This window comes from Salvelinus alpinus, chromosome 1 (genome assembly GCF_045679555.1).
Source record: "Salvelinus alpinus chromosome 1, SLU_Salpinus.1, whole genome shotgun sequence".
Lineage (NCBI taxonomy): Eukaryota > Metazoa > Chordata > Actinopteri > Salmoniformes > Salmonidae > Salvelinus > Salvelinus alpinus.
The window spans coordinates 101,799,423-101,871,511 of record NC_092086.1 but is presented as its reverse complement, the minus strand read 5'-3'; the positions used below and the strand labels follow the sequence as shown (position 1 = coordinate 101,871,511).

The window sequence follows — 72,089 nt, the reverse complement described above, 5'->3', positions numbered from 1 at the left end:
GTTTGTTATTATTCCTATGTGGAATTTTGCTTGTATTTTGAGTAAACTTAGTTGTGTTGCTCAACACCTGTGTCCTGCGTCTGACTCCGCTACATATCTGCACACAATCGCTGACAATTCCATTATGAAAGTGTTGGGGTACTTGGCAGGGAATCCTATTTAGTATGATGGAATAGCAGTTGAACCATGGAGAAAGTCCCTGAAAAAGATGCCTGTATCGTCTTAACGGTCTTGATTATGAAAGACACATGGGAGAGGTGGTTGGGCCAAGCTGTCAGTGAAGACCAAAGAGGGGTGTGAGATTGTGGGGTGCAAGAGTGCTGGAACCAGCAGTTGATTCAGATGTGTTAATTTCATGCAAGAAAAGGCACAATATTTTAAAGCCATATGGACTTTGTTACCATGGAAAATTACAGATTTTAAAAATTGTTTTGAATGCATAATATAAAGACTTGAGTCTGCAGAGGGAAAAAATAGCTAGGATATTGGAAAGAAACCAGAGAGGCGGAGAGATAAGGAAATTGAACCTAATGAGAGGGACCTGAAAAGGCGTAGCAGTCCTTTCCTCTGTCGACCTCTCTTGTTTTCTCTGCAAACAAACTTTTTTTGCAATGCAGTCTTTTTGGAAGCCATTTTGATATACTTCTATATCCTGCTTAACCCCTGAACTTATAGCAAACCTCATACACTAACACACTGAAATCAAATAAAATTCATTTTTACTAGTCACATGCGCCGAATACAACAGGTGTAGACCTTACAGTGAAATGCTTACTTACGAGCCCCTAACCAACAATGCAGTTTCCAAAAAATAAGGGTAAGAATAAGAGATAAAAGTGTGGGGGGGGACAATGCAAATCGTTTGGGTAGCCATTTGACTAGATATTCAGAAGTCTTATGGCTTGGGGGTAGAAGCTATTTAGAAGCCTCTTGCACCTAGACTTGACGCTCCGGTAACGCTTGCCGTGTGGTAGCAGAGAGAACAGTCTATGACTAGGTTGGCTGGAGTCTTTGACAATTTTTAGGACCTTCCTCTGACACCGCCTGGTATAGAGGTCCTGGATGGCAGGAAGCTTGGCCCCAGTGATGTACTGGGCCGTACGCACTACCCTCTGTAGTGCCTTGCGGTCGGAGGCTGAGCAGTTGTCATACCAGGCAGTGATGCAACCAGCCAGGATGCTCTCGATGGTGCAGCTGTAGAACCTTTTCAGGATCTGAGGACCCATGCCAAATCTTTTCAGTCTCCTGAGGGGGAATAGGTTTTGTGCCCTCTTCACGACTGTCTTGGTGTGCTTCGACCATGCTAGTTTGTTGGTGATGCGTACACCAAGGAACTTGAAGCTCTTGTCCTGCTCCACTGCAGCCTCGTCGATGAGAATGGGGGCGTGCTCGAACCTCTTTTTCCTGTAGTCTACAATCATCTCCTTTGTCTTGATCACGTTGAGAGAGAGGTTGTTGTCCTGGCACCACACGGCCAGGTCTCTGACCTCCTCCCTATAGGCTGTCTCGTCGTTGTCGGTGATCAGGCTGTAGTCGGATTGTGTCATCGGCAAATTTAATGATGGTGTTGGAGTTGTGCCTGGCCGTGCAGTCATGAGTGAACAGGGAGTACAGGACGGGACTGAGCACGCACCCCTGAGGGGCCCCTGTATTGAGGATCAGCGTGGCGGATGTGTTGTTACCTACCCTTACCACCTGGGGGCGGCCCGTCAGGAAGTCCAGGATCCAGTTCCAGAGGGAGGTGTTTAGTCCCAGGGTCCTTAGCCTATTGATGAGCTTTGAGGGCACTATGGTGTTGAACGCTGAGCTCTAGTCAATGAATGGCATTCTCACATAGGTGTTCCTTTTGTCCAGGTGGGACAGGGCAGTGTGGAGTGCAATAGAGATTGCATCATCTGTGGATCTGTTGGGGCGGTATGCAAATTGGAGTGAGTCTAGGGTTTCTGGGATGATGGTGTTGATGTGAGCCATGACCAGCTTTACAAAGCACTTCATGGCTACAGACATGAGTGCTACGGGTCGGTAGTCATTTAGGCAAGTTACCTTAGTGTTCTTGGGCACAGGGACTATGGTGGTCTGCTTGAAACATGTTGGATTATGATCTGTGTCAACAACAGGCGATTCTAAACTCTACCTGGATGCTTCACATAAAAACAATTGTCACGGGATGCTTTTAAAATCTCCAGACATTGACATACACACCTTGGCTGCATATGGCAAGGGAAAACTCCCTTGTATGAAAGAGCACATGAAGAAGATTTTAGAGGAACCTGACAAATGGCTCGAAGGTTGTGGTTGGACTGCTAAGGTCATTCCCATGGTGCCACTAGGGTATTTTAAAATGCTGATGATAAATGAGTTCACCGAAGTGTGCAATTGTTTGGATTAATTGATTTAATAACTTGTTTATGATGGCTATGATGTTGGTGATGTTCTGGTGTAATGTACATGTTATTGTATCTTGTTATATTTTTTATCTTTTGCTTTGTGATCTTAGGGCACTATTGAAAATGAAACCCTGCACTCAATTGAGCTCCCCTGAATAAATAAAAGGGAATAAAAAATATAAATAAATGTACTGTCGATTAGGATAGCTCTATAGCACACTAATTTGGAACTGATTCGGTTTTTTATAAATAATGTTTGATAGAGTGGAGTGACTGTCTTCTGACCTCTGCTGATGACAGCGATTCAAACGATTCAATTAGGATTTTGTTTCTACTTCAGTGGCGGTCAATTGCTGTTGAAAACTCCAGATGATACTGGTAGGTCTTGTGTAGACCAAAGTACTCTACACTGGAGATGTTGTGGGTGACAACAAGTGGTGTCAGATTCGGCTTGGAATGTGTGTTACGAAGAACCAAAAATATCTGCTTTAGCCGCTATTGTCATCCTTGCCTTTGTATAATGCAGACTTTTAGCGGTTTTCGGTTCCAGTCCAGTCTAGGGAAAGACATGACTGACACTGTGGTCAGCTATCCTCGTTTCCATCTCTCTGAACCAGTGCTTTTCTCTAGCTGTGAAGTTGAGAGTTGCCAGGATCAGGCACCGCCAATGAATTTTCCAGCGATCTTTGGTTTCCATTAGAAGAACATCACAATGGCAATCAAGTGCAACTCAAAAGTCTTCTGAATTGTGTCCATCTTTGTTTTTGTTCTAACACTTTAATTGTTGAAGTACTGTGCAATAATACAGCAGACTGTGAAATCCACCATCTAAGGAGCCTGTCTAAGGCCCAAGGACACTGTCTGAAGCATGGGTAGCTGTTGTTCACATGGATTTAGCTTGGGATGTAGTGGAGCGCAAACACATGTAAATGTTGTTTAACACACCCGTTTATATAGCGTGCCTTTCACAAACCTATTGCGCTAAATTAGCATTGTTAGCGTTAGCGTTTATGTTGACGGTTGTTCTTCATCTCTTTCAACATTTATCATGAACCTTGTTATTTAGCTGAAGATCCATGGCCTGTGGATTAACATGTGAAGTCCCTGGGCAAAGACTGGTTGAATCAATTCAATGTGATGACGTTGAATCAACGCGGGGAATGATTGGATTTGAAAAAAGTCATCAACGTAAGGGAATTTCATATTTTTTTCACACAACTTTTAACCTAAATCCAATGATATGGTGACATTTTTTGCTGATTTCACCTTGAATTCACATTAGTTGACAACTCAACCAAATGTAAATCAAACTAGACGTGGGAATGAGATGCTGATGACAGACTGAACTGTTGTCAGTTATTGTATTTTCTAATCTGATCTAATCTAATTCTCTCACACATTTTAGTGTCCAAATGAAGTCATAGCACAGTCCACATTTTCAGATAGGAGTGACAACCAACCCGTTTGAAGACCAACCCAACTTTCCCCAACATCTAATAGTTGACTACATTGAATAAGGAGACCAGTAGTGTCAATGTCAATGCTGGTGTCTCCCAGATATGATAGGCTACTTCTGGGATATCAGAAAGACTTGCTAGGGCATATCTAATTCTACTTTATTGTTATTATATGGCAATGTAACAATCTCATTGCAACTTTTGACAGTTGGGTCATATAAAAATCTATTATTAAACATTACTAGTATTGTAACGGCGTTCTTCTAGATCTTCCTCCTCCTCGGACGAGGAGAGGAGAGAAGGATCGGTGGACCAATACGCAGCGAGGTATGTAGACATAAATGAATTTATTGAAAGACTAGACGAATACGAAAACACTTGGAAAATTACAAAATAACAAACACGACGTAGACAGACCTGAACATGGAACTTACATAACAACACGCAGAACTCACGAACAGGAACAGACTACATCAAAACGAAACGAACAGCCAAAACAGTCCCGTGTGGTGCACATACACTGACACGAAAGACACAGGAGACAATCACCCACAAACAAACAGTGTGAACAGCCAACCTATATATGGTTCTCAATCAGAGGAAAACGTCAAACACCTGTCTCTGATTGAGAACCATATAAGGCTAATTACAAGTGACCTAAACAATGAAACACAAAACATATAATGCCCACCCCAACTCACGCCCTGACCCTCTAAACATATACAAAAATAACATAAAATAGGTCAGGAACGTGACAAGTATTACATTGAAGGTTTGCATATGATTTTAATTAAGTCTTCAATCTGTGTGTTTGAACCCACCCGACTCTTCTCACTCTTATAACCCTGGGCAACAAAGCCCTGCTTAATAATTACATGCAATAAATGTGTTTTGGGCAGTCATCATTGCTATTATCTACGCTTGTGTTGTGTGTCGGCTGTAATTGGGGACAGAGGGCCAGAATATGTTTATTACTTACATATGTGGCAAGCATGTGGTTTACATTTTCCAGTATGTACACTTTGGATATATTTACCATTGAGGCATCTCACTACGACCAGATTAACTGATCAAATCAAATCAAATTGTATTGGTCACACACATATTTAGCAGATGTTATTGCGGTGTAGCGAAATGCTTGTATTCTTAGCTCCAACAGTGTAGTAATATCTAACAATTCACAACAATACACACAAATCTAAAATTAAAAGAATGGAATTAAGAAATATTTAAGTATTAGGACGAGCAATGTTGGTGCTCATTGACTAAAATACAGTAGTATAGAATACGGTATGTACATATGAAATGAGTAAAGCAGTATGTAAACATTATTAAAGTGACTAGTGTTCCATTAATAAAGTGACCAGTGATTCCATGTCTATGTATATAGGGCAGCAGCCTCTAAGGTGCAGGGTTGAGTAACCGGGTGGTAGCAGGCCTGTGATGGCTATTTAACAGTCTAATGGCTTTGAGATAAAAAGCTGTTTTTCAGCCTCTCGGTCCTAGCTTTGATGCACCCGTACTGACCTCACCTTCTGGATGATAGCGGGGTGATAGGAACTAAAGCAAATGGAACTAAAGCGAAGAAAACTAATCTGGGGATGGGTACAAAACACTTCATAAGAATGATACAGTTTGTTCTATATCTGTAACGGCTCTCTTTCGGTGAGTGAGTAGACCAAGGCGCAGCGGGTGATGAATACATAATGACTTTATTGTAAGACGAAGACAGACACGAAATACACTTGACTAAATATACAAAATAACAAAACGAACTAGACAGACCTAAACTACGAACTTACATGAAACGAAGAACACATGAACAGGAACGACCGAATGAACGAGACGAGACAGTACCGTGTGGTGCAACAAACACAGACACAGCGACAATCACCCACAAACAAACAGTGAGAACAACCTACCTTAATATGACTCTCAATTAGAGGAAAACGCAAAACACCTGCCTCTAATTAAGAGCCATACCAGGCAACCCAAAACCAACATAGAAACAGCAAACATAGACTGCCCACCCAAAACTCACGCCCTGACCATCACACACATACAAAACAACAGAAAACAGGTCAGGAACGTGACAGAACCCCCCCCTCAAGGTGCGAACGCCGGGCGCACCAGCACAAAGTCCAGGGGAGGGTCTGGGTGGGCATCTGACCACGGTGGTGGCTCAGGCTCCGGACGCTGTCCCCACACCACCATAGTCACTCCCCGCTTCTGTATCCCCCTCCCAATGACCACCCTCCAACTAAAACCACCTAAATGAAGGGGCAGCACCGGGATAAGGGGCAGCACCGGGATAAGGGGCAGCACCGGGATAAGGGGCGGCAGGTCCTGGCTGAGGAACTCTGGCAGGTCCTGGCTGAGGGACTCTGGCAGGTCCTGGCTGAGGGACTCTGGCAGGTCCTGGCTGAGGGACTCTGGCAGGTCCTGGCTGAGGGACTCTGGCAGGTCCGGGCTGAGGGACTCTGGCAGGTCCGGGCTGAGGGACTCTGGCAGGTCCGGGCTGAGGGACTCTGGCAGGTCCGGGCTGAGGGACTCTGGCAGGTCCGGGCTGTAGGGCAGCTCATGACTGTAGGGCAGCTCATGACTGTAGGGCAGCTCATGACTGTAGGGCAGCTCATGACTGTAGGGCAGCTCATGACTGTAGGGCAGCTCCTGACTGGCTGGCGGCTCTGGCAGCTCCTGACTGGCGGCTCTGGCAGCTCCTGACTGGCTGGCGGCTCTGGCGGCTCCTGACTGGCTGGCGGCTCTGGCGGCTCCTGACTGGCTGGCGGCTCTGGCGGCTCCTGACTGGCTGGCGGCTCTGGCGGCTCCTGACTGACGGACGGCTCTAGCGGCTCCTGACTGACGGACGGCTCTAATGGCTCGGGACAGACGGGCGGCTCTAATGGCTCGTGGCAGACGGATGGCTCAGAAGGCGCTGGGCAGACGGATGGCTCAGAAGGCGCTGGGCAGACGGATGGCTCAGAAGGCGCTGGGCAGACGGATGGCTCAGAAGGCGCTGGGCAGACGGATGGCTCAGAAGGCGCTGGGCAGACGGATGGCTCAGACGGCGCTGGGCAGACGGATGGCTCAGACGGCGCTGGGCAGACAGATGGCTCAGACGGAGCTGGGCAGACAGATGGCTCAGACGGAGCTGGGCAGACAGATGGCTCAGACGGAGCTGGGCAGACAGATGGCTCAGACGGCGCTGGGCAGACAGATGGCTCCGACGGCGCTGGGCAGACAGATGGCTCCGACGGCGCTGGGCAGACAGATGGCTCAGACGGCGCTGGGCAGACAGATGGCTCAGACGGAGCTGGGCAGACAGGCAGTGCAGAAGGCGTTGGGCAGACGGCCGACTCTGCCCTGCTGAGGTGCACAGTAGGCCTGGTGCGTGGTGCCGGAACTGGAGGTACCGGGATGACGGCACGCACTTCAAGGCTAGTGCGGGGAGCAGGGACAGGGCACACTGACCTCTCGAAGCGCACTATAGGCCTGGTGCGTGGTACCGGAACTGGAGGTACCGGGCTGAGGGCACGCACCTCAGGGCGAGTGCGGGGAGAAGGAACAGTGCGTACAGGGCTCTGGAGACGCACAGATGGCTTAGTGCGTGGTGCCGGAACTGGAGGCACTGGGCTGGAGACACGCACCATAGGGAGAGTGCGTGGAGGAGGAACAGGGCTCTGGAGACGCACAGGTGGCTTAGTGCGTGGTGCCGGAACTGGTGGTACTGGGCTGGGGCGAGGAGGTAGCGCCGGAAATACCGGACCGTGTAGGCGTACTGGCTCCCTTGAGCACCGAGCCTGCCCAACCTTACCTGGCTGAATGCTCCCCGTCGCCCGACCAGTGCGGGGAGGTGGAATAACCCGCACCGGGCTATGTAGGCGAACCGGGGACACCATGCGTAAGGCTGGTGCCTTGTAAGCCGGCCCAAGGAGACGTACTGGTGGCCAGATATGTAGAGCCGGCCTCATGGCACTTGGCTCAATGCTCAATCTAGCCCTACCAGTGCGGGGAGGTGGAATAACCCGCACTGGGCTATGCACCCGTACAGGAGACACCGTGCGCTCTACTGCGTAACACGGTGTCTGCCCGTACTCCCGCTCTCCACGGTTAGCCTGGGAAGTGGGCGCAGGTCTCCTACCTGCCCTCGGCCCACTACCTCTTAGCCCCCCCCCAAGAAATTTTAGGGTAGTACTTGCGGGCTTCCAGCCTTGCTTCCGTGCTGCCTCCTCATAACGTCGCCTCTCCGCTTTTGCTGCCTCCAGCTCCGCTTTGGGGCGGCGACACTCCACTGGCTCTGCCCAGGGTCCTTTACCGTCCAGGATCTCTTCCCATGTCCAATCCTCCTTTTCCCACTGCTGCTGTCGTGGCTGTCCGTTAACCCGCTGCTTGATCTGGGTTTGGTGGGTGATTCTGTAACGGCTCTCTTTCGGTGAGTGAGTAGACCAAGGCGCAGCGGGTGATGAATACATAATGACTTTATTGTAAGACGAAGACAGACACGAAATACACTTGACTAAATATACAAAATAACAAAACGAACTAGACAGACCTAAACTACGAACTTACATGAAACGAAGAACACATGAACAGGAACGACCGAATGAACGAGACGAGACAGTACCGTGTGGTGCAACAAACACAGACACAGCGACAATCACCCACAAACAAACAGTGAGAACAACCTACCTTAATATGACTCTCAATTAGAGGAAAACGCAAAACACCTGCCTCTAATTAAGAGCCATACCAGGCAACCCAAAACCAACATAGAAACAGCAAACATAGACTGCCCACCCAAAACTCACGCCCTGACCATCACACACATACAAAACAACAGAAAACAGGTCAGGAACGTGACAATATCACTGCAATGTAGTATGGCACGTGTGAGAGGTTTGACAGTTATGTATTGGATTAGTTTAATATCATTATTCAGATGAGAAATTGGTCGACAACTCCATATTCCATTTTTCCATTCTCTCTATACTTACTATATGCTATAACTATCATTTTAAATGATCTTTTCAATAGGTGTCGTAATTGTAATCACAAATGATCGATCATGTTTAATTCGACATTTTGGTATTTGTTTAAACACATACAAATCTCTTGATGGACATCAAGAGCCAAAACATTCTTTCCAAATGATACACAATGGTTTTTTCGTTCAGAAGACAATCCAAATAACATTATTCTTGCTCTTAGCATTTTGACCTGTATTATTATGTTATTGTGTGAATCAAACCTATTCACATGAGGTAATAAGTGTACACCCATTTCCATAATGGCTACAATCATTGCTTTTGTTTAATTTGATGAAAGGACAAGTGGCGAGTGTTGAAACAGTCATCAGTGTTGCTGAGGGAGGGATGGAGGGAGGAAGGGCTCCAGCTCAACTGCTCCAGACAGGGCTCCCTCTCTCTCTCTCTCTCTCTCTCTCTCTCTCTCTCTCTCTCTCTCTCTCTCTCTCTCTCTCTCTCTCTCTCTCTCTCTCTCTCTCTCTCTCTCTCTCTCTCTCTCTCTCTCTTCCTCTCTCTCCCATTAGAGAGCTCATCGTCCTCCTCATAGTCAGTCAGTGATTAGCCAAAGAGGGCTGAGCAGCCTACGTCTGTGTGAGAGGAACCAGACTTGTTTTTCTGTACCGAGAGCAGGTGATAAAAGGGAACTATCATGTCAAGGCCAGATGTGTCCTCGCTGGTGTTTGGCTATGATGCAACGCGGCCCTGAAAACGAGAGCTCCCAGAACTCCACTCTGCTGCAGAGTGAACCTATGCATGCATATCATTAGGAACCTTCTGACCCATTTTATATACTCTCTCTCTCTCTCTCTCTCTCTCTCTCTCTCTCTCTCTCACACACACACACACACACACACACACACACACGCACACACACACACGCACACGCACACACAAAGTGCATGGTACTGACCACATCAATGGCCGATCAAGTGGTGTTACAGCTGTGGGTATTGCTGGGTAGTCAATGTCACTGTAAAGTGTATGATAGTGCCCATATGTGAAGTTGCAGATACGTCTTAACCACTGACAGATGGATTATGATCTCAAGCATACAGTTTCAGATTATTATAATGTAAACCATAAACATGGCATTTTACCAAAATCCTCAAATTTTGTGCAATGCGGTGTATTTTATTCAGTTGTTTTCATCAAACAAAATAAAAGCAAAATAAAAACTGGCCAGCGACCATCTGTATTAAAATCAAGTCAATGTGATCTTTATTCAAGCTTAGAAGAGTGTAGCAACATATTAATTTAGAGCAAAGTTACAGCACAGGACTAGAAAAGCTTTCAGGTGCCAAAATTATTTTAATGACAGTTTGTTTGTGCTACGTGCCTAGCTATTACTCTATCACATAAGTAGCAATAATAATATTGAAGTACTATGTAGAGTACAAAGACCGGTATTTTTTTTGTTGAACTGGTGAGCTCTCTAAATGTGATTCACATTCTTTTTTTTCTAGTGAGGGGATGCAGAACTGTACTTGTGGACAAATTCCAGGGAGAAAACAGTGATTCAGGCACAGAGGGGCAAGCAGAAAGTTGTTTTGCCAGGTTTACAAATGTAGTGTTTGCCCTAGCACAAAGCTTGTACCTGTTGCTTTCCAGGATAAATAAATAATAACTTGTGAAACAAAAAGGTCTAGTTAGGTTTAGATATTATGGGGTTGTGCCTTCAACTCCACCGAGGCTTCATTTCTTTAAACCATATACGTTTAGTGGAGAACTACCGAACTAGTGTAAGTCCTTCGAACTGTTGATCACATTACAGTAGTGACATTGCAAAAGTCTCATAATGTTATACTTACATTAGAGACAAAGCTATAGCGTGTGCTGTCCATGGTTCTGAAGCGACTATGTTCATCATCATCACTGAGACAAAACAGTTGTCAAATGAAACACCCAAAACATTGTACAGAAACATAGCAGCTCTATGTCAAACTAAGCAGGACATTTAATGGGGACTACATATTCTCCAAGGCAACAATGTAACCCCTATGTTTGATGTCTGCGCCCCCGAGGAAATCAAATTAGCATAAGAAAAAAGAAAAAATGTAAGCTAGATATATCTGTTTTTTTTTGCATTGGATGTGTCTCAATCCACCACATCCGCCTATGTCGCACTTCCGCATCTGTGGTGAAAGGTGACAGAGCTGGAGCGGTGTTTGTAAGACCATGAGACATCCCAAAAATCGGTCTTCTCACAAAATCGTCTGTAGTGTCTGAACGGTTTGGTCAACAAACTATGATGATGAGACTCTCACAAACACGAAGGTGTTATCTCTACAATGCTTCTCTACGACCTCCACAATGCTGCCACCACAGTGCTTCACCGTAGGGATGGTGCAAGGTTTCCTCCAGACGTGACGCTTGTCATTCAGGCCAAAGAGTTCAATCTTGGTTCATCAGACCAGAAAATTGATGAAACCAAGATTGAACTCTTTGGCCTGAATGCCAAGAGTTACGTCTGGAGGAAACCTGGCACCATCCGCCACAGCATGGTGGTGGCAGCATCATGCCGTGGGGATGTTTTTCAGCAGAAGGAACTGGGAGACTAGTCAGGATCGAGGGAAAGATGAATGGAGCAAAGTACAGAGAGATCCTTGATGAAAACCTGCTCCAGAGCGCTCAGGACCTCGTGAAGGGTGAAGGTTCACCTTCCAACAGGACAACAACCCTAAGCGCACAGCCAAGACAATGCAGGAGTCTCTGAATGCCCTTGAGTGACCCAGCCAGAGCCCGGACTTGAAACCAATCGATCATTTCTGGAGAGACCTGAAAATATCTGTGCAGCAATGTTCCCCATCTAATCTGACAGAACGTTAGAGGATCTGCAGAGAAGAATGGAAGAAACTCCCCAAATACAGGTGTGCCGAGCTTGTAGCGTCATACCCAAGAAGACTCGAGGCTGTAATCGTTGCCAAAGGTGCTTCAACAAAGTAATTCGAAAGGGTCTGAATACTTATGTAAATGTTTTATTACAGTTTCTGTGGTGAAAAACTTTTTATGCTTTGTCATTATGGGGTACTGTGTGTAGATTGATGAGGGGAATAAAAAAAATGTTATCAATTTTAGAATAAGGCTGTAACCTAACAAAATGTGGAAAAAGTCATGGGGGGGTCTGAATACTTTCCGATCGCACTGTACATAGGGCAGTAGCCTCTAAGGTGCAGGGTAGACTACCAGGTGGTAGCTGGCTAGTCACAGTGACTAGGCAGGCTGGCTAGTACTGACTTTTTAACAGTCTGATGGCCTGGAGATAGAAGCTGTTTGTCAGTCTCTCGGTCCCAACTTTGACGCACCTGTACTGTCTCCGCTTTCTAGATGGTAGCGGGGTGAATAGGACGTGGCACGGGTGGCTGAGGTCCATGACGATCTTCTTGGCCTTCCTGTGACACCGGGTGCTGTAGGCTGACATCAGCACCCTCTGGAGAGACCTGCCGTTGCGGACGGTGCATTTGTCGTATCAGGCGATGATAGGACAGGATGCTCTCAATGGTGCATCTGTAGAGGTTTGTTAGGGTCTTAGGGGCCAATTCTTTCTCTTTGCAAATACTCCTTCTGGGCAAATTATGTCGAACTTTTTGTTGCATAACTTAAGTAACTTGCGATCAGTAGTTATATCACGGCTCCAGAAATTAAGTATCAAGGCAGGTCCATGTGTTTCCCCGCATGGTCTCTATTTACCTAGAGCTGCAGGACTAAATTGGGAGAAGGAGTCTGGTCATTCCAACAGCCAAGTTATTCTGCCATGTCACCAGCCATGTACAACGTCACACCATGAGGCACTGCTGAGAGTCAGTCAAATGACCTGGAGGCAGACCAATACTGACTTCTAATGAACACTGCACACACAGAGTAATGAACACATTATTACGGCCCAAGCCATAGCAGCCTTTCCTAAAGCAATTACAGTTAGTCTTTGGCACTTTAATCAGTCTAATGCACTCTTTTTCAAAAAGATTGTTAGTAAAGAAAAGCTATTATGTGGTTTACTGACACAAGTACCAAATATATTAGTGTACATTGTCAATGCTAATGTTTGCCATGGTCACTCTACTGTAATTGCCTGTGATCAAGGATAATAGTCGGCGTTTGTGCTTGTGCTTCCAGGGGCGCAGGGTTTCTCCAAGAATCACGCCAGTGTCAGGGGTCCAAGAATAACAAATATATTTTCATTTAGACTTCTAGCACATTTCTCCTCCCTGTGGGATAGTGGACCAGGAAGGTCAGTGGGAGCCGGAGCTCGCTAGGGCCTCTGCTCCGCTGGTCACAACAGTCATTGTTACTTATTAGAAAAACCTATTGGTTGGAAGGGCCAAATATGACATGTTTTCAGAAAGGCTTGACACAGATCATACTGTATATTATCTGAACCTGCAACACTTCTCTCTCTCTCTCTCTCTCTCTCTCTCTCTCTCTCTCTCTCTCTCTCTCTCTCTCTCTCTCTCTCTCTCTCTCTCTCTCTCTCTCTCTCTCTCTATCCATCCCCTCTTTCCCTCTCCTCCTCTCTCTAAATTGATAAACACATGCTTCATCTTAGTCAAGGCCAAGGCAAATGTTTGACACACCTGCTGAACCGAAATTGGAGCCCTCCGGAGATCCCGAAGGGGTCCAAGCCTCAGCCTGAACTGGCCCAAGCTTTAATATATGCCGTTAAATGCAGTAAAACATTCTCTATACATAGCCATCTAGCCGTTGAATTCTGCTGACATCAAGCAAGGCAGGAGGCTCTTCGGAGACCCAGAGACCCAATGCTCCTCACGGATGTTCCAGACTCACTTCTGTTCTTAGAACTCCCTGGGTTCGGACCAACGTCACTGTGTCCGACCTCTGAAAATACACCAGAACCGTGGCTCTCTGAGTTATTATTAACATCTACTGCCTTGTCCACCAGAGCATCAGAAAGTGAGCTCTCCAGGATAAAATATTCACAGCTGGTACTGTGGTTTGGTCCTGAAGCCGCAAATTCCTCTGAGCAAACAGAGAAGCTGTGAATGTGTGAAGCCATCGGTGTGGATTTCATTTGAGGTCCACACAGGTTTGTTAGAAATTATGTAGTCAAAACAGCAACGTTATACCGCATGCCCTTAAATCAACAAAACACTGATCTGTACCTTTTCCTGAAGACATCAGAAAACACATTTCTGGAAGTATATAGAAGTTCAAGTTATGTGAAAGATGAACTATGTAAAGTAGAGTTTGAACCTGTATTCAGACATATAGTCCTACACTTTAAGTTCAACAAACAAACACTTTGTCAGAATCATTTTATTTTTGTAAAGGAAAAACAATTCTACTGGTGCCTTGAATACATTTCAGTCTAACTGTACATTATATATTTACAGAACACCCAAGTAATCATATAAACAAAGCTTGAGTGTTCTGTTAAGATTAAAGCAAATTTGAAGCTTGTTCAAATGCATCATACTTACTCACATTTTGACATGACTATTACACATTTTGTATTATTGAGGCCAACAAAAGATAAAGTCTGTTTATATAAAAACAACAGGATCAACAGAGAGATTTTGATTCCAATCAGAAATAACCTCAGAGAGTAACAGATGTTGGAGTATTGACAGTGATTGAACACACCCTTGGGTGGGGATGGTGGTGTGTGTGTGTGTGTGTGTGTGTGTGTGTGTGTGTGTGTGTGTGTGTGTGTGTGTGTGTGTGTGTGTGTGTGTGTGTGTGTGTGTGTGTGTGTGTGTGTGTGTGTGTGTGTGTGTGTGTGTGTGTGTGTGTGTGTGTGTGTGTGTGTGTGTGTGTGTGTGGACACACACACACACACACACACACACACACACACACACACACACGCATGTGTGTGTGTCCTGATTCCTGCCCTAGTTCTCTGTCTGATTCTGCTAATTGCTGGAACTTATCTGGAGGTTACGAGGAGAAAAATGAAACCATTACATCATGCTTAATTAGAATCAGCTCATGAACAACTTTCTAATATTTATGTTACACCATATGCCCTCGCCTTGTATCTGACACTCACTGGAGAGGCAGAGGGAAACATCCTGATTTAGACATCACAGGTCAAGGTGGAACGTGCTCAGCTGCTATGCCACCTTCAGAAAGCTTCTTTTTTTTAAAGAAGAAATGTCTGCCCAAGTAGAGAGAGGCCACGTTCATAGTCATACCTCCAAAAACAGGGTTTCTTTTGTTGGTAAGAGATTAAAGAACACATGTATCGTTTATGGCAAGATGGCACTGATAGAGATGGCAGCTTCGCTTCAAGTCCTTAGGAAACTGCAGTATTTTGATTTTTATGTATTATTTCTTACATTGTTAGCCCAGAAAACTTTAAGCGTTATTACATACAGCCGGGAAGAACTATTGGATATCAGAGAGACGTCAACTTACCAGCACAACCAGCACAATGACCAGTAATACGACTTTCCCAAAGCAGATCCTTTGTCTGCACCTCCTAGGGAATTTGAACTGATTCTAGAGGCCGACCCAAAACAACGCCGTTGGAGGAGAGGGTGCCGGAGTGGTCTTCTAGTGAAGTTTTGGATGCGCGGACACCACCCACCACTTCCGAGTATATTACTCGCTAATGTCCAGTCCCTAGTTAACATTGTTGAGGAAATTAGGTGCAAGAGTTGCTTTCCAAAGAGATATCCGGGATTGTAGCATACTCTGTTTCACGGAGACATGGCTAGCTGGGGACATGCTGTCGGAGTCTGTACAGCCAACGGGACTTTCAGTGCATCGCACCGACAGGAACAAACATGTCTCTGGTAAGAAGAACGGCGGGGTGTATGTTTCATGTTTAACGATACAAGAACTCAAGTCAAGTCCGTTTGTTCACCTGACCAAGAATTCCTCACAATCAAATGCCGACCGTATTATCTCCCAAGAGAACTCTCCTCGGTTATAGTCACAGCCATGTATATACTCCCGCAAGGGGATACCAAGACGGCCATCAAAGAACTTCACAGGACTATATGCAATTGGAAACCATACAGTTGAAGTAGGAAGGTTACATACACCTTAGCCAAATACATTTAAACTCAGTTTTTCACAATTCCTGACATTTAATCCTAGTAAAAATTCCCTGTCTTAGGTCAGTTAGGATCACCACTTTATTTTAAGAATGTGAAATGTCAGAATAATAGTAGAGAGAATTATTTATTTCAGCTTTTTTTCTTTCATCACATTCCCAGTGGGTCAGAAGTTTACATACACTCAATTCGTATTTGGTAGCATGGCCTTTACATTATTTAACTTGAGTCAAATGTTTTGGGTAGCCTTCCACAAGCTTCCCACAATCAGTTGGGTGAATTTTAGCCCATTCCTCCTGACAGAGCTGGTGCAACTGAGTCAGGTTTGTAGGCCTCCTTGCTCGCACACACTTTTTCAGTTCTGCCCACAAATATTCTATAAGATTGAGGTCAGGGTTTTGTGATTGCCACTCCAATACCTTGACTTTGTTGTCCTTAAGCCCTTTTGCCACAACTTTGGAAGTATGCTTGGGGTCATTGTCCATTTGGAAGACCCATTTGCGACTATACTTTGACTTCCTGACTGATGTCTTGAGATGTTGCTTCAATATATCCACGTAATTTTCCTACCTCATGATGCCATCTATTTTGTGAAGTGCACCAGTCCAGAAACTAAATCAGTAAACGCCCGTGCTTAGGTCTATCCAACGCTGGTCTGACCAAATGGATTCCACACTTCAAGATTGCTTTGATCATGTGGACTGGGATATGTTCCAGGTAGCCTCAGACAATAACGTTGACGTGTATGTATACTCGGTGAGCGGGTTTATAAGGAAGTGTATATGAGATGTTGTTCCCACTATGACTATTAAAACCTTCCCTATCCAGAAACCGTGGATTGATGGCAGCATTCGCGCAAAACTGAAAGCACGTACCAGCGCATTTAATCATGACAAGGCGACTAGAAACATGACCGAATACAAACAGTGTAGTTATTCCCTCCATAAGGCAATCATAAAGCAAAGCATCAGTACAGAGACAAAGTGGAGTCGCAATTTGACAGCTCAAACACGCGACATATGTGGCAGGGTCTACAGACAATCACAAAAAGAAAACAAGCCCCGTCGTGGACATCGACGTCTTACTCCCAGACGACAGTGCCACCGACATGGCCCGCTATCAAAGACTGTGGGCTTTCCTTCTCCGTGGCCGACGTGCGTAAACCATTTAAACGCGTTAACCGTCGCAAGGCTGCCGGCCCAGACGGCATCCTAGCCGCGCCCTCAGAGCATGCGCAGACCAGCTGGCTGGTGTGTTTACGGACATATTCAATCAATCCCTATCCCAGTCTGCTGTCCCCACATGCTTCAAGATGGCCACCATTGTTCATGTTCCCAAGAAAGCTAAGTTAACTGAACTAAATAACTATCGCCCCGTAGCACTCACTTATGTCATCATGAAGTGCTTTGAGAGACTAGTAAAGGATCATATCACCTCCACCCTACCTGTTATCCTAGACCTACTCCAATTTTCTTCCCGCTCCAATAGGTCCACAGACGATGCAATCACCATCACACTTCACACTGCCCTATCCCAACTGGACAAAAGGAATACCTATGTAAGAATGCTGTTCATTGTCTACAGCTCAGCATTCAACACCATAGTACCCTCCAAACTTATCATTAAGCTTGGGACCCTGGGTCTCGACCCTGCCCTATGCAACTGGGTCCTGGGCTTACTGACGGGCTGCCCCCAGGTGGTGAAGGCAGGAAACAACATCTCCACTCCGCTGATCCTCAACACTGGGGCCCCACAAGGGTGCGTTCTCAGCCCTCTCCTGTACTCCCTGTTCACCCACAACTGCGTGGCCATGCACGCCTCCAACTCAATCATCAAGTTTGCAGACGACACTACAGTGGTAGGCTTGATTAACAACAACAACGAGACAGCCTGCAGGGAGGAGGTGAGGGCCCTCAGAGTGTGATGTCAGGAACATAACCTCTCACTCAATGTCAGCTAAACAAAAGAGATGATCGTGGACTTCAGGAAACAGCAGAGAGAGCACCCCCCTATCCACATCGTCGGGACAGCAGTGGAGAAGGTGGAAGGTTTTAAGTTGCTCGGTGTACATATCATCGACAAACTGAAATGGTCCATGCACACAGACAGTGTGGTGAAGAAGGCGCAACAGCGCATCTTCAACCTCAGGAGGCTGAAAGAATTTGGCTTGTCACCGAAAACCCTCACTAACTTTTACAGGTGCACAATTGAGAGCATCCTGTCAGGCTGTATCACCCCCTGGTACAGCCACTGCACAGCCCAGAACCGCAGGGCTCTCCAGAGGGTGGTACGGTCTGCACAACACATCACACGATTTGCGTGAAGAAGAGGCAGAGAAAAGGGGCCAAAGGGCGGGCTGTCTTCTGAGAATTCGTAGGCGGTCGAATAAACCCCGACTTCCCTTCATTCTGCTAGCAAACGTGCAATCTTTGGAGAATAAAATCGACGAGTTACGCGGAAGATTAAACTACCAACGGGACATTAATAACTGTAACATCTTATGCTTCACGGAGTCTTGGCTGAAGGACGACACAATCAACATACAGCTGGCTGGTTACACGCAATACCGGGTGCATAGAACAGCGGCGTCTGGTAAGACAAGGGGTGGCACACTATGTATTTTTGTAAATAACAGCTGGTGCACGATATCTAAGGAAGTCTCGAGCTATTGCTCGCCTGAGGTAGAGTATCTCACGATAAGCTGTAGACCACATGATCTACCTAGAGAGTTTTCATCTGTATTTTTCGGAGCTGTTTACATACCACCACAGTCAGAGGCTGGCACTAAGACAGCATTGAATGAGCTGTATTCCGCCGTAAGCAAACAAGAAAATGCTCACCCAGGGGACTTTAATGCAGGGGAACTTAAATCCGTTTGACCAAATTTCTATCAGCATGTTAAATGTGCAACCTGAGGAAAAACCTCTGGACCACCTATACTCCACACACAGAGACGCGTACAAAGCTCCTCCTCAACCTCTATTTGGCAAATCTGACCATAATTCTATCCTCCTGATTCCTGCTTACAAGCAAAAATTAAAGCAGGAAGCACCAGTGACTAGATGAATAAAAAAGTGCTCAGATGAAGCAGATGCTAAGCACAGGACTGTTTTGCTAACACAGACTGGAATATGTTCCGGGATTCCTCCGATGGTATTGAGGAGTACACAACATCAGTCATCGGCTTCATCAATAAGTGCATCGATGACGTCGTCCCCACAGTGACCGTACGTACATACCCCAACCAGAAGCCATGGATTACAGGCAGCATCCACACTGAGCTAAAGGCAGATGCTGCCACTTTCAAGGAGCGGGACTCTAACCCGGACGCTTATAAGAAATCCTGCTATGCCCTCCAACGAATCATCAAACAGGCAAAGCATCAATACAGGACTAAGATCGAATCATACTACACCGGCTCTGACGCTTATCAGATGTGGCAGGGCTTGCAAACCATTGCTTGCTTCGAGGCAAATAATACTGAAACATGCATGAGAGCACCAGCTGCTCCGGACGACTGTGTGATCACGCTCTCCGCAGCCAATGTGAGTAAGACCTTTAAACAGGTCATCATTCACAAGGTCGCAGGGCCAGACGGATTACCAGGACATGTATTGTTTTCACTGACATTTTCAAACTCTCCCTTTCCGAGTCTGTAATACCAACATGTTTTAAGCAGACCACCATAGTCCCTGTGCCCAAGAACACTAAGGTAACCTGCCTAAATGACTACCGACCTGTCGCATTCAACACTATTATCCCGGAAACCCTAGACCCACTCCAATTTGCATACCACCCCAACAGATCCACAGATGATGCAATCTCTATTGCACTCCACTCTGCCCTTTCCCACCTGGACAAAAGGAATGCCTATGTGAGAACGCTATTCATTGATTACAGCTCAGCGTTCAACACCATAGTGCCCTCAAAGCTCATTAATAAGTTAAGGACCCTGGGACTAAACACAATCCTCTGCACCTGGATCCTGGACTTCCTGATGGGCCGCATCCAGGTGGTAAGGGTAGGTAACAACACATCTGCCACGCTGATCCTCAACACAGGGGCCCCTCAGGGGTGCATGCTCACCCCTCCTGTACTCCCTGTTCACTCATGACTGCACGGCCAGGCACGACTCCAACACCATCATTAAGTTTGCTGACGACACAACAGTGGTAGGCCTGATCACCGACAACGACGAGACAGCCTATAGGGAGGAGGTCAGAGACCTGGCCATGTGGTGCCAGGACAACAATCTCTCCCTCAATGTGAGCAAGACAAAGAAGATGATTGTGGACTACAGGAAAAAGAGAACCGAGCACACCCCCATTCTCATCGACGGGGCTGTAGTGGAGCCGGTTGAGAGCTTCAAGTTCCTTGGTGTCCGCATCACCAACAAACTAACATGGTCCAAGCACACCAAGACAGTTGTGAAGAGGGCACAACAAAACCTATTCCCCCTCAGGAGACTGAAAATAATTAGCATGGGTCCCCAGATCCTGAAAAGGTTCTACAGCCACACCATCGAGAGCATCCTGACTGTTTGTATCACTGCCTGGTATGGCAACTGCTCGGCCTCCGACCGCAAGGCACTACAGAGGGTAGTGCGTACGGCCCAGTACACCACTGGGGCCAAGCTTCCTGCCATCCAGGACCTATATACCAGGCGGTGTCAGAGGAAGGCCCTAAAAATTGTCAAAGACTCCAGCCACCCTAGTCATAGACTGTTCTCTATGCTACTGTACGTCAAGCGGTACCGGAGCGCCAAGTCTAGGTCCAAGCCATAAGCCTCCTGAACATCTAATCAAATTGCTACCCAGACTATTTGTATTGCTCCCACCCCCTCTTTACACCTCTGCTACTCTTTATTGATGTCATCTATGCATAGTCACGTCAATAAATTTACCTACATGTACAAACTACCTCAACTAACCGGTGACCCCGCACATTGACTCTGAACCGGTACCCCCCTGTACATAGTCTCATTATTGTGTTTTTACTGCTGCTCTTTAATTACTTGTTACTTTTATCTCTTATTCTTGTCCATATTTTTTTAAACTGCATTGTTGGTTGGGGGCTCATAAGTAAGCATTTCACTGTAAGGTCTTTTGTAAGGTCCTGTTGTATTTGGCGCATGTGACTAATATAATTTGATTTGATTTGATTTGAAACTACCTGCCCTCCAGGACACCTACAACACCCGATGTCACAGGAAGGCAAAAAAGATCATCAAGGATAATAACCACCCGAGCCTACCTGTTCACCCCGCTTCATTTACATTTACATTTACGTCATTTAGCAGACGCTCTTATCCAGAGCGACTTACAAATTGGAAAGTTCATACATATTCATCCTTCCATCCAGAAGGCGAGGTCAGTACAGACGCGGCAGAGCTGGGAGAGAGAGATTGAAAAACAGCTTCTATCTCAAAGCCATCAGATTGTTAAACAGGCACCACTAACACAGAGAGGGGGCTGCCTACCTACAGACTTTAATAAATGGAACACTAGTCACTTTAATAATGCCACTTTAAGAATGTTTACATACAGTTGAAGTCGGAAGTTTACATACACACAGGTTGGAGTCATTAAAACTAGTTTTTCAACCACTCTACAAATTTCTTGTTAACAAACTATAGTTTTGGCAAGTTGGTTAGGACATCTACTTTGTGCATGACACAAGTAATTTTTCCAACAATTGTTTACAGACAGATTATTTCACTGATAATTCACTGTATCACACATCCAGTGGGTCAGAAGTTTACATACACTAAGTTGACTGTGCCTTTAAACAGCTTGGAAAATTCCAGAAAATGTCATGGCTTTAGAAGCTCCTGATAGGCTAATTGACATCATTTGAGTCAATTGGAGGTGTACCTGTGGATGTATTTCAAGGCCTACCTTCAAACTCAGTGCCCTCTTTGCTTGACATCATGGGAAAATCTAAAGAAATAAGCCAAGACCTCAGAAAATGTTTTGTAGACCTCCACAAGTCTGGTTCATCCTTGGGAACAATTTCCAAACGCCTTAAGGTGCCACGTTCATCTGTACAAACAATAGTATGCAAGTATAAACATCATGGGACCACGCAGCCGTCATACCGCTCAGGAATGACACGCGTTCTGTCTCCTAGAGATGAACGTACATTGGTGCGAAAAGTGCAAATCAATCCCAGAACAACAGCAAAGGACCTTGTGAAGATGCTGGAGGAAACAGGTACAAAAGTATCTATATTCACAGTAAAACACAAAGCCCTGACCTCAAGCCTATAGAAAATGTGTGGGCAGAACTGAAAAAGCGTGTGCGAGCAAGGAGGCCTACAAACCTGACTCAGTTACACCAGCTCTGTCAGGAGGAATGGGCCAAAATTCACCCAACTTATTGTGGGAAGCTTGTGGAAGGCTACCCAAAACAATTTAAAGGCAATGCTACCAAATACTAATTGAGTGTAAGTAAACTTCTGACCCACTGGGAATGTGATGAAAGAAAAAAAGCTGAAATAAATCATTCTCTCTACTATTATTCTGACATTTCACATTCTTAAAATAAAGTGGTGATCCTAACTGACCTAAGACAGGGAATTTCTACTAGGATTAAATGTCAGTAATTGTGAAAAACTGAGTTGAAATGTATTTGGCTAAGGTGTATGTAAACTTCCGACTTCAACTGTATCTCGCATTACTCATCTATTGCATCTTAGCCGCTCTGTCACTGCTCATCAATATATTTTATACTTATATATTCTCATCCCGTTCCTTTGCTAGATTGTGTGTATTCGGTTTTGTTGTGGAATTTGTTAGATATTAGGTTTTGTTGTGGAATTTTTAGATATTACCTGTTAGATACTGCTGCACTGTTGGATCTAAACTCTGTAAAAAAAGAAATGTCCCTTTTTCAGGACCTTGTCTTTCAAAGATAATTTGTAAAAATCCAAATAACTTCACAGACCTTCATTGTCAAGGATTTAAACACTGTTTCCCATGCTTGTTCAATGAACCATAAGCAATTAATGAACATGCACCTTTGGAACGGTCGTTAAGACACTAACAGCTTACAGACAGTATGCAATTAAGGTCACAGTTATGAAAACTTAGGACACTAAAGAGGCCTTTCTACTGACTTTGAAAAACACCAAAAGAAAGATGCCCAGGGTCCCTGCTCATCTGCGTGAACGTGCCTTAGGAATGCTGCAAGAAGGCATGAGGACTGCAGATGTGGCCAGAGCAGTCAATGTCCGGACTGTGAGACACCTAAGACAGCGCTACAGGGAGACAGGATGGACAGCTGATCGTCCTCGCAGTTGCAGACCACGTGTAACAACACCTGCACAGGATCGGTACATCCGAACAACACGCCTGTGAGATAGGTACAGGATGGCAACAACAACAGCCCGAGTTACACCAGGAACGCACAATCCCTCCATCAGCACAATCCCTCCCGGGTGGCGCAGTGGTCTAGGGCACTGCATCGCAGTGCTAGCTGCGCCACCAGAGTCTCTGGGTTCGCGCCCAGGCTGGGCTGGGTTCGCGCCCAGGCTCGCAGCCGGCCGCAACCGGGAGATCCGTGGGGCGACGCACAATTGGCATAGCGTCGTCCGGGTTAGGGAGGGTTTGGCCGGTAGGGATATCCTTGTCTCAGTATGTAAAAATTTAATTAAAATGTATGCACTCTACTGTAAGTCGCTCTGGATAAGAGCGTCTGCTCTTGGCCGGTAGGGATATCCTTGTCTCAGTATATAAAAAATGTAATAAAATGTATGCACTCTACTGTAAGTCGCTCTGGATAAGAGCGTCTGCTAAATGACTAAAATGTAAATCAGTGCTGAGACTGTCCGCAATAGGCTGAGAGAGGCTGGACTGAGGGTTTGTAGGCCTGTTGTAAGGCAGGTCCTCACCAGATATCACCTGCAACAAGGTCGCCTATGGGCACAAATCCACCGTTGCTGGACCAGACAGGACTGGCAAAAAGTGCTCTTCACTGACGAGTGGCGGTTTTGTCTCACTAGGGGTGATTGTCGGATTTGCGTGTATCGTCGGAGGAATGACTATTACACCGAGGCCTGTACTCTGGAGCGGGATCGATTTGGAGGTGGAGGGTCCGTCATGGTCTGGGGTGTGTCACAGCATCATCGGACTGAGCTTGTTGTCATTGCAGGCATTCTCATCGCTGTGCATTACAGGGAAGACATCCTCCTCCCTCATGTGGAACCCTTCCTGCAGGCTCATCCTGACATGACCCTCCAGCATGACAATGCCACCAGCCATACTGCTCGTTCTGTGCGTGATTTCCTGCAAGACAGGAATGTCAGTGTTCTGCCATGTCCAGCGAAGAGCCCGGATCTCAATCCCATTGAGCACGTCTGGGACCTGTTGGATTGGAGGGTGAGGGCTAGGGCCATTCCCCCCAGAAATGTCCAGGAACTTGCAGGTGCCTTGGTGGAAGAGTGGGGTAACATCTCACAGCAAGAACTGGCAAATCTGGTGCAGTTCATGAGGAGGAGATGCACTGCAGAACTTAATGCAGCTGGTGGCCGCACCAGATACTGACTGTTACCTTTGATTTTGACCCCCTCTTTGTTCAGGGACACATTATTCAATTTCTGTTAGTCACATGTTGGTGGAACTTGTTCAGTTTATGTCTCAGTTGTTGAATCTTGTTATGTTCATACAAATATTTACACATGTTAAGTTTGCTGAAAATAAACACAGTTGACAGTGAGAGGACCTTTCTTTTTTTGCTGAGTTTAGAAGCATAAGCATTTCGCTACACTCGCAATAACACCTCCTAACCATGTGTATGTGACCAATAACATTTGATTTGATTTGAAACGATGAAGAATTCCATAGCACCACTTTATGTCATCTGCTTAACAGTGCTGAAATGTGAAAACAACTGACATACTCACAATTTAGCAAACTCTCTTTTTATGACGTCAGTATATCAGATCCTTTATATGCAAATATAAAGTGCTTATACTATGCAACATCCATGATGTTGCAGTAATCCTTCCCGTCTGTTTGAAATGTTACATTTGATTTTGGTAAGATCTCTGCAATTTTGTGAACTGCAAGATCTGTAAAGGGGACTGAAACTGCCATCCCACTGGGCACACGCTGGTTGAATCAATGTTGTTTCCACGTCATTTCAATGAAATGTTGTTGAACCAACGTGGAATAGATTGATGTCTGTTCCCAGTGGAACGTGGAATTGACGTCTGTGCCCAGTGGGATATTGTATTTCCTGTATGTATTCTTCTTTGGCTGGTTATCACTTTTTGTATTTCTGTGGGATGTCCAACGTCCATAGTTTTACCTTATCTGTAATTCCCCTTTTAAGGATTTAAGCATTTGCGTGCTGCTCAAAGTCCGCTCAATGTTTTCTCTAGAACACTGGCTGACATATGAATCTTGGACAGAATATACCCCAGTTTGAGGTTTGTTTGTTTGTCAACATTTTCCACCGTGGAACCTCAAAGTCAATCCCTGAGTTATGAAAGAATTTAGGAACAAGCTGTCAAATACTTATTTGATGTTCTGGCATCGTGACCAGCTTCTAAACAGCTCCTTCCTTCTGGTCAAGCTGCTAGGAAATCTGACCTGTACGTTTTTCCTTCCTGTTGTACCTACAGTACCCAACTAATTAATTAAGGGGTTGGTAGTTGTAAATTGATATTTCAAAAAGCATACCACTATTTCCATTCATTTGTTCATCTGACCACTTACAGCTGCTGTTGATACAGGCATGTTATTTTTGATTACAAACTGGGTGGTTCGAGCGCTAAATGCTGATTGGCTGAGAGCCGTGGTATACCATGGGGAGACAAAACATTTATTTTTACTAATCTAATTATGTTGGTAACCAGTTTATAGTAGCAATAAGGCACCTCGGGTGTTTGTGATATATTTCAATATACCACAGCTAAGGGCTGTATCCAGGCACTCCGCGTTGCGTAGTGGATAAGAACAGCCATTAGCTGTGGTATATTGGTCATATACCACACTCCCTCGGGCCTTATTGCTTAAGTATAGACCTACAGTGCATAACATGTGCTCTGTAAAGCTGTGATATTGTGATATAAATAGGTGCAAACCTAGAAAGAGACAATTCAACATGGTAAAGAGAAATATATTTATTTGATTCATGTTTAAACGATAGATTAGTATTTAAAAAGAAGAGCATATATGATAAAAAAAGAATTTGTTCATCCATATTTTTTGTCTTTTTGGTTTCTTTAAATATTACATAAAATAAATAATTTATTTTAAAGCAGTCAGGTAAAGGAATAGAGATATCCAATACAGTGAACTTGCATGTTAATAATGTTTGTAAGGGTTGTTTATGCTATGGTGCTTGTATGACTAAATTCTCTGCATTTGACTCACTCCATGGCCCAGCTTCTCTTTCATCACATCTTAGTCACCCAAGTGCTTCCAGTAATGTGTCTGTCTGTTTGTATATCTAGCCCTTCACTGGGTCACAAAGCTTGAGTGTCAATTTCAGTTCCTCGTATCAGTTACTACAGAATAAATAACTGCATCGACAGATCATCACAACGACAAATACACATGATACACTCTGCCCTTTGACCCTGTCTTCAGTGACGCTGTTGGAATCAGTGTCCCTTTTTTGTCCTCTTATTCAGTATTGAGATTTGTCTCCAACAGTTCATTAATTGAAAAAAACATTTCATATTTTCTCTTGTGCCGACTCATAACTTAAAAACAAATATGTGACATCATCAGTCAGACTCCATGATAATGAGTTCAAAAGTTGACTCCATATGACTCCATTATGTCTTTGAAGGTTTCCGGTCTTTCTCCTCAGTGCAGTGAAACATTCACAGGGGAAGGAACTGTCCAATGAGGTGGCTACACCACTATGGGCAGGAAGTGGGTGGCAGTGTTTTTCCTTCGTGTTTTCTTGCCCCTCATGGGCTTACCGTTGGCGCTCAGCCCCACGAACATGGGCTTCTTCTTGTTCCGCCACTCTGCTGAGGCATAGGTGTTGTACCTGTTCTCCTCAATCCGCTCGGTCAACCGACAGTCAACACCAAAGTCCCTCTGGAGAATAAACAATAAAAACAAATTGTGAGTGAGTGATTCAACAACTGTAGCAGCACAGGCAATGGAACTGGGGTCACATTTGCATAATTTATTTATGAAGCAGAAGTTCCCATCCAGATATCCAGTTTGTTTGGCTCCAATAAGGCAAGCTAAACAACAGTGTAAATGCAGACTTGCAGAGTCATAACAGCAGTGGGTTCCATCAGGCTTCTAACAGACTGCTCTTGTCATTCAGTGTTCTGACTAACTAGACACGAAAATGAATACAGTTGTGATCCAGTAAAGAATGTTCCTTTCCCAAAATGCTCTTGAGCCACAGCTAATTAGTTCCAGAAGTAAAGTGAATGTTCCCAAAGCATATGAGAATATTTTTTTTGCCTAGTGTGTTTAACTCATGTCGGCTACCTCTTTCTCATAGAAACGTGTGTGAAAATGATCTCCCACCAAATGGTATATATGAAGTTAGAACAAGCTTATCAGAATGTAATGCTTGTTTAATGAGGGACAGACAAGCCACCAAAGCTTTACTGAATGAATGACAGTACTTTAGTGTGACATAGTAGAATACGTCATTGGGAATTATTTTCCTAGCTAGAATTCTTTTTGTGTCTCATTTAATCTGATTTCACTATTGAGAGAGCCGTAGTAACAGATGATGTTGTATGAGAGCACATGAAACAGTGCCGGTAGCCCTTGAGGGCTTTTAGTAGAATGGAGAAGCTGTTGCATTGTGTTTCTCTGGTCTGAATAAAGCGGAGCACAAGCATGGTGTGGTATATGGGAGGATCTGTGTGTTTGGGAAAGAGGGGCGATAGGGGCGCCTCGCCTTACTTTCTTCTAGACGACATCTCTTTTGGCCGGGCCGACTTGTGCTAGGGGATTATTTATGGGCAGTGGAGTGGAACTGTCCTTTAAAACAACCCTAGGCTTTTCTAAGAGCCCGAGGACAGGGGAGAGCAGAGCTCTCACACAACATCAAAGGAGACTTGATTTCAGCAGTAGAGTGGCAGTGTGAAAACACTAGCTGGCATCTAACTAGTGAGTGTTCTGAACACTGAATCAGTCTAATGGGAAGTTTGTATACTCAACCAAATAATTAGCTCCAGTTTTTGTTAGGGATATTGTTATTCTGTGTGTGAATTTCATGACGGGCTAAACTTACCGCGCCGTACAGCTCTCCTTTCTTGCTGATTGCCAGGTAAAAGTTACTGCTGAGCCCCTTGATGGCCACGATCCCAACATCCACTGACTTGATCTCCAGCACACCTGACGGACACACAGAAACATTCTAAGATAGTTATACCAGGCCAATAAACTGATGTGATAGAAGTCATTGAGTCATTGAAATGCTTGAAAAAGCTAGCAGTGTCTCTGTTTTGACTGCATAGAGTTGTTAGGCTCCATTGTTTATTTTCTGTTGTAGCATGCAGGCAGGCCAGTTGATTAAGTAACTGTTACAGTTAATGTATACTGTAGATGTAGGATCTTTATTTGATCACTATTTTGTTGCAGAAAATGTTCCTGCAAAGCATGAAATGCAAACTTGTAGTGTATTTACGTTTTTAAAAGTCTTCTAAAGTTTGTGATTTCCACTTAGAAATTTCAGACTTGATTTGCCCAACCTCAACCCCTACAAAAATATCCATGAATTATAATTAACATAATAATTCACATTTCCTGTTGCTGCAGGATTATTTTCCTTCTGTAGCAAACTGGCTCGAATTAAGATTGGGCTCCCGAGTGGCACAACGGTCTAAGGCACTGCATCTCAGTGCAAGAGGCGTCACTACAGTCACTGGTTTGAATCTATCTGTATCACATTTGGCCTTGATTGGGAGTCCCATAGGGTGGTGCACAAATGGCCCAGCGTCGTCCGGGGTAGGCCGTCATTGTAAATAAGAATTTGTTCTTAACTGACTTGCCTAGTTAAATAAAGGTTAAATACAGATCCTACATCTGTAATGGGATACAGTATGTTGTAGTCCATGATGTTGTAAGTTACTAAGGGTAGTTCTTTCCAGTACGTTTACTGAACCTATTGAGTCATCTACACTACAGAATCCCATCTAAGCCACACTGGGGGTCAACTAACACTGTTATCCCTGCCCATGTTTTAAATAATCACTGTCATCTTTGCTTGATCCCTCAGAAAACCACAGACTCCTAATTGGCTGCCTGGCTGTGTGTCTGTGTGCCAGTCATGGAAAACAGACAGGCTGAGCCTGAGCCGACATTTCATACCTATGCTAACGGGCCATAAATCCTGAGTGGAAGGTGTTGGCCAGGGCTAAGCCTCGGAAAAAAATTATCCACTTTTGTTTGTTTTCGGAGCGGCACGCTGGGGAAAGCCGAAATGTAAGTATCAGTTTGCAGTCTAAATGTTTCTTGAACCAATTACTGATTAAAGCTGTGGTAACTAGTCTCCTTTTCCCCACGCCTTCATCCTGAAGTCAGTTGCATAAACCCACAAAGCTATCATGGGTTAGAGGGGATTAGCTCAGAACCAATTTTGGTGGAAGTGGGTCTTTGTATCAAGCAAGTAGGCAGGGCCTTGGTGGCTGGTCTGGCCCAGTGTGGAGCCTCCTAGCCTGGGTCAGAGGAGAGGAGATATTGTCTCATAAGGTGGCCTTTGACAGGCTAGTCAGGGTAGTTAATGGGACCAGTTGGTACTGATTCACCTTCACTTTTCCTCCCCTGTGACATCTTTCATTTGAGCCATCCCTCTTCTCACTCCTTGGACACACATTTCTAACATCCTGCCATTCTGGGGTGATTTAATGGGCGGCATGAGACATGGGGGGACCCACTTTTAGAAGGTGAGGGCTCTGGGAGTGTGGTGCCTGGAAAACAACCTCTCACTCAATGTCAAGGAAACAAAGGAGATGATCGTGGACTTCATGAAACAGCAGAGTGCACCCCCCTATCTACATTGATGGGACCGCAGTGAAGAAGGTGGAAAGCTTCAAGTTCCTTGGCGTACACATCACTGATAAACTGAAATGGACCACCCACACTGACAGTGTGATGAAGAAGGCGCAAAACAGAGCCTCTTCAACCTCAGGAGGCTAAAGAAATTTGGCTTGTCACCTAAAACCCTCACAAACTTTTACAGATGCACAATTGAAAGCATCCTGTCGGCCTGTATCACCGCCTGGTACGGCAACTGCACCACCCGCAACCACAAGGCTCTCCAGAAGGTGGTGCGGTCTGCCCAACACATTACCGGGGGCAAACTACCCGCCCTCCAGGACACCTACTTTACAGCACAGGAAGGACATCAACCACCCGAGCCACTGCCTGTTCACCCCTTTATCATCCAGAAGGTGAGGTCAGTACAGAGCTGGGACCGAGAGACTGAAAAGCAGCTTCTATCTCAAGGCCATCAGACTGTTAAACAGCCATCACTAGCACATTAGAGGCTGCTGCCTGTAGGCATCTCATATGTATATACTGCATTCTATACTATTTTACGGTATCTTCGTCACTTTATGAAGTTTATATATCTTGCAATTACTCATCTCATATGTATATACTGTATTCTATATTATTCTACGGTATCTTAGTCACTTAATGTTTACATATCTGGCATTACTCATCTCATATGTATATACTGTATTCTATAGTATTCTACTGTATCTTAGTCCGTTCCGCTCTGACATCGCTCGTCCATATGTACAGTCCTGGCCAAAGGTTTTGAGAGTGACACAAATATAAATTTTCACAAAGTTTGCTGCTTCAGTGTCTTTAGATATTTTTGTCAGATGTTACTATGGAATACTGAAGTATAATTACAAGCATTTCATAAGTGTCAAAGGCTTTTATTGACAATTACATGAAGTTGATGCAAAGAGTCAATATTTGCAGTGTTGACCCTTATTTTTCAAGACCTCTGCAATCTGCCCTGGCATGCTGTCAATTAACTTCTGGGCCACATCCTGACTGATGGCAGCCCATTCTTGCATAATCAATGCTTGGAGTATGTCAGAATTTGTGGGTTTTTGGTTGTTCACCCGCCTCTTGAGGATTGACCACATGTTCTCAATGAGATTAAGGTCTGGGGAGTTTCCTGGCCATGGACCCAAAATATAGATGTTTTGTTCCCCGAGCCACTTAGTTATCACCTTTGCCTTATGGCAAGGTGCTCCATCATGCTGGAAAAGGTATTGTTCGTCACCAAACTGTTCCTGGATGGTTTGGAGAAGTTGCTCTCGGAGGATGTGTTGGTACCATTCTTTATTCATGGCTGTGTTCTTAGGCAAAATTGTGAGTGAGCCCACTCCCTTGGCTGAGAAGCAACCACACACATGAATGGTCTCAGGATGCTTAACTGTTGGCATGACACAGGACTGATGGTAGCGCTCAGCTTGTCTTCTCCGGACAAGCTTTTTTCCGGTTGGCCCAAACAATCAGAAAGGGGATTCATCAGAGAAAATTACTTTACCCCAGTCCTCAGCAGTCCAATCCCTGTACCTTTTGCAGAATATCAGTCTGTCCCTGATGTTTTTCCTGGAGAGAAGTGACTTCTTTTCTGCCCTTCTTCACACCAGGCCATCCTCCGAAAGTCTTCGCCTCACTGTGTGTGCAGATGCACTCACACCTGCCTGCTGGCATTCCTGAGCAAGCTCTGTACTGGTGGTGCCCCGATCCCGCAGCTGAATCAACTTTAGGAGACGGTCCTGGCACTTGCAGGACTTTCTTGGGCGCTTTGAAGCCTTCTTCACAACAATTGAACCACTCTCCTTGAAGTTCTTGACGATCCGATAAATGGTTGATTTAGGTGCAATCTTACTGACAGCAATATCCTTGCCTGTGAAGCCCTTTTTGTGCAAAGCAATGATGACGGCACGTGTTTCCGTGCAGGTAACCATGGTTGACAGAGGAAGAACAATGATTCCAAGCACCACCCTCCTTTTGAAGCTTCCAATCTGTTATTCGAACTCAATCAGCATGACAGAGTAATCTCCAGCCTTGTCCTCGTCAACACTCACACGTGTTAACGAGAGAATCACTGACATGATGTCAGCTGGTCCTTTTGTGGCAGAGCTGAAATGCAGTGGAAATGTTTTTTGGCGATTCAGTTAATTTGCATGGCAAAGGAGGACTTTGCAATTATTTGCAATTCATCTGATCACTCTTCATAACATTCTGGAGTATATGCAAATTGCCATCATACTAACTGAGGCAGCAGACTTTGTGAAAATTAATATTTGTGTCATTCTCAAAACTTTTGGCCACAACTGTATATAGTCTTAATTCATTCCTACTAACATGTGTGTGTATTGGGTATTTGTTGTGTAATTTGTTAGATATTACTTGTTAGATATTACTGCACTGTCGGAGCTAGCAGCACAAGCATTTCGCTACACCCACAATAACATCTGCTAATCACGTGTATGTGACCAATACAAATTGATTTGATTTGCTTTTAGGAGGGATGTTGCAGGGTTCTTTGATCAGTGGTATCTTCCTCTTTGGACTATGTGTTCTGTGACTGTACTGTACTGGGTTACATGTTATGGTTAACAGTTTTTAGGAAGAGTATCTCACTTGGGGACTCTAGTCTACCCCTGCCAGGGACTTCCGTGTAAACCAACTTCACCTTAGAACCAATACAGTCTGCAGCTGTTGATTCTACTCAAAGGTCATGACTTCTAGTCAGACTTCCCATCCCCTAGTTTTCCTTCTACAGTCAAAGACAAAAACGTCCAAAGGAGGAGTGTGAAAACATACAGATGTAGGATCTTAATTTGGTCACACTGTTGCAGGAGAGCTTTCCAGGAAATGTTAAACTTGTAGTGTATTTGAGGTTTTAAAAGTCTCCTGAAGTTTGTGATTTCCACTTTGAAATTTCAGACTTGATTTTCGCTTATGTTGCTGCAGGATTATTTTCCTGCTGTAGGGAACTGGCTCAAATTAAGATCCTGCATATGTATAGACATATTTCAAAAGGCAGAGAGGTTTTATCTGCACCTGTGAACCGGCAGAACAAGCAGTGTGGCCACCACTCAACAGACAGATTAGACAGGCTTCTCTATACATGGCGGGCGTGAGAGAGCCCCTTCCGTATGGGCTCTGGTTGCACACAGCTATTGAGTGGTGTTAAGGCTATCGGCCTGCTCTCTGCTCCTCTGCCTTCCTCAGCTTCATGAACAGGGGATGGGAAGGGGGGATGATTGGATGACAGTCAGTCAGATTAGAGAGGAATAATTCCTTATCAAAGGGAGTGAGAGGGAGAGACAGAGGGAGAGAGAGAAGGAGAGACACAGGGAGAGAGAGGCAATGCCAAATGATACAGGTGTATTGAGCCTACTTGGGATAATGAAATTGTGTGGAAATACAACACACTGCATAGACTTGCACCTACTGTACACACTCACACTGACACACAGTCACAGTTAAACACACAAACTGAAACAAACACCTTCACCATCTGCGCAAGAGTGACTGGTTCAAAATAACTCTTAAAATTCTAGCTCCCCTGTAATATGACAACACAGCACAGCACAGGGCCAGACCCATTTTCTCGTCGGCCCCTTCATTCACAACAGTAAAATTAGTATCCTTACTCTACCTCTCTTTACGTCGTTTATCTCTCTCTCTCTTGTCCCTCTCTTATCTCTAACTGCATCTACGTCTGTTCATCTTCCTTCTGCCCCTGTTGCTTCCTCCTCAATCTGTTTTCTTTTTATGTTTGGGGGTTGTTTTTTTCTCCCTGTTGTTGGCACGTCGACCAAAACTGACATTTTTGTTTTGTGAGGGTGGACTTTTAAGTTTTATGACCAATATTGAAAGTGTAATAACCAAAGTTTTCTTAATGAACAAGAAAATAAGGTGCTGACATTCTGCAATCAACATTTTTCTGAAACTACTAAGAAAAACACCTGTGTATATAGCAGGACTGTGTTAGTTTTATATTGCAGATTCAGTAAAACCAGGCCTCAAGGTCCTGTAACAGTCGACTGCATTCTTCATTGCTAATGAAGGGTTAGTTCCAGAGATGGACAAGACTTTAACAGAGTCCAAAATCAGTTTTCCGCCTCATTTCACTGTATGAAACTGTATTTGTGCTACCTAGATTTGTGGTCCAATGTTTGCTTGCCTCACTAAAGGAATTTACCACTGCACAGAAGAAGGGGTAGTGTGTTTATGGTGTATTGTGATATTGTATGAGCTCAGGTAAAACATTTCTGAAATACCTTGGTTTGGATAAGGTAAGTCGTGACTTCTATCTCTTTCAACCTCAATTGGTTGATGTGTTCACAGAATTTGAGTAATGTGTGTGTCTAGGGTTTCTCCTACAGTACCATTAGCAGAGGCCAGGTCTGCTAATTACAGGGTTACTGAAGAGCAGACAGCTGGTGGCTCAGTTCAGTTCTGTTCACTGACTGTCCATTGGGTGGTCGAGTCATCTGCCTGGTGTGACTCCCATTGGCAGCAGCCTTGCCTTATACCCTAGGCTCTGTAGGTGGCCTCTCTCCTCCCGTCCCTGCCCACGGACCCTCTATCTCCACAGAGGGACGTGGTTTCTTGGCAGGGTGACAGAACTCACATTATCACATCTTGTCATAATTACCTAAACATTTGTTGCTTCATCCAGCCGACTTTACTGCTAAGCCTCCCCATTTCTACCCCTAGACTCTACTACAGCACATACAATGCATGCCCTATTCTGAGAGAAAACTTACATTTTCTCATCAACACCAGACACCAATTCTATACTACAGTTCAAGCAGCTTAGATGCCACAAGACCACCAATGTTGTCACCCCAGACTGTGCGCATAGTTGTCCTGGGAACTCCAACTTGCTGCCCCCATGACAGGCATGTCTTTCCAATTAACCTTCCAGATCCTGGGGTGTAGAGACAGCTCAGGCCCTATTAAAGAGGCACGGTTTGGGGTTGGGGTTTGGGATTGGGTCTGAAACTTGTTGGCGAAGCATATTATCAGTGGGCTGGTTCACAACTCTACAGGGGTAGGTAGGAGGGGCTAGAGCTGGGCTGGGCCAGTGGTAGGAGGTGTAGTGGCAAGGGCAGGGGAGGGGGCTATGTCTGGTGTAGTGGCAAGGGAGGTGGCTGGGGCTGGTGTAGTGGCATGGATGGAGCTGGGGCTGGTGTAGTGGGAGGGATGGGAGGCTAGGGGACTGGGGTAGTGGCAGGACAGGGAGGCTGGGGCTGATGTAGTGGCAAGGCAGGGGGCTGGGGTAGTGGCAGTGAAGGGTACTGGGGTAGTGGCAGGCCAGGGATGGGGAGGCAGGGAGGGGGGCTGGGGAGGGCTGGGCAGGGGGACTGGGGTAGTGGCAGGGGAGGGGGCTGAGGAGGTGGGACTGGGGTAGTGGCAGGGCAGGGAGTGGGGCTGGGGGTCAGGTGTTGACCCTGAGCTGGCTCCTGACAGCAGTGCTTCACACCTTTGATCTGGCCTCCACAGGACTCTGGCTCCCAGGCTCCTGAGAGATCAGTGAAGAGGGGTCTGGGCTCTCTTTAGGACCGGCTTCATTACACTGCAGAGCAGCACAGCTCTCCTCCACCAACCCCCTCTACACCCCTCACCACCTCTACACCCCTCACCTCCTGTACACCCCCACCTCCTGTACACCCCTCACCACCCCTACACCCCTCACCTCCTGTACACCCCCACCTCCTGTACACCCCTCACCACCTCTACACCCCTCACCACCTGTACACCCCCACCTCCAATACACTCCTCACCTCCTTTACACCCCTCACCACCTCTATAACCCTCAACTCCTGTACACCCCCACCACCTCTACACCCCTCACCTCCCCTACACACTCCCCCTGCCTCCTAAACATGGTTAGGGGTGACTCCAGTTTTTTACTTTTCCTGTTGAAAAACAAGATCCCATGTATAAATACAGTTATGTACACACACTTCATGGGAAAAAAAATGTTTAGAACAAAATAGTGTGTTTTTGTGCAGACTTCAAGGAGTTGGCCTGATGGTGCCCTCTGATGTCACTGGCATCCCTCCGTGCTTGAGGAACAATAGAGGAAAGACCCCTCCCCCATTTGTGCCATGTTATGTCTTACCTTGACCACCTATTGAGATGTGCCTGTTGTTAACTAACTCAGGTGATAAATTAGCTGAAAAGGAGACTGGAGCAGGACTTTAAGGTTAAAGAGGGCTGTGGAAGTGTTTCCGCAGTTTATCTTCTAGGCCCTTCCTAAGATTATATTGCTGCTCTGCTCCCATTGGATGGCCTACAACTGGGTGTGAGAAGGCAAGGTACTTGTCTGCGTTTTAATTGTAAAACCGTTAGGTTTCAGTATAAAAACACTCCAGGTTTTGTTTTCACTTTTCAACAATTCCAAGTTTGATATGCGTTCCTTGAGGTTAGAGTGACTAACATCTGAGAGATCTTCCCTCTGACAACTGGTGACAGCCTGATTGATGCTCTGTCAAATTCACCATGGCACAGGGGTTCATCTCCATGGAACAGCTTCAGCATTAGGGGCAGTCTTACACAGGGGAGTAACATTGAAACCACACTGTCAAGCTGTGTGTGATTTTAAACATGGCACCAAAGCATGATTAAAAGACAATCCAGATATTTGGAAGAAAATATTCACCTGTACTGAGTATAAATGTGATGTTTCAAATACCAGAGCTCTGTTTTCCAGCCAACAGATAGCATTAGATTTTTCTGAGACAGAACATTCACATTAGCATGGTTTGAGATCAGTTTACCATGCCGGGTAATAGTACTTGTGTATTATGTCATGGTGGTTTTAAGCACATTGAAGACCAAATTAAATGCATGTTGATATTCACGCTGGTTTTAGAAAAAAATGCAGTCTTCTCCGATAATGTGATTTACCCAATGCTATTGGTTCTGCAGCATGGTATAGCACCAAATCTTTGCCGGTAAATGTCAAAACATGTCATTGGGCACTGAGTGGTATGAATGTGTGTTTATGGGTTTGATCTGGCAAGGTAATTAAGAACCTTTCTTGAATTTTCTAAACGGTATGCATGCGTAAACATAATGTTGTGATTCCAATTGTTCTGGACATTTTATAGACTCTTTACGTCATGCTATGTAATGAACCTGGGGTCATTGGGATTTAAGGTGCCATGTTTTTGAAGTCCAGATGCCTTTTTACTGCTGGGAAAAGTCCCATGCACTGCAGCACTCAAGCGGTAGGCCTAACAAACTAATCCGCTCCAGACCTATCACCACAACTTTCAACATTTCCTGCTGAAAGTGCATCAACAGCTTTTCCTCTGTCTGTTGTGTTACAGTTTTCTGTTTGTTGTTTTAGATCCCTCCAGATTGAGGGCAGGTATTGAGTATGTGACACATTCACAAAAACACAAGCACACACGCACACACACACACACACTCTGTTCCCCCTTATAAATGTGAGAGCAGTCATCCATGTGGATGGGGATAGTGTTGGACCAGTGTTGGCCCAGTGTGGGAATGTGTTGCATTAGTAGCCAGTAAAGCAGTGGGTGTCGGGATATAGGATCTGTGACGGATAAGATCCAGGGCTCCTGCTCCAGCCACTAGTTGCCCAGGGACAGCCCCCCTCTCACGCATGCAATGGGTAATTAGCTGGCATTCCTGCCTGTTCCTTTAAAATGGGACGACCTTCCAGATGCGTCTCTGGTCGGAGCACTGGTCTCCTTGAGCTACCTTTGATGATTCCATTAAGACTCTCTCTCCTCTCTCGCTCACCAACTTCCATCTGTCCCACCACACTCGGTGTGTGTGTGTGCGTGTGTACACATCTCTGAATGTGTTGTAATGTCTGTGGTTCTCGATGATTTGCAACTTTGACCTGACCTAGTGAATGTTTGTAACATTGCAGCACACAGACACATGAAACATGCTCACTTTTCCCTCCCTGGACAGCTTACCATTCAACTACATTGGCCTATCCAAGTTAGACTTAGCAGTGCATCTTCCAAAAAAGAGAAATTGCCATGTAGCTTTACCAATCCTGGGCTCTGGGCAACAACATACTATTGCAGAGCTGACAGTCTGTACAACGGTTGCTCTTCTGTTGAATCATTCTGACGAATTGTGAGCCTTTGACATTCTGGTTTGGTTTAAGGAATAAGTACATTCCTGCATGTCTGTAAGGGCTTTGAATCTGCACTATTTCAGCAAATAAGGTAGACATTGAAAACTCAAAACCAGTTCATCAAAATAAAGATTGCCAACTTAAAATTCCATGGTAAATAATCCATTCAGAGAAGAAAACTGGAGTTTACAAAGGGCTGAGAGGTTGCTGGAAGACAGAATAAAGAGGTGGCTGGATGGTTTAGTGGCAGAACTATGCGATTCACGTAATCTGAGTCTTATTTCAAACATGTTCAGATGAGTCAATGATTGACACAAGAGTAAATTGATGGGTGAATATCAGGAAAGTGCTGAAACAATATACTTAAATAATGATTTTTAAAGAATAGGGGAAAACTGTGACCCCTAGAGCCATGCCTCAGTTTCCCCTTGTCCGCAGCGAATTTGGTAAGAGTCACCACATAGACTGCTAGCTTTCCTTATTTGAATTTTGAGTAGAAACAGTACTTAAAGGCCCAATGCAGCCGATTTTATATCAATATCAAATCATTTCTGGGTAACAATTAAGTACCTTACTGTAATTGATTTCCATAAAAAATGGCAAAAATTGCTTTTTAGCAAAAAACTATTTCTCAAGCAAGTATTTTGCTAGGACTGTCTGGGAGTGGTCTGAGTGTGGAGGGGAAAACTGAAAACGAGGTGTTAATGGCAGAGAGTTTTCAAACTCTATTTGTTGTTGGTGCATTAATAAATGTACCGCATGGAAGGTCCTGTGTAGATTGTATTTTCAACCAGCAACTATCAGGAAATAACAAATCCATTTTTTCCCATTTTTTTCACACTTTTACAGTGTTAGTTTCATCAGGTGTTGTACTATATAATATAAAACACAGGTAAAACTGAGTTTTGACTGCACTGGGCCTAAACAGCCTTGCAGGAAGTCAAACCATTTATTGGGGTTCATGTGTGGCGATATAAATGAGAGGTTCAGCTGAGTTTAGCTGTCACAAGTTGTCAAGGCCCCTGTGTGAACATTTATCCACTGCAAAACAACGCGAATACAAGTATTAACTCCTACACTTAACTCCTACACTTTTTTGGGGTATCTGTACTCTACTTTTTATATTTTTGACAACTTTTACTTTTACTTCACTACATTCATAAAGCAAATATTGTAAAAGTACTCGTTACATTTTGAATGCTTAGCAGGACAGGAAAATTGTCAAATTCACCCACTTATCAAGATAACACGTGGTCATCCCTACTGCTTCTGGTCTGGTGGACTCACTAAACACAAACTCATCTTTTGTAAATATTGTCTGAGAGTTGCAGTATGCCCCTGGCTATCCGTACATTTTCTAAACAAGAAAATTGTGCCGTCTGCTTTGCTTAATATAAGGGATTTGAAATTATTTACACTTTTACTTTTGATACTTTAACTATATTTTTGCAATTATATTTACATTTACTTCTACTTGAGTAACTTTCTATTAAGGTATCTTTTACTTTACTCAAGTATGACAATTTGGTATCATAATTTTCTACCACTGCACCACATACTCTCTCTCTCTCTCTTTCTCTCTCTCTCTCTCTCTCTCTCTCTCTCTCTCTCTCTCTCTCTCTCTCTCTCTCTCTCTCTCTCTCTCTCTCTCGCTCTCTCTCTCGCTCTCTGTTTTTCTCTGACTGCAGCTTGTTAGAGACAGACAGTACACAATGATAGTGAGGAGACAGTTGTGTTCCCCCTTAGACTAACCCTGGCACAAATGACCCTCTCTTTAAGTAATGGGGTTAAAGGTTAGGCATACATCTGGACCGCCATACCTCCATGTTGAACTCTAAATAGGGCAAATGAGGGGGCAGAAACAAGAAGAAGATGTTTTGAAGACAAAGCTAAGCTACCCTGATCAACCTTTTTTTCCTGAGAGGGGTTCAGGGGTTAGTTGAAGATGAGCAAAATGATGAAGTTTGAACTTTTCTGTAATAGGCCTTCACAGATCTATGTGAATGCACAACCTCTTTAAACAGCTCCAACTTCCCCTGTGATAAGGGAGATACTGGCTGAAAGGTCTAAAGTCAGAAATTGTCAACACAAGTCTGTCGACCTGGGTGTGTAGAGGGTGTAGGGGGTGGAGAGAGTGTAGGGGGTGGAGGGGTGGAGGGGTGTAGGGGTGTAGGGGGCAGTGGTGTAAAGTACTTAAGTAAACATACTTTAATTTACTACTTCAGTAGTTTTTTTTGGTATCTGTACTTAACTTAACTATTTAGATTTTTGACAACTTTTACATTTACTTCACTACATTCCTAAAGAAAATAAAGTACTTTTTACTCCGTACATTTTCACTGACACCCAAAAGTACTCGTTACATTTTGACAGGAAAATGGTCCAATTCACACACTTATCAAAAGAACATTCCTGGTCATCCCTACTGCCTCTGATCTGGCGGACTCACTAAACACAACATTTTAATGCTTAGTTTGTAAATGATGTCTGAGTGCTGGAGTGTGCCGCTGCTATCCGTCAATAAAAAAACGAGAAGATTGTTCCGTCTGGTTTGCTTAATATAAGGAAATAAAAATAATTTATACTTTTACTTTTGATACTTAAGTACATTTGAGCAATTCCATTTCTTTTTGATACTTAAGTATATTTAAAAACAAATACTTTTAGACTTTTACTCAAGTAGTATTTTACTGGGTATCTGTGCTATTAAGGTATCTGTACTTTAACTCATGTATGACAAATGGGTACTTTTTCACCACTAACTTACGCACGCACGCACGCACGCACGCACGCACGCACGCACGCACGCACGCACGCACGCACGCACGCACGCACACACACACACACACACACACACACACACACACACACAGAAATCAGTAAAATGGACAGCCACCTGATATTTAGCTTACATTGATTGGACTAAATTGTTTTTGTTTTTTATTTGTCACTGTATTAGACTAATCATAGGTGATTTTGAAATGTTGAAGTTGAAATGGTGCTAGAATAGTGGAGGCACCTCTGGTTTTCTTTGCGACTTAAGGTAACTCTCCGGTATTCTATATCAATAGTTGTTTAGTAGTCCGAAAATGTGGGAAACGTTATATACAGCATATAGTTGTTTGCTGATGACACAACGGTGGTAGGACTGATAACCGACACGATGAGACAGCCTATAGGGAGAAGGTCAGAGACCTGGCCGTGTGGTGCCAGGACAACAACCTCACCCTCAATGTGAGCAAGACAAAGGAGATGATTGTGGACTACAGGAAAAGGAGGGCCGAACAAGTCCCCATTCAAATCGACGGGGCTGTAGTGGAGCAGGTCGAACGTTTTAAGTTCCTTGGTGTCCACATCACCAACAAACTATCATGGTCCAAACACACCACGGAAAGTCTTGAAGAGGGCACGACAACACCATTTCCCCCTCAGGAGACTGAAAAGATTTGGCATGGGTCCCCAGATCCTCAAAAAGTTCAACAGCTGCACCATCGAGAGCATCCTGACCGGTTGTATCACTGCCTGGTATGTCAACTTCTCGGCATCCGACCGCAAGGTGCTACAGAGGGTAATGCATACAGCCCAGTACATCACTGGGGTCAAGCTTCATGCCATCCAGAACCTACAGTACCAGTCAAATGTAATTCAAGGGTTTTTCTTTATTTTTACTATTTTCAACATTGTAGAATAATAGTGAAGACATCAAACTATTAAATAACACAGATGGAAACACTCAGAATGTTTGCACAACAGTTTTCATAAGCAATGCAAAAAAAATACTCATGTGTAATAATTTATCCTGAATCCTGAACAGGAGGGTCAAACTCATTTTCCCCTGGGGGCGGCATTTGGTCTTCAACGAGGTCCAGAGGGCATCACTGAAAATTGGTTATATTTCCTCGTCGTCAAAAGGTAACAAAACTTGTCCTCTATCTATCGTTTTTGCAATGTTTGATGCTCCCTGAATGTCTAGCTTTCATTTAGGTGATTATTAGCGAGCTGGACACAGTCAAGAAACTGTATGAATGTAGGTCCATTATCATTCTACACAGTTTAGATTTGGTTTTAGTCATTTTAAAGTAGATTGAGTTTGTTTCCCACGGGCCATATGTTTGACACCCCTGGTCTAGAATAAAATAATCCCTAAACATGTTGCTTCTAATACTAAATATAAAAGGACAGGACGTAACAGTAAATTAGACATCATTCAGAACTGCTGGAATGCACATTCTCCAAACCCCTGGTCAAACAGTCGGTCATTATTTATGAATCAGAAAAGAGAAAGTCTACGAAGGTCAAATATAATAAAAATAAACGCTGGCACTAACCTTTTGTACATCCACACACTCCTCATAACTCACTTTTATTGCCTGTGTGGTTAAGATTTCCCAGGAGAACCATAAATGTGCACTATAACCACAGACAGAAGGAGAACACTCAAGAGAGAGTACCATCCGTGTGGTGCAGACGGGTGCTGTTACAACATACATTTACTTACACATGAACACATTTCACATCATGGTGTTTTTCTATCCTCGCATAAACACATTATCAAGAGACACACAACCACACTTCCACTTGCTAAGAGAATGCAAACCAGTGAGGGAACACACAGCTTTGTGTTTCAACACCACCACAAAGCTCATGAAGAAGCACGTAAGAGCCAATAACTGTAATTATGGGCTGAGAAAAAGGGAACATAAACACATAACTATTAGGAAAACTAATATTTCTACAACTTCCACTCGCCCCTTTTGATTGATCATCACCAACCAATCATATTAGTCCATTGCCAAAGGTACCACTAGTCTATAGCCTATTCCATTGCTCTTTTGCTAAGACATGGTTCTAATGCTGAGCCATGGAACATCAGAGCCCCTGTCCTCCATCATCCAGGATCTGGTGGAACCATAAAAGTTCTAGATTTACCTAGTCCCCCCATCCTCTGTGCCAGAGGTATTCAACTCTGACCCTACGAGGTCCGGAGCCTGCTATTCTACCTGGTAATTAATTGCACCCACCTGGTGTCCCAGGTCTCAATCAGTCTCTGATGTTGGAGCTCGAAGTCTAAGATTTTCACTGTACCCTGCAATCACATCTGCAACCCTGTACATGTGAGTATTAAACAATCTGAATCTGATAAGAGGGGAACCATGAAAAAATGCAGTGGAACTGGCTTTGAGGTCCAGAGTTTAATTTGAGGGCTGTACACTAAGACCTCATTTGCAACACTTAAGATGATACCTCTTGTCAGAACCATTTCCGTTCACAAATCTTCTCAGAAAGAGATGCATCCTGCGATAGATCCAGCCAGCCAGGCCAGCAGAGGATAACACGCACTATTAAAGGTTGGATAGTTATAGGGTCTTATATATTTTGATTTGTTTAACACTTTTTTGGTTACTACTTGATTCCATATGTGTTATTTCATAGTTTTGATGTCTTCACTATTATTCTACAATGTAGAAAATAGTAAAAATAAAGAAAATCCCTTGAATGAGTAGTTGTTCTAGAACTTTGGACCGGTAGTGTACCTATAATGATCTATTCATACCCATTTAACATTTAATAACATCATGTTTGGTTTTCTAATGGAGGACAGGAAGCTGAATGTACATATAATAACTTCATCATCATGGCAAAACATGTCTTTTTTTTAACTACCCCCCTGTCTTCTTAAAGGAGGTAAAGTTATATAAACAATCTTTGAAATTGGTTAAATCCAAACAAGCCCTTGATTTTTATCATATCTTCTGTATTATCAATATTTTTATAATAGTTTTGATGTCTTCACTATTATTCTACAATGTAGAAAATAGTACAAATAAAGAAAAACCCTTGAATGAGTAGGTGTTCTTAAACTTTTGACCGGTAGTGTATATTAAGGCATCAGTTAAAAGTGCATGGTGCAAGTTGAATATAGGATCTAGAGGTATCTGTATCAAATGATGCAATATAAAATGAAAAAACATAATGTCCAGGGTCCTTATATAAGGAAAGGAGTGAACCATGACATGACAGATGAAGTGCTGCTACTACAAACACACTGTGTTTGCTATACACCATCATCTCATCTGGGAGCACAACACATCAATGTTCTCTTAATGCCTTAGAACTTGACACGAACAAATGAGTTTGGCTTCGGAACAACCCGTTTTGGCAGAGATTGTCTGTAATACTAATTAAGCAGCATCAGATTCGAGCAATGGCTGAATGGGGTGAGAGGGAGATGGATGGCTACTTGCCTGTCCCCTCCGTGAAGTACACCCCACAAAGTTGACAACATGATTGGAAAGAGACTGACTGGGGAGCTCACAATCCAACCTGCAGTTGAACCCTAAACTGCTAAATCCCCTCAATCAAAACTGTCAGGGTCTAATGATGCTCATTAGCAGGCCCCCTTCCTCCCCAGCATCCCCCAGTATATAACTTCCGACCATAGTCCACTGTGGGTGAGTTAAGTATATTAGAGGGTGTTTTATTCCATTCCAGTTTGTTTCATTGATAAGCAAGGGAGAGGAGAGGAGAGGGGTCCAGATGTCAAATCCGAGAGAATGACTAAGGATAAAGACGCCCATCTGTTATAAACAGTTTCTTATTGCTTGGTGACATAAGAAAACACAAAAAAGATTGGACATATTGGATGATTCAGTATGAAAATAAGCTTGTTTGTTTGGTTCACACATGCAGTGCTATACTATTCTAATACTGGAGAGTAATATCTGCTAACACAGTGTGACAAAGTGATACTGTGCAGATGGATTCTGAAAGGGAATCACACAATATGGGCTGGATTGGGTTTCAAACAGCGCATAGATGGGTCTTTTGTGGAGGGCCCGGCTGAGAGAGAGAGAAAGGGGCTGGGTAACAGACTTGCCAGGCTGCAGCACAGACCTGACCAACACAGCACACAAAGAGGCTCTAAGAAACCAGGTTTGTGCCCAAGTAGTGTGTCCTACCTAGGTATTTGTACCAAGAATATTTAACTAAGGACCAACTCTCACCCTGCACCTAAAGAAATGTGCCATGATTCTTGAAAGGTCTGGCTTAAACTGACCTACGGTTATACAAATAAACAAAAGCATGCACTAATTATCATATCATTCTCCAGAAAGATATGTTATCAGACTTTTAATTTAATTTAATTAGAAGATCTTTCATTCATTTGGCTTTTGATTCTACCGTACGTAAACATTTAGCCTCCGTACATGGGCACATCAAAGCTGCAGAGGCTAAAGACCCTAACAGGCTACAATTCTGTGGGCAGTGGAGGCCTGGCTAGGCAATGTCTACTGGTCCCACGCTGTGTAATTAGAGCCAATTTCACCATATTCTGCCACGCATCAGTCTACCATGACATCTAAGTTTACAGACAGACACACCTACTCAATGTCTGCTTTGCCTCACAAAGTATGACACATTTTCACACATTTTTCTGGAGACACTCCAAGTGAACCTATTTCAGCACAGAACATCACATCTCTGTCCTGATGAGGAAAGTCTTCTGATATTTTGTTAATTTGAACAAAATAACAAATTCCATGATGCTGCAGGCTACTAATAGACTAAGAGAAGGTGACAGGCTAGATGAACATGTACTCAGAACAATCTCCCTTCCACTGCTCAATAAAGACTTAGGATCATTTTTCAGCTGTCCCACTGTCAGGGTTTATGACTGGACAAACTGCAGAGCAAGGAGAAAACAATCGCTCCCCCAGCATCTTTATCATCACCACCAACATATAGCAATATTACCATGCAGCTCTCTATCTTCCTGCTACCTTGAGACATTTCAACTAGTCAACAAGTCCCCCTTGTTTTTAAACTGTAGTTTCCACAGTTTCTGAATAAATAAACCAAAACGTGCTTATCACCACGTCTTGTGCCACATCTTTGACTTTTCACCACAAGCTGATGGGTTTCAAGTCAGCGGGACACAGGACATTGCTGCAACCTGGTGGGCATTTTACTTTTAGATTCATATAAAATGTTTTTGTGTATAAATCTCCTTAGAGGCTAAAAAAGTGGCGAGTAACCCCCCTCCCAGACATTCCTGGCCCAGTCTAGCTACACTTCAGATGGGACAGTATTAGGTCTGCATGGGATGTGAATTCCCCAAGAAGTGCTCTGTGCATCTGGTTTCAGCATTATTACCAGCCAGACTTGTGCCTAAGGTCAATGTGGGAGCAAATGACAACCGCATTACATTCACATGTGGTTGGCTATTGGCGGGAACCACTCACATGCAGCATGCATTGGACACTCACCACAAAATAGTCAATATTCTCTTTAGTTTTTTTCTCTCTTTTTTTACCGCTATCTTTCCATAAACAAGAAAGACGCCCCTATAGAATATTGTAAAGTGACTTTCAAACGATCTAAGTATTCAACGCCTGGGTGTTAATGTCTTGACCTGATTTCAAAGCTTGAACTTTTGGTGTTTTTTGACACGTCTGATTCTAATGGTTGAACTGTGAGCGCTGTGAGCGCTGAAGGCGAGAGGAAGCTCTGCTAATTGAAATTCCTTCAGCCATGTCTTGCACAGCCTCAGCGTTTGAGTGGGCCTGTCAGTGAGGAGAAGCCTCACACCACATGGGCTCCATATGGCAAAGCCTTCTTTTATTAGGGCCACAGTGTGTTCAGAGTTCAGAAAGTGCACGGCCAGTTTGGACAGAGAGACTGTGGCGGTCAGGTGCTGCGAGTGTTGTCCTGGGTGTCTGGTGTATCGCTCACTGCATAGTAAACTTTACGGCACCCAGGCAGGCAATTGTAGCATTTTGAGCAGCATGACAAGGAGCTGAGGTGTCATTCTCAGCAGGGGCGTGTGAATGGACAAGCACTTAGAGAGATTCATGTCAGCCGTGCCCATAAAGGGTAAAGGACATAGCTACGGCAACTGGGAAGGGATGAGGTTGATGAAAACCTCAAACAATGATAACATTATATATGCCACTACTATCACTAGTATTATGACCTATAATAAAGTGATATAATAAGTCACAAAAGAAAACATACAGGGATGATATTTATTTTTGAGATATTTGCTCAGAGACAAAAGGGTTCTTCAAGCTATTTCTAATTGGTTCCAGTAGACGTGCTCTAAAGGAAAGTACACTGAGTAACTGAGACAACAAACATGCTGCTTCTAGAACCTTCTGCTGCCCAGGCAGAGAGAGAGACACGAAACACAGGCTACACATGATCTATGCTGCCCACCAGAATACCAGGTTAGGTTCCTATTATGTGTGAATGTGCAGTGGAGAAAAATCTGAGAGCAATGCCATAACAATGGGGGAAAACCACCACCCCACAAACTCTATGGGACCCACATGTGAGAGGGGAGAGAAAAGAAGCCAAACTCACAGAACATAAGCTGAGGGAGTGCATATTTTATGGGGTTACTTACTGTAGAGATCGTCTTTGTTTTTGGTGCCATTGACTTTGCCATTTTTATCAATCCTGAGAAAGAACTTCTGATAGGAGTAGAGTTTCCTCTTGCGCACGTCTCCTTGGAGATGGTTATAGCTGCGCACATGCCTCCCCACAACAGTGGCTGAAGAGGTGTTGGCCACCCTGGGCAAGCGCAGCACGGAGTGAGCGGTGACCCCAGGTGCATTGTGATGACACGTGGAGGGCAACGGGTAGAGCAGGAGGATGAGCATTGTGGAGATGAGGGACAGACGAATGCAGGACCAGGCGGCAGCACCCTTAGTCACTGTCCATCTGGACATTGTACTGGAGCTGGGAGGACTGGAGAGAGGCTCACAGAAAGGACCATGCTGGAGAGGGGAGAGGGAGAAGGGCTGAGAGCGGGAGATGGAACCCCCGGCGGCTGACGACGACAACACTGCTGCTGCTTATTCCTCTCGTGTTCCAAAGGAATGTGTCAACGTCCATAACTCAAAACACCTCTGCTGGGGAACAAGCACCTCTCGCCCTCCACCACTCACTCCTCATTAAATACAAATGAGAAACTACCTCTACCACCTCTGGAGAGGATGAGATAAGGGGAGGGTTAGAAGAGGGTACGGGGAGACAGCAAAAATGTTCAAAAAATTAATGAAATAAACAATTTCTAAACAGAAAGACTAAAGCTTTTTCTCATCAAAATGAAGAATCCAAGGAGGGGAGAAAAAGGGACCCATGTAATCCTTGGTTTTCTTCTGTTCTCTTTGGCTTTTTCTCTGAAGTCACTTGTCTGTGCAATGGAGACTCTTCGCTGAAGTGTATCTCTCTCTCTCTCTCTCTCTCTCTCTGCTGTGCTGTGCTCCTCTATGTGAGGGAGTGAGAGCGGTAGCGCTGGCTTTCTGTGTCCTTGGTCCCTCTGAGTTAGAGTAGAGTAGAGTGTGAGCTGGAGCTCTCCTTCTCTTCTCTCCGTCTCTCTGAGCCAAGTCCCTTTGAGTGGAGTGGTGGAGTGCTGCTTCTTTTCTCTTCTCTGAGCTGCTATCCCTGTCTGTCTGTCTGTCTGTCTGTCTGTCTGTCTGTCTGTCTGTCTGTCTGTCTGTCTGTCTGTCTGTCTGTCTGTCTGTCTGTCTGTCTGTCTGTCTGTCTGTCTGTCTGTCTGTCTGTCTGTCTGTCTGTCTGTCTGTCTGTCTGTCTGTCTGTCTGTCTGTCTGTCTGTCTGTCTGTCTGTGTCTGTCTTGCTGCGCTGAGGTGACTGAGTCTTGCCCCTCTTCTCACCTTATTTATCTGACGCAATCCCCCAGATGTAATCTCTTAGGATAATTGTCAGTCTATGAAACTTGTGGCTTTGAAGATCTATGTGTGTGAGTTTTTTTCTCTGTTGCTTAGTTGCCTGTGTGTGTGTGTGTGTGTGTGTGTGTGTGTGTGTGTGTGTGTGTGTGAGAGGCCATTTTTTCTACCCTCCTATCACCCCCCCCCCTCTCTCTCTCTCACTCTCTTTCTCTCTCCTCTACCCCCTCCCTCTCACCCTGTTCCCTCCCCTTCCAAGCCCTACCAGTTCCTCAGAACAGGTTAGGAGTGAATTGTGGACTCTCTCCTCAACTTCTCTCCTCTCTCTTCCTATTCCCTTAACACCATCTCTACCGCTCTATCTTATGTACATGTCGTCTTTCCTCTTTTACATTTCTCTATTTTCCTGTCTTTCTCTGTCTTCCTTTTTCAGTGGTGGAAGTGTTGCCAGACAGGTCAGGTATCTCTCGACTTCAGTCTTATCAATGCCACCTTGCCGCTTCTGGCCGTTTCTGGTATTTTCCATAAAGGGTGAAGCTAGGAGTGTTGTCTTCATGTCTTTTAAGAAATAGATATTTGTTGAGGAGTTTGCTCTTTATCCTTTCATCGTGAGTGATGAATAACAGGAAAGAGAAAAACCTATAAAATAAATACATATATTAATACAGATCAAAGAAAAAACACGGTCAAAAATATACATTATTAATGCTGTAGTGCTATAGTATCTAAAACTTGACCAAGGCTAGACTGAATGGAACCTCCTCATAAATTACAACAAAACAGTCTAACCAAGTAAGGAAAAGATGTTGCTGAGTATCTTAACTCCATCCATGTCTACATCTCTACTGAGTTGAGTTGCTATGAGTGTCGGCGGAGTGTACCACTGAACAGTCAAAAGTTTGGACACACCTACTCATTCAAGGGTTTTTCTTTATGTTTACTATTTTCTACATTGTAGAATAATATGAAATAACACATATGGAATCATGTAGTAACCAAAAAAGTGATCAACAAATCCAAATAGATTTTAGATTTTAGATTCTTCAAAGTTTCCACCCTTTGCCTTGATGATAGCTTTGCACACTATTGGCATTCTCTCAACCAGCTTCATGAGGAATCCTTTTCCAACAATCTGTTCCACTACTCTGCGTCTCACAAAGAGACACATCGGTGTGAACCAAAAATCAAAAATTTGGATTCATCAGACCAATGGACAGATTTCAATCGGTCAAATGTCCCTTGGTCGTGTTTCTTGGCACAAGCAAGTTTCTTCTTATTATTGGTGTCCTTCAGTAGTGGTGTCTTTGCAGCAATTCGACCATGAAGGCCTGATTCACGCAGTCTCCTCTGAATTTATATATATCTTTTAAAATAATGTTTTTGTCAGATGCGCCGAATACAATAGGTGTAGTAGACCTTACTGTGAAATGCTTTCTTACAAGCCCTTAACGAACAATGCAGTTCAAGAAATAGAGTTAAGAAAATATTTATAAATAAACTACATTTTTTTAAAGTAACACAAGAAAATTACAATGTAAATAGTCCGGGTGGCCATTTGATTAATTGTTCAACAGTTTTATGGCTTGGGCATAGAAGCTTTTAAGGAGCCTTTTGGTCCTAGACTTGACGATCCGGTACTGCTTGCCGTGCGGTAGCAGAGAGAACAGTCTATGACTTGGGTGACTGGTGTCTTTGGCAATTATTTGGGCCTTCCTCTGACACCGCCTAGTATACAGGTCATGGATGTCAGGAAGCTTGGCCCCAGTAATGTACTGGGCCGTACGCACTACCCTCTGTAGCGCCTTACAGTCAGATGCCGAGCAGTTGCCATACCAGGCGGTGATGCAACCGGTCAGGATGCTCTCGATGGTGCAGCTGTATAACTTCTTGAGGATCTGGGGACCCATGTCAAATCCTTTCAGTCTCCTGAGGGGGAAAAGGTGTTGTCGTGCCCTCTTCACAACTGTCTTGGTGTATTTGGACCATGATAGTTCACTGGTGATGTGGACACCAAGGAACTTGAAACTCTCGACCCGCTCCACGTCAGCCCCGTCAATGTCTCTCCCTCAATGTTAATGGGGGAATGTTCGGCCCTTCTTTTCCTGTAGTCCACGATCAGCTCCTTTGTCTTGCTCACATTGAGGGAGAGGTTGCTGTCCTGGCACCCCACTGCCAGGTCTCTGACCTCCTCCCTATAGGCCGTCTCATCAATGTTGGTGATCAGGCCTACCACTGTTGTGTCGTCAGCAAACTTAATGATGGTGTTGGAGTCGTGCTTGGCCACGCAGTCATGGGTGAACAGGGGGTACAGGACTAAGCACGCATCCCTGAGGGGCCCCAGTGTTAAGGATCAGCATGGCAGATGTGTTGTTGCCTACTCTTACCACTTGGGGGCGGCTCGTCAGAAAGTCCAGGATCCAGTTGCAGAGAGAGGTGTTTAGTCCCAGGGTCCTTAGCTTAGTGATGAGCTTTGTGGGCAATATGGTGTTGAATGCTGCACTGTAGCCAATGAACAGCATTCTCACATAGGTGTTCCTTTTGTCCAGGTGTGAAAGGGCAGTGTGGAGTGAGATTGAGATTGCATCAACTGTAGATCTGCTGTGCGGTATGAGAATTGAATTGGATCTAGGGTTTCCGGCATGATGGTGTTGCTGTGAGCCATGACCAGCCTTTCAAAGCACTTCAGGGCTACCGACGTGAGTGCTACGGGGCGCTTGTCATTTAGGCAGGTTACCTTCGCTTTCTTGGGCACAGGGATTATGGTGGTCTATTTGAAACATGTAGGTATTACAGAGCCAGTCAGGGAGAGGTTGAAAATATCAATGAAGACACTTGCCAATTGGTCTGCGCATGCTTTGAGTACATTTCATGGTAATCTGTCTGGCCCTGTAGCTTTGTGAATGTTGACCTGTTTTAAGTTCTTGCTCACATCGTCTATGGAGAGCGGGATCACACAGTCGTCCGGAACAGCTGTTGCTCTCAAGCTTGCTTCAATGTTGCTTGCCTCGAAGCGAGCATACATGGCATTTCAGTCGTCTGGGTTTCCTTTTGTAGTCTTTAATATTTTTCAATCCCTGCCACATCCGACGAGCATCAGAGCCGGTGTAGTAGGATTCCATCTTAGTTCTGTAATGACACATTGCCTGTTTGATACTTCTTCTGAGGGCATAGCGCGATTTCTTATAAGCGTCCGGATTAGTTTCCAGCTCCTTGAAAGCGGCAGCTCTAGCTTTTAGCTCGGTGCAGATGTTGCCTGTAATCCATGGCTTTTGGTTGGAAAATGTATGTACGGTCACTGTGGGGACGACGTTGTCAATGCACTTATTGATGACTGTGACTGTGGGGGTGTACTCCTCAATGCCATTGGATGATTCCCGGAACATATTCCAGTCTGTGCTAGCAAAACAGTCCTGTAGCGTAGCATCCGCGTCATCTGACCACTTCCATATTGAGCGAGTCACAGATACTTCCTGCTTTGGTTTTTGCTTGTAAGCAAGAATAAGGAGAATATACTTATGGTCAGATTTGCCAAATGGAGCGTGAGGGAGAGCTTTGTATGCGTCTCTGTGTGTGGAGTAAAGGTGGTCTGGAGTTTTTTTCCTCTGGTTGCACAGGTTGACATGATGGTGGAAATTTAGGATGAGCATCTTCTGGATGAGCATTTTCTTGTTTACTTATGGCCTTATACAGCTCGTTGATTGCAGTCTTAGTGCCAGCATCGGTTTGTGGTGGTAAATAGATGGCTATGAATAATATAGATGAGAACTCTTGGTAGATAGTGTTGTCTACAGCTTATCATGAGTTATTCATCCTCAGGGGAGCAATACCTCGAGGCTTCTTTATATTAGACATTGGGCACCAGCAGTTATTGACAAATAGACACACACCCCCGCCCCTCGTCTTACCAGACATAGCTGCTTTGTCCTGTCGATGCATGGAGAAGCCAGCCAACTCTTTATTTTCCTTGTCATCATTCAGCCACGTCTTGGGTGAAACATAAGATATTACAGTTTTTAATGTCCCGTTGGTAGTATAATCTTAATCATAGATCGTCCAGTTTGATTTCCAATGATTGCATGTTGGCCAATAGTACGGAGGGAAGTGGTGGTTTACCTACTCGTCAGCGAATTCTTACAAGACACCCCGCCCTCCTCCCCGTTTTCCTCCATCTTTTCTTCACACTGATGACAGGGATTTGGGCCTTGTTTTGACAAAGCGGTATATCCTTCATGTTGAACTCATTAAACAAAAAATCTTTGTCCAGTTCGAGGTGAGTAATCGCTGTTCTAATGGTCAGAAGCTATTTTCGGTCATAAGAGATGGTAGTCGCAACATTATGTACAAAATGAGTTACAAACAATGCGGGGGAAAAAATAGCGCAGTTGGTTAGGAGCCTAAACAGTTGATGTTGAGATGTGTGTGTTACTTGAACTCTGTGAAGTATTTATTTGGGCTGCAATTTCTGAGGCTGATAACTCTAATGAACTTGTCCTCTGCAGCAGAGGTAACTCTGGGTCTTCCTTTCCTGTGGCGGTCCTCATGAGAGCCAATTTCATCATGTGGTGGTTTTTGATGGTTTTTGCAACTGCACTTGAAGAAACTTTCAAAGTTCTTAGAGTAAAGATGGACTTTCGTTTCTCTTTGCTTATTTGAGCTGTTCTTGCCATACTATGGACTTGGTCTTAGCCTCAACAGCACTCTGTAGGTAGCACCATGGTGTAGCCGGAGGACAGCTATTTTCTGTCCTCCTCTGAGTACATTGACTTCAATACAAAACCTAGGAGCCTTATGGTTCTCTGACACACACACTTATCCCACCAGACATGCCACCAGGGGCCTTTTCATAGTCTCCACATCCAGAACAAATTCAAGAAAACATACAGTATTATATAGAGCCCTTATTGCATGGAACTTCCTTCCATCTCATATTGCTCAAATATACAGCAAACCTGGTTTCAGAAAACAGATAAAGCAACACCTCACGGCACAACGTCTCTCCCCTATTTGACTTAGATAGTTTGTGTGTATGCATTAATATGTAGGCTACGTGTGCCTTTACATTTTTTTATGTAGTTCTGTCCTTGAGCTGTTCTTGTCTAATGATGTTCTGTATTATGCCATTCTGTATTATGTTTCATGTTTTGTGTGGATCCCAGGAAGAGTAGCTGCTGCTTTTGCAACAGCTACTGGGGATCCTAATAAAATACCAAATACCAAAAATACCCCCTTCCATAAACTTACACAGTAATTATGACAACGTCCGGAGGACGTCCTCCAACCTATCAGAGCATTTACAGAATGAACTAATATGTTGTCCACCCAATCAAAGGATCAGATAATGAATCTAGTACTGAAAGCATAAGCTACAGTTAGCTAGCACTGCAGTAAAAATGTGGTGAATTGATGACTCAAAGAGAAAGACAATAGTTGAACAGTTTTGAACAAATTATTTTTTTACTAAATGAAGGAGAAGCAAGATAGAGAGAAAGAGAGAGAGAGCTAGCTATATGTAGTTGTATTATTTTCACTTTCACTTCACTAGCGAATATAGCTAGCTAGTTTAGCCTACTCAAACACCTGGCTCAAACACAGAGGGATGCTATGTTAGCTAGCCGGTTATGGCTATTGTCACGCCTTGACCTTAGAGATCCTTTTTTTTCTCTATTTGGTTAGGTTAGGGTGTGACTAGAGTGGGAAATCTATGTTTTCTATTTCTTAGTTGGCCAGGTATGGTTCCCAATCAGAGGCAGCTGTCTATCGTTGTCTCTGATTGGGGATCATACTTAGGCAGCCTTTTTTCCACCTTAGTTTGTGGGATCTTTCCAGCCCTACAGAACTGTGTGTTTCGTTTTGTATTTGTTGTTTTTTCGGTGTCATCAATAAAAGAAAGATGTACGCCTAACACGCTGCACCTTGGTCTAATTCATCTAACGAGCGTAATCAGAAGATCCCACCACAAACGGACCAAGCAGCGTGGCCAGGAGGAGCAGACATCCTGGACATGGGAGGATATCTTGGACGGTAAGGGATCCTGGACGTGGGAGGAGATCCAGGCCGGAAAGGATCGCGTTCCATGGTAGCAGACGGTGGCAGCGAGGGAGGAACAACGACGACACCAGGGTTCGCGACCACAACGGAAGCCCGAGAGGCAGCCCCCCACATTTCTTTGGGGGGGGGAACACGGGGTGGTTGACGGAGCCAGGGTTTAAACCAGAGCCAACTCCCCTTACTCCCCGTGTAGAGCGTGTGACCGGGCAGGCACCATGTTTTGCGGTGCTGTGCCAGCTCCCCGCACTTGCCGTGCGAAAGTGGGCGCCTGTCCAGGACGGGTGGTGCCGGCTCAGCGCGCCTGTTCTCCAGTGCGCCTCCTCGGTCCAGGATATCCTGCGCCGGCTCTATGCGCTGTATCTCCGGTGCGCCTTCACAGCCCAGTGCGTCCTGTGCCAGCTCCCCGCACTTGCCATGCGAAGGTGGTCCTTTGTCCAGGACGCGTTGTGCCAGCTCTATGCTCCAGACCTCCAGTGCGCCTCCACGGTCTAGTATATCCTGTGCCAGCTCCATGCACCCGGCCTCCAGTGCGTGTCTCCAGCCTGGTATGTCCTGTGCCTGCTCCACGCACGAAGCCTCCAGTGATGATCCATGGCCCGAAGCCTCCAGTGATGATCCATGGCCCGGAGCCTCCAGTGATGATCCATGGCCCAAAGCCTCCAGTGATGAGCCATGGCCCGGAGCCTCCAGTGATCCATGGCCCGGAGCCTCCAGTGATGATCCATGGCCCAGAGCCTCCAGCGACGGTCTGCAGTCCAGAGTCTCCAGCGACAGTCTGCAGTCCAGAGCCTCCAGTGACCGTCGGCGGTCCAGAGCCTCCAGCGACGGTTGGCGGTCCAGAGCCTCCAGCGACGGTCTGCGATCCAGAGCCTCCAGCGACGGTCTGCGGTCCAGAGCCTCCAGCAACGGTCTGCGGTCCAGAGCCTCCAGCAATGGTCTATGGTCCAGAGCCTCCAGCGATCTACTTTCCGGAGTCCCAGGCGACGATCTACGGTCCGGAGTCCCCGGCGACGATCTATGGTCCGGAGTCCCCGGCGATGATCCACGGGTCGATTCCTCCGGCGATGATTCACGGTCCGGAGCTTCCGGCGACGATCCCCGCACCAGAGGCGCCACCGAAGTTGGAGGAGCCACGAGCGGCGCGGTGTCTGCGTCCCGCACCGGAGCCGCCACCAAAGGTAGATGCCCACCCGGACCCTCCCCTATAAGTTCAGGTTTGCGGCCAGAGTCCGCACCTTTGGGGGGGTACTGTCACGCCTTGACCTTAGAGATCCTTTTTATTCTCTATTTGATCACGCTGCACCTTGGTCCGATCCTTCCATCATCGAGCGTAACAGCTATCCAAAACTGGAACTCTTCCAAATTAAGTTAAGCTTTTGGTTTTAATAATCTATTGCCACTGGGGCCCACCAGTGTAACTGCTAAACTGCTTTCTGACTGTACACTGTACTGCATGATTGTAGCGAGTTTACTAACGCATTATTTTTAGTAGCTATGTTGACTATGACATAAGCTAATATGGTGACAACGATGTAGGCTGTGTGTAGAGGTTAGGGGTTATAATATGAAGGTTTGTCCAATATAAATTTTATTTTGTAACTGTTGGACTCATGATTACACCCTAGATCTGCTAGATGCAGGTAAGCATGTGCAAGGCAGTATTGAATGGGTCACTGTCTGTCACCTTGATTACAAAAAAAATGATATCGACTTGTGTACCTACATTGTAAACTTTCATTCATTGGTTAGGTTGTAGCATGATGGGTATAGGAAACATTTTAGTATCATGTAGTAGCCTAAACCTAACAACGTGGCATTGAACTGGGTGAATGGAATATGAATGACAGTCATCCAATATGCTGTAATAGAAATAAGGCCATGCTCATAAAAAAATAAATCTTCCTCCCTCATCTTCAATGTCACCGACAGCCACTGTTTTATACATATCCATTATTTAATGCTTACTGTGTACCTGTGCTTGTACTAGTTGTTATAGAGTGAATCCATAGTTTTTGATAAAAATAATCAGCCGTGCAAAGACGGGCTACTCCTTCACTGTTAACAACCAACGGCTCCCTTGGCAGAGGTCATGTAAAATGCTACTTTTATAAAAAACTACGGATTTCAGCACCGAAAGAAAAGCTTTCAGTTACACAGGACAAACATAGGTACAAGGTTGGCAGTAAACAATGGACATTTTTACAAGTATCGACTTATAGGTACTCGATGTAGTCAGTGGTACACTCCGCCGACACTCATCGCAACTCAACTCAGTACAGATGTATGGACGGAGTTGAGATACTCAGCAACAAAGATGTGGACAGACAGACACTCCATTATATATGACTTTATAAACAAGTGAATTACTACGCTTTTAAAACCTGAAGTAGGCCTTCCGTGTGTGAGTCGATTTCACCCTTCAAAGAATCTAGGTCTCATGTCTGGTTCGTTTGTTGTTTAATTTCCTTTTCACATTGCCAGACAAAAGCCTTATCTCCGGTCCTTTCCCTACCTATCAAACAGCTTGTGTTTTGGTGGTCATGCTAAAGCCATTTCCACTGCTGCCAAAGAAATGTCATGCATGTCTCTCAAGACTCTGACACTGCTCAGTGACGAGTGGAGCCTTTAAGGATGGAGCTCTATCGTAAGGGTCCAACTTTTGTTATCAATACATTTGACACTTTATTTAATCAACACTGCTGGTTTATGTTGTGGTGTTTTTGGACTTCAGCCTTTTGACCTTATTCATCCACAGGGAATCTGGCTCAGATCTTGCGTAACTTCTGTACCTGCATTACAGACACGTCAGAGTGTCGCTAACATCCCCAAGACGGCTGGAATCCCTACCACTCTTACAAGGCAGTGAGAGAGAGGCCAAACAAACCATGGGATACATTGCAGGCACTCTGGGGGAGGGGGGTGGAGGGAGGGGCAGGAGAGGGGGGATACCAGAGAGAGAGAGGACATCTGTTCTGTACCACACTGTGCTGAATTCATTGGTGTAGAATGACAACACACGGCAGTACATCACTTTCACAAGCACATTTACACAATTGTTTGGAATAGAAGTAGCACTTCTAGGAATACACACATGCATAGGTTCTAGAAGTCATTAAGTTAGCTGTAAATACATGAATACCAAGATAGAACTGTATGGTCAGTTCTGATCGTAGTTTATGGTTGCCTCTCCAGTACCACTCAGATGTTGTGAGTAACATGGCTAGCATGATTATCCCTCACAGTATAAAAGAAAGTGATCTAGAGTGATAAAAAATAACACAAAACTTAATAACACAGAGCCCCTCTAGTGAGATAAATCCTACCGACAGGGTTAAAAACGAACAAAACAGAACTTAAGTCATAATCGAAAAATTCCTCTGAATCCCATTTCCTACATGGTTGTTTCTACAATCCGATTATCATCTCACTTAATAAGATGCCCTTCCCCCTCCTTTCTCCCTGGCTGTCAGTGTTTCAACTACCTCTCTGGTAGTCTGCTGTCTGATTATCCTTGATGAAAACACTTTTTGTCACACAAGAGAACAATTTGTTGGATATTTTGAAACACTAGATATGTGATTTCCCCTCCAAGCTGCTTAGGGAAACCGTGGAAACAATCACAGAGGTAGATACAGTGTAACATCATTAATACACATTGTCAGTCAACCCTTACTGCGGTCTTACTGTATGACGTTAGCCAATGTTTTCATCTGGACACAAAGTATTTTTATGAAGCACATAATTCATAACAAATCTTCTGTAATACTCTCACACTATGTGAGTGTAATTCATTTGAACCCTCTGTCCATATCATGTCTGCTAGATTGGTCCTAAAGACCCACTACGTCATAGTGAATGTTGGAAACCTCGACCCCAAAAAACGATCTGTCAAAAAGGGATATCTTTTTCCCAGCCAGTCTTTGCTACTGAATGTTCAGCTCTGTTCCTCATTGTTAGCGGCGCCCGTTTGAGAAAGTCAGGAGAGCCTGAGAAAACTATAAAATGGCACTATTTAACGCAATCCAATCTGTCCCCATAGATTTGAATCGCTAACTTACATGTCTGAGTGTAGATGGTATCAGGATAATAAGGGGTCTGAATCCGTCTCTGTTACTTCAAAGAGGAGGGGGTGAAATTCTACCTGGTTTCCAGCCTGGATCAGGTCTCCCTGTGGGTCCTCTGTCAGGTGTTCCACTCTGGCTATAGAGAGAGAATCTGTTTCAGGCAGTGCCACTTCATAAAACTGACCACTTCTCATGGATTTTTGTACCAGTTGAAAGGCATACCAATATAGCTGATAAAATATCGTATTAATTACACACACATCTTTTTGATTCATATTTAATATCAGACCTTAATATGTAAGTGTTGACTGACTGTTGAAATAGTCTCTTTATTGGAGGTTATGTCATTTAAGGCTAGGCCATGTCTTGAATGACATAATTGGGTCTAATTATTTCATAGCAGTTCAGCCAAGCAGTTAAATGAAGTTGAAGCCTACAGTCCGCTATTGTAATGGCATACAGATTTAAGCTTAAATGTAGTACATCAACAGTACAGTAACAAGGGGCAGTCAATGGGATTTAGGTTAAGTTACTGTGAAAGGGTCCCTGACTAAGTGGTTAAGGATGGTCTAATTGACCTTCAAGTCCATCAGAGACAATATCTCCCACAGTTTATCTTGTTGATTTAATTTGTTTTCCTTATCAACCCCAGACTTGTTGTAGCAATATACTTATATTGCATACTTTTTCTAGCGATCAAGAACTTGGAGCGGAACAACGTTTCCTGAGATTCACTTAGCTAAATAATTCTGACAAACCAATCAAACCAGGCCGCATCGCATCCCACTTGGAAAGCCAGCAAACATCTACCCACTTTAAACCCAATGCATATGAGTCTCTGAATTGGAAACATAGTAAATGAGATATTGAAATAGCTTCAGAAGATGTGCAAGGATGTGGTGTCAGTCTTCACAATAACAATGTGCTCCAACTGAGAAAAACAAATCTTTCCTTTGAGGCAGGCTACATAATTATATATATAATTTTTTTTTATTACGACTTCGATTTTTTTGGGGGGGTGACATTTTCAAATATCAAACAGGCATAATTCACATCAAATCAAAATCAAATCAAATTGTATTTGTCACATGCACCAAATACAACAGGTGTAGACCTTACAGTGAAATGCTTACTTACAAGCCCTTAACCAACAATGCAGTTTTAAGAAAAATACCTAAAAAAAAAAGAAATAGAATAAATAAATAAAAGTAGAAATTTAGAAGCAGTTTAGAAGCCTCTTGGACCTAGACTTAGGCGCTCCGGTACCGCTTGCCGTGCGGTAGCAGAGAGAACAGTATGTGACTAGGGTGGCTGGAGTCTTTGACGTTTTGGCCTTCCTCTGACACCACCTGGTATAGAGGTCCTGGATGGCAGGAAGCTTGGCCCCAGTGATGTACTGGGACGTACGCACTACTCTCTGTAGTGCCTTGCGATCGGAGGCCGAGCAGTTGTCATACCAGACAGTGATGCAACCAGTCAGGATGCTCTCGATTAGTCAGCTGTATAACCTTTTGAAGATCTGAGGACCCATGCCAAGTGCATTTGGAAAGTATTCAGAACCCTTCCCTTTTTCCACATTTTGTTACATTACAGCTTTATTCTAAAATGTCTAAAATCGATTAAATAAAAACATTTACTCATCAATCTACACACAATACAACATAATGATAAAAGCGAAACAGGTTTTAAGAAATGTTGGCACATTTATTAAAATTTAAAAATACAAATACCTTATTTGCATAAGTATTCAAACCCTTTGCTATGAGATTCGAAATTGAGCTCAGGTACATCCTGTTTCCATTGATCATCCTTGAGATGTTTCTACAACTTGATTGGAGTCCACCTGTGTTAAATTAAATTGATTGGACATGATTTGGAAAGGCACACACCTGTCTATATAAAGGCTGTAATGTAACAAAATGTGGAAAATGTCAAGGGTTCTGACCACTTTCTGAACGCACTGTATAACAATAACATGTCTTTCTATAAACAGACTGAGCAACCTGGTACAAATAAAAACGAAATAAATAATAAGTCAAAAACACAAATACATAGGGTGGTCTATTCAGGAATCAAATTACAGAAATGATGATAAAAATCAAGGGCTTGTTTGGATTTAACCAATTTCAAAGATTGTTTATATAACTTTACCTCCTTTAAGAAGACAGTAAACAGGGGGGTAGTTAAAAAAAAGACATGTTTTGCCATGATGATGAAGTTATTATATGTACTTTCAGCTTCCTGTCCTCCATTAGAAAACCAAACATGATGTTATTAAATGTTAAATGGGTATGAATAGATCATTATAGGTATGTGATCCAGTACTGAAATCCCAAAAGGTTTTAGTAGGTTAACGTGAAGAAAATATGTTCTGCCGTTTCCATATATAAGTTACAAAACACAGAATGGTTAAAGTCAAAGTTAAATCTGTGTCTTAAGAAAACATTACATCGGTAAATGTCATACAACGTTTTGAGCTGAACTTTAGGTGATAAAGTATAAGGAAGGAATCTGGTTCTTATTCTGACTATAGAACATCTAGTGAAGTCTTGTAACATATATTTCATTTTCAAAGGTGAAGGGAAACACTGCAGTAAGATTAGTTATTAAGAATTTGTTATTACATATTTTTATCTAATTGAGACTACTAACATTGGCTGTTTTGGTCATTTCCACTTATTACACTGCATGCCCCTTGGCATGCAACTGTTCTGCATGCCCCTTGGTCTTCTATGATTACTCTGTCTGTCTTTCCATCTAATCTCTCCTATCATTCGAAATGGGTGATGGACATCCACAAGTTAATACATACCATACGAAACATAACATATCATACTAAATGGAGTGTCTCGGAATTACCTCAAGAATAATACGAAATGTTCTGAGACGAGGTTGACATTTTTGTCATTTAGCAGATGCATTTATCCAGAGCGACTTACATTAGTGCAGTCATCTTAAGATAACTAGCTGAGACAGCAACATATTGCAATCGTAGAAAGTACATTTTCCCTCAACAAAGTAGTTATCAGCAGTCAGTGCTATGTTATTTATTTAAGATACTCTTTAAAGAGAGGGTTTCAGACATTGTCGATCTCTCTCTCTCCCTAACTCTCTCGCTCTGTCTAACCCCCCACTCCCACCCCCCTCGCAATCTCTCTCTCTTTCTCTCTCTCTCCCATGTTCCCTCCCTCCCCCTCTCTTCCTCCTCTCTTGGGGACCTGTGAATGGTGAATTACTACTCTCTGTCTTCAGAGACTCTCCCATCATCTGATCATGAAACGCTTAATGCTGCTAAATGTTTCCGATCGTCTCCTCATGTGCTGCGGCCAGTGAGCAGTGAGATTGAAGTCAACCAACTGCAGTGTATGTTCCCGTAACTTTGGACTATCTCAGCAATTCCGTCATGAGTACATACACTATGTTGGCCATAGCTACTGACAATTATTCATAGGAAGACAAAGCATGTACTGTTGTCCTGCACCAGCTCAAAACAGATGACTGTTAGTTATGACTGGTCCCCAAGTTCTAGACTGGTATAAGACCTGTATAACTAAACCACAAGAATGGTAAGAGTAGCGTCCAACCCAGTTCTATTATCAACAAGGCTACTTAGTGCTCAATTGAGTTTTGTGATGACAGGAATATTTATTCCTTAGATGTGGTAAAGTGAGTTAATTATATAAGTTATATTGAGAATTATGACTCAAAATTACATTTAAGTCATTTAGCAGACGCTCTTATCCAGAGCGACTTACAAATTGGAAAGTTCATACATATTCATCCTGGTCCCCCCGTGGGGAATGAACCCACAACCCTGGCGTTGCAAGCGCCATGCTCTACCAACTGAGCCACATGAGGTTATAATGCTCTTAATTATATATGTGATGCAAAGACATCTGTTACAAAGACATGATTCAATGACATCTGTCTTGGTATCCATATACTAACAGAGTTATTACACTAATCCATACAGTCAAACAATAGCAAGCTTAAAAACATAAACACCAGAGAAAGAGGAAGAAAATACATGAGGTATAAATCAGCTTCTAAAACACTGCTATTGATCTGAAATCATTTTCTATTGTAAACTGTCCTGAAATAGATGTAATGATTAGGGTTGAATGGCGGGGACCCAGTTACCGAGATTCACCAGGATTTACCGCCCAAAACTACTCCCCTTTCCCGGGAAAAGTAACTGTGAGAAACCAGTAAATTATAATAAATTATTTATACGAACAGCATGGCGTGAAACGGAACTGTTAAATTATATGCAATGTTTAAATCTGTCTTCTCTACGGCCTCTGCATGATGAATCAACGCTCAGGGTGGGGACAGACAGTCCATCTCAGTATGGAGCGCAATTCACAATGCATGTAGACCTTTCATCTCATCATGGTTACTTTTTATCTTGTCACAGGTTGGCCTACATTTGCTGCACCATATTCTATGCTACATTAATATAAAGACTGAATGCGCCTCTAATTTACCCATCTCCATCCAGCTTTCAGGGGTCACCTTGTTTTTTAAGATTATATTTGTTTTAATTGCAGCTCCAGAGTTTTAAAACAGCTTATCACTCGAATATCATTGCTTTAAATCAGTGCACGTGCGAGCACTCTCTAGCAGTCTTTCTCTCTCTCTATCAACTCGATTGAAATTGGATCCAATTTTAGATTGATATATAGCCTTATATACAGTGGGGAGAACAAGTATTTGATACACTGCCGATTTTGCAGGTTTTCCTACTTACAAAGCATGTAGAGGTCTGTAATTTTTATCATAGGTACACTTCAACTGTGAGAGACGGAATCTAAAACAAAAATCTTGAAAATCACATTGTATGATTTTTAAGTAATTAATTTGCATTTTATTGCATGACATAAGTATTTGATAACCTACCAACCAGTAAGAATTCCGGCTCTCACAGACCTGTTAGTTTTTCTTTAAGAAGCCCTCCTGTTCTCCACTCATTACCTGTATTAACTGCACTTGTTTGAACTCGTTACCTGTATAAAATACACCTGTCCACACATTCAATCAAACAGACTCCAACCTCTCCACAATAGCCAAGACCAGAGAGCTGTGTAAGGACATCAGGGATACAATTGTAGACCTGCACAAGGCTGGGATGGGCTACAGGACAATAGGCAAGCAGCTTGGTGAGAAGGCAACAACTGTTGGCGCAATTATTAGAAAATGGAAGAAGTTCAAGATGACGGTCAATCACCCTCGGTCTGGGGCTCCATGCAAGATCTCACCTCGTGGGGCATCAATGATCATGAGGAAGGTGAGGGATCAGCCCAGAACTACACGGCAGGACCTGGTCAATGACCTGAAGAGAGCTGGGACCACAGTCTCAAAGAAAACCATTAGTAACACACTACGCCATCATGGATTAAAATCCTGCAGCGCACACAAGGTCCCCCTGCTCAAGCAGGCGCATGTCCAGGCCCGTCTGAAGTTTGCCAATGACCATCTGGATGATCCAGAGGAGGAATGGGAGAAGGTCATGTGGTCTGATGATTCAAAAATAGAGCTTTTTGGTCTAAACTCCACTCGCCGTGTTTGGAGGAAGAAGAAGGATGAGTACAACCCCAAGAACACCATCCCAACCGTGAAGCATGGAGGTGGAAACATCATTCTTTGGGGATGCTTTTCTGCAAAGGGGACAGGACGACTGCACCGTATTGAGGGGAGGATGGATGGGGCCATGTATTGCGAGATCTTAGCCAACAACCTCCTTCCCTCAGTAAGAGCATTGATGATGGGTCGTGGCTGGGTCTTCCAGCATGACAACGACCCGAAACACACAGCCAGGGCAACTAAGGAGTGGCTCCGTAAGAAGTATCTCAAGGTCCTGGAGTGGCCTAGCCAGTCTCCAGACCTGAACCCATTAGAAAATCTTTGGAGGGAGCTGAAAGTCCGTATTGCCCAGCGACAGCCCCGAAACCTGAAGGATCTGGAGAAGGTCTGTATGGAGGAGTGGGCCAAAATCCCTGCTGCAGTGTGTGCAAACCTGGTCAAGAACTACAGGAAACGTATGATCTCTGTAATTGCAAACAAAGGATTCAGTACCAAATATTAAGTTCTGCTTTTCTGATGTATCAAATACTTATGTCTTGCAATAAAATGCTAATTAATTACTTAAAAATCATACAATGTGATTTTCGGGATTTTTGTTTTAGATTCCGTCTCTCACAGTTGAAGTGTACCTATGATAAAAATGACAGACCTCTACATGCTTTGTAAGTAGGAAAACCTGCAAAATCGGCAGTGTATCAAATACTTGTTCTCCCCACTGTATATATGTCCTAGCCTACCTCTTGCAGGAAAAGTTAGACTAGAAAAACTTGTTGGACATACTTTTTTTTTTAGCATTTCTTATACCATTTCTTATACCAATAGACTATTTGAAGAGGGACACAAGATCTTTTTTGCTGAATATTAATTACAGCAGTGAATAGAACTCACGGGTAGTTTGAAAGAAGAGTGAACACGCAATGGAGGTAGGCTATTTTTTAGACCCATAACCATTCAATCTTCATGAAGAGAAGTGAAAGCCTTCTGCATCTAATTCTACTCCTATATTATTCAAGGATGACATTGGAATGATGAAGATAAGGACAACAAAACTTATTTCATTTAACTGTCAAAAGTGAGGGAGGAATGAAGCAATAATAGAGAGAGAAATACAAGGTATAGGTTAATAATATTAGGGGAAATATTATGAAAGGTAGAATAAATATGTCTCTTCACGAGAAGAGAGGGTGTAACAGGGATCGGACCAAGACGCAGCGTAGTTGATGCTCAACATATTTAATAATGATAAACAGTGAACACTTAACAATTACAAAATAACAAAATGTGGCAAACCGATACAGTCCTAGCTGGTGCAGAGAAAACACAGAGACAGGAAACAACCACCCACAAACCCCAACACAAAACAAGCCACCTATATATGATTCCCAATCAGAGACAACACAAAACACCTGCCTTTGATCGAGAACCATATTAGGCCAAACATAGAAACAGACAAACTAGACACACAACATAGAATGCCCACCCAGCTAACGTCCTGACCAACACTAAAACAAGCAACACACACAAGAACTATGGTCAGAACGTGACACTCAGCCTACTAATTATTAAATTAAAATCAAATTTGCTAGCCTATGCTTGTAACTTTGAGGGACGCATGTGCTGCACCAGAATCACATGTTCTCTTCTGCGTTATCATGGTTTGAACGATGTGCGTAATTCCATAATACAGCATAATACAATACAGTACAGTAATACAGTTCACGCTCAAAAAGATTAGTCTACTGGAGCGAGTTTCATTTATTTACCCAAGAGAGCATATAGCTAGCTACATCTATGGGCTTTCATGTTTTTCTGTCGTGTGTAATGTTCAGTAGCCTATATCATATATCTATTGGATAATGGCACAATCATTTGGGCTTTTTTTGGCTTGGGCTCATTCAATGTCGTTAATGTAGGGCTCACAAAATGTATTTAATATATGGCTCATCAGGCTCAGGTAACATTAGGTTTGAATTTTCATGCTGATCAAAGCTCTAATCAAATCCAGACATTTATATGCTTTATAATGCTTTTGAATGACACTTCCTGTTTTGGCGGGAAATACCGGGTTACCTGGGAGAACAGTGATGTATTCTCGGGATGGAACATTTGTAAACACCAGGAAAATATTCAAGGATGAGTGGTCACTTTTCTACTTCCTGGGATTAAAATAGCACCCAGATTCTATGAACCTTCTATCTCTATCTCATACCAATAAGTGATCTAAAACCCCATGAGAAAAACATTAGATGGGCAGTGCTGAAATATTCATGGTGGAAGTGTTGGTTATTGGTGAATAATGCATTGGCAGGATTAGTTCTAGTTTCAGGGAAAGCGGGTGAGCAGATTAATTAATCATTGTACAAAGCCATTCCTCAATTTCAGGGAATCGGGAGAGGCGATGGACAGACTTTGTGGTTTAATCAGCAGATACACTTTCCAGGACTTTTACAGGACCATAAAAGTCACGTAGGCAAGGGGTTGAGATATCTATTTTTTTAACTATGAAAATAAAACATGTGTTGATTGTTTTTATTCTTGGTACCATTGTTTATTTCACTAAGTGGAAAGTTCAAAGCAAAAGGCTGTAACCAATCATCGATGATATCATTAAAAAGTGAGCAGAGTCAGAACTTTCAAATAACTTTCATGTAATTTCATGTGATTCATAAAGGTCTGATTGACTGTTGCCTTCAGAGTGACGAGGAATGTCTGAAGTGATGCTGATAGGATGATAAAGAGCTTTAGGTACGCTTTTAGAGATGTCAATGCACACTCACACCCCTATCCCCTAGAAGGCAGTTGCTACGGAGAAGTGTTTTTCTGTTTCAAGTTCTGCTTCCTGTCTGAAGATTACCTTTAAAAAAAAGTAATGTCTACTTACCTATGATAACATTTTAATTCGCTTGTTTGTAAGATGTTTTAGATATATTTTCAGAGTGATCGGAACCCTTGCAATGACTATATAGTACGGTATCTCAGTAAGATAACTAAATATCCCAAGACTGTCTCTAGGCATCGCCTACAGCCGAGATAAGTGAAAAATCATGTACATTTGTATTTTGAGGACTCTATCCCTTTAACCTTGGTCCAGAGGTTGGGTAAAGTTCAAGATAATTTACTTTAATTGTGGGAGGTGGTGGAGTGTTTAAGCTGTGGGAGGCAGACATGGCACTCCCATCGGACTCTAGGTTCTGTGATTAATCATTGCGTCAGCCGTCATGTGCAAAGCTTCACCTCCCCTATGTGGATTTAACTGATGTCCAGCTCTTCTATGGCATATATGGAGTCCTAGGAACGGAAGCTCTTAAATGAGCGCCAGGTGTGCGTAAGTGGGAAGAGGCTAGGGGCAATTAGGCCAAAACACTCCCAGGCCCTCTGGAATAAGGAGACCTCCTGTAGGTCAGATTCAATAGGAGATGGGAGCCATGAGTTCACTTCATAGGTAACAAGTCATATGTCAGGCACAGATATCTAGTATTCAACATCTTAATACAGTACATTCCCTCCAGCAGCCGATCCTATTGGACACCTTTACACAGTGGAGTGTGGGTTATTTCTGTCAGAACAAAGCCATCCTGAGTCAACGGAAATCTGAGGCATGTGGTAATAGAATCAGTGTCTCGGGAGGTCTTGGCTCTTTGTCACCCTGGTGTTGGTGGCCCTGTTGAGGGCCAGGGGGGATGGATGGGGACACACAGGAAGCTCTATCAGTGCCTGCCTAGGGTTACTGACGCACATGGCTGCTGTGTCCTCATTCCAATTATTTATCAGCATTCAAGGTTGAAGAGTTCAACTGCAGTACAGTCAACTCTTAACCTCTCTGGGTCCCATTTTAAACATGTAGACCAGCGGTGTCAAACATATGGATTGTGGGCTGGATCCGTCCGGGGGTCCAATCTGGCCCACGGGTGGTTTGAGTCAAATAGCAAAATCTTTTTTTTTTTTTTTTTTTTTTTGAAAATAACTATTTGGGATGGGGAAATACACTCAATATACTTTAAAATACTTAAAACCAAATCTAAACTGTGTAGAAATAATAATGGACCTAATTTCATACAAGTTATTGACAGTGTCCAGCTCGCCAAAAATCTCCTAAAAGAAAGCTAGACAGTCAGGGATCATTGAAAACTCCCAAAACAATGAATAGACTACTATTTTCTGCTAATTTTGACAGTGAGGAAATATATATTTGTTAAGTCAGTGCAGTCCTCCAGAACATGTTGAAGACCGAATGCAGCCCCGGGGAAAAATGAGTTTGACACCCCTGGTGTAGACTCTTCAACTATTACAATATTATTGTTATGTATTTCAAGTTGCACCATATTCTGACGTTAATCTCGAGTTAACCTCTTGACGCTAGGGGTCAGATTATTATTATTTTTTTTTTAATAACGTTCCCAAGGTAAACGGACTATTTCTCAGGTCCAGATTGTAGAATATGCATAACATTTACAGATTAGGATAGAAAACACTCCAAAGTTTCCAAAACTGTCAAAATGTTGTCTGTGAGTATAACAAAACTGATTTTGCAGGCGAAAACCTGAGAAAATCTAACCCGGAAGTGATATTTATTTTATTTTATCTGTGTTTCCTGGCCCGTCTTTCTTCCATTTAAAGGGGTATTAACCAGATTCCTTTTCCAATGGCTTCCTCGGGCTGTGACCAGGCTTTAGACATAGTTTCAGGCTTTTATTTTGGAAAATGAGCGAGATTCTTCAAAACTAGTCAGGTGTCCTCTGATTAGTTCCTGCGCGGGAGAGGGGTAGCTCTCCATTTTCTTTTTCTCTCTTATTGAATAGGTTACAGTCCGGTTGAAATATTATCGATTATGTTTGTTAAAAACAACCTGAGGATTGATTATAAAAAACATTTGACATGTTTCTACGACCATTACGGATACTTTTAGGAACTTTCGTCGAACGGAACGAGGCTTTGGTTTTCTGAACATAACGCGCAACCCAAATGGCGTTTTTTTGTTATAAAAGTAATATTTATCGAACAAAAATTTAATTTGTGGTGTAACTGGGAGTCTCGTGAGTGCAAACATTCGAAGATTATCAAAGGTAAGCGATACATTTTATTGCTTTTCTGACTTTCCTGACCAAGCTAACCAAGCTAATATAAGGCTAACTGTTCTAGCATTGATTGATACACTCACAAAATCTTAGATTGCTTTCGTTGCAAAGCATATTTTCAAAATCTGACACGATAGGTGGATTTACAACAAGCTAAGCTGTGTTTTGGTATATTTCACTTGTGATTGCATGATTATAAATATTTTTTGTAATATTTTTGAATCTGATACGTTTGGGAATTTTCTTCTGCCTTTCAGGACCGGAACGAGGCTGTAGTTTTCTGAACATAACGCGCAACCCAAATGGCGTTTTTTTGTTATAAAAGTAATATTTATCGAACAAAAATAACATTTATTGTGTAACTGGGAGTCTCGTGAGTGCAAACATCCGAAGATTATCAAAGGTAAGCGATTAATTTTATTGCTTTTCTGACTTTCGTGACCATGCTAATTTGGGGCTAGCTGTTCTAGCATTGATTGATACACTCACAAAAGCTTGTATTTCTTTCTCTGTAAAGCATATTTTCAAAATCTGACACGATAGGTGGATTAACAACAAGCTAAGCTGTGTTTTGGTATATTTCACTTGTGATTGCATGATTATAAATATTTTTTGTAATATTTTGCGCCCTGCAATTCAGCGGTTGTTTAAAAGGGATCCGTAGCGTAGAGAAGTTAATCAGTTACAAATAAAACTATTCTATCGGCTCAGTGCTCAATCATTTGAAGTTGCTGATACTGCTCCAGATGTCTATTTCATAGAACCTGAACAGTTTACCTCATTGTGCTTAGCCTCTGTCTATTCTAATGAGTGTGTAGATTGACAGAATATACCTTTTTTAGGGTTAGCTGCTCTGCTATACTAAGGTGGAGAAGGATCGATCTCTATCTCTCTCTCTCTCTCTCTCTCTCTCTCAGTTTGTAAATTCAGAGCGTTTCGCTCTCGGCGCGCACACTGGATGCTCGGGCCGATGAGTAGGGTTGATTTGAGCGTTCTGACCTTACAACGGCAGGCAAGCACCCAAGCTAACGTTGGCTAGCTTACTAGCTACTTCCAGACACAAATGAGACCACTCTGACCATTTTACTCCCCTTTGCAGAGCTAGTTAGGCAGTTTTCATGTTATCCAGAACGTTGGTGACTGTAACAGTGCTGCTGACAACAATTTAATTCCGCTTTTTTGCCGACGTTTACTGACACCGACCATATTCAACGGGTGTTGAGCGCGAGTAAATTAATTATTCTGAGCTCTGGTACACTCCGATGAGACTGCTCTGAAATCGGAGTAGATAGCCAGAGCGAATTTATGGAAGCACCCGAATGTCCATTGAGAATGCACAACAACTATACCATTTAGCTAAGCTAAGAATGACAGGAATAATCAAGTCAATAAACATTGGATAGTTAGTTGGATAGCTTATAGTTAATATACTGGCAAGTTTGATGTATAAGTAGCCAACTAGCGTTAGGTAGCTAGCTAACAACATACCGGTTCATACAGCTGTAATGATACACTATGTGGTTTGTAAGCACAGCATAGCCAACAAATTATCAGCCGATATAACGTGTGAGTTAACTTATTTGAAAAGTCATTACTTTATTACATTGCTCATCATTTTCTTAACATTTGTCATAATTAGTTAAAACAATGAATTTGTATCCGCTCTTGTTTTACTTTAACTGCATATTTTCCAGCATTTTTTTCAAATCTGGAAATGATGTGAATCCACGCCCATTTCCTGAAGAATTGCATGATGGGCCCTAAAGTATGGAAATAGTGTCCTCTGCATGTATACTTCATATTTTGGAGAATTTAGTACAACATCCGGGAACTTTTGGCATACTAACTATATCCATACTATGACCAATAAGCATACTATATACTCAATTCACGTCACAAATAGTACGGTTAGTGAGGTTAGTATGAGTTTTCGAACACAGCTTCTCTCTCAAACACACACAGAGCTGAGCTAAATTGTGCAAGTGTTCCAGTGTTCCACGACCCAACCCTTCACATCCTTATCATCTCTCAGGTGAAACCAGACACCCTTCTTTCCTCCATAGAGTAGTTAGGCTCTGTTTCAGGGATCAGGTTAAACTGGGCCAGACTCCTTTAGGTCAGCTGACAGACCACACTACCTTTTGTTCAGCACATCACATAGCTGTATACCAAATGGCAAAAACTTTGCACTTCATGAAATCGTTTCATGCTTTCAATATCACAAGTTACCAGTGGTGGAAAAGTACTCAATTGTCATACCTGAGTAAAAATTAAGATACCTTAATAGAAAATGACTCAGTAAAATAGTAAAAAGTCTAAAAGTATTTGGTTTTAAATGTACTTAAGTATCAAAAGTAAATGTAATTGCTAAAATATACTTAAGTATCAAAAGTTAAAGTAAAAGTATAAATCATTTCAAATTCCTTATATTAAGCTTTTTTTTTTATTATTTTTTATTATTGATAGCCAGGGCCACACTCCAACACTCAGACGCCATTTTCAAATAAAGTGTTTGTGTTTGGTGGGTCCACCAGATCAGAGGCAATAAGGATGACCAGGGATGTTCTCTTGATAAGTGTGTGAGTTGGACCATTTTCCTGTCCTGCTAAGCATTACAAATTTTACAAGTACTTT

General features: G+C 43.6%; 1 protein-coding gene across 1 annotated transcript; it reads right to left on the bottom strand.

Annotated features, from left to right (window-relative positions):
* Nucleotides 1-25,997: 25,997 nt before the first annotated feature.
* LOC139536965 (fibroblast growth factor 10-like) lies at nucleotides 25,998-48,506 on the bottom strand. The gene is made up of 3 exons (XM_071337737.1): nucleotides 47,400-48,506; nucleotides 28,109-28,212; nucleotides 25,998-26,943 (listed from the first exon to the last, which is right to left on the bottom strand). Exons 1-3 carry the CDS (start codon nucleotides 47,722-47,724, stop codon nucleotides 26,752-26,754), a joined length of 621 nt encoding a protein of 206 aa, XP_071193838.1. The 5' UTR covers nucleotides 47,725-48,506; the 3' UTR covers nucleotides 25,998-26,751.
* Between the last annotated feature and the right edge of the window lie 23,583 nt (nucleotides 48,507-72,089).

Bases quoted from the DNA above. Each gene is read 5' to 3' on its own strand.
- LOC139536965 (XM_071337737.1), bottom strand. From the start codon at position 47,724: ATGTCCAGATGGACAGTGACTAAGGGTGCTGCCGCCTGGTCCTGCATT. The intron at 28,213-47,399 runs GTAAGTAACCCC...TGTGTCCGTCAG, and splicing joins AAACAAAGACGATCTCTACA to GTGTGCTGGAGATCAAGTCA. The intron at 26,944-28,108 runs GTAAGTTTAGCC...TTTATTCTCCAG, and splicing joins AAGGAGAGCTGTACGGCGCG to AGGGACTTTGGTGTTGACTG.